This window comes from Misgurnus anguillicaudatus, chromosome 7, assembly GCF_027580225.2.
Source record: "Misgurnus anguillicaudatus chromosome 7, ASM2758022v2, whole genome shotgun sequence".
In the NCBI taxonomy this organism is placed as follows: Eukaryota; Metazoa; Chordata; class Actinopteri; order Cypriniformes; family Cobitidae; genus Misgurnus; species Misgurnus anguillicaudatus.
In genome coordinates, this window is record NC_073343.2 from 34613682 (window position 1) to 34667226 (window position 53545).

At 36.4% G+C, this 53545-nt stretch overlaps 2 protein-coding genes across 2 annotated transcripts; both read right to left on the reverse strand.

The window, feature by feature from the left end:
- Nucleotides 1-1141: 1141 nt before the first annotated feature.
- On the reverse strand, nt 1142-27053 carry galnt16 (UDP-N-acetyl-alpha-D-galactosamine:polypeptide N-acetylgalactosaminyltransferase 16). The gene is made up of 15 exons (XM_055172818.2): nt 26618-27053; nt 18052-18233; nt 17638-17736; nt 17366-17433; nt 13318-13383; nt 12363-12484; nt 10056-10143; nt 8794-8878; nt 8549-8652; nt 6473-6599; nt 6300-6392; nt 5953-6036; nt 5721-5844; nt 4050-4166; nt 1142-2310 (listed from the first exon to the last, which is right to left on the reverse strand). The coding sequence occupies exons 1-15, from the start codon at nt 26783-26785 to the stop codon at nt 2167-2169; spliced, it is 1671 nt and encodes a 556-aa protein (XP_055028793.1). The 5' UTR covers nt 26786-27053; the 3' UTR covers nt 1142-2166.
- Nucleotides 27054-32576: 5523 nt separating this feature from the next.
- Nucleotides 32577-53182, reverse strand: vps39 (VPS39 subunit of HOPS complex). The gene is made up of 24 exons (XM_055172455.2): nt 52584-53182; nt 52239-52304; nt 52098-52162; nt 50911-50953; nt 50288-50382; nt 50082-50180; nt 48870-48962; nt 48492-48675; nt 46663-46783; nt 44294-44414; nt 43996-44125; nt 43710-43852; nt 43490-43630; nt 41567-41708; nt 41308-41394; nt 40700-40773; nt 40401-40617; nt 39841-39969; nt 39659-39761; nt 39149-39194; nt 38904-39053; nt 37050-37184; nt 33525-33616; nt 32577-33442 (listed from the first exon to the last, which is right to left on the reverse strand). The coding sequence occupies exons 1-24, from the start codon at nt 52654-52656 to the stop codon at nt 33364-33366; spliced, it is 2628 nt and encodes an 875-aa protein (XP_055028430.1). The 5' UTR covers nt 52657-53182; the 3' UTR covers nt 32577-33363.
- Between the last annotated feature and the right edge of the window lie 363 nt (nt 53183-53545).

Here is a 53545-nt window from a genome sequence, read left to right on the forward strand (position 1 = left end):
CAAACAGCAGCTGGGAGTGAAGATTTACGTAGATCATTGAAGAATGTATGGCATGCTGGTGAAGCTCAAAGCTGTCAAGCCTGTTTGTGTTCAAAGCTGCTGTGTGTGTGTGTGTGTGTGTGTGTGTGTGTGTGTGTGTGTGTGTGTGTGTGTGTGTGTGTGTGTGTGTGCGCTGAGTGCATTCAATGCATGGCAGCAACTATAATGGATCAGCTATCCATTTGTTTGTGATATTGTATATGTGTACAATTGTTTAAATATTCACAGTTGTCAAGCAAGAAATAGTCAGCTGCTGCTGAGGGACTGAACTCTACCTAACCATCGACATATAATATTGAGTAATTACTTTTTTTAATAATGTATAAAAATGCCAAATGTTTTTTCTCTAAACAGATACATCATTTGAGTTTATTTGTTTTAATCACAATGTTTATTGTCACTAAAATGTTTTTACTTTTTATTATTTCAAAGTAATTATTTGCTAACAATACATTTTGTATTAATGTTGTCCTTCTCTGTTTCAGTACAGACTTTTAAGATGTTTCCCATCTATTCTAAGAAGAGTCTGTCATGACATTTGAATCTGTTGATGTAACTCCTGTTTTGATATTGAAATTGTGCTGTTGTACTGCCACCGTGTGGTCACTTAATGAATTACACCCAATGCATTTCAATAATCAGATATCTCTATGCTGCTCTTTCTTCATCCTTACAACAAACACTTTGCAGCAACGTTGACTTTGGCTTATATATAAACAAACCATAAAGAAAAACTTATATATATATATATACACACACTATATAAATAAATTAAGTTGAGGTCTATGTCATAAAGAAAATGACTATTCAAGCAATCGATTTCTGTTCTTTTATAAGTAAAATGTGCACTATGATAATTTATCATTTGTTTACAGTTACATAATTAGTAGCACCATATTGATTTAATAAGAAATGCAACGCAACTTTGTGTTCGTGCATAACTCAAATTGTACTATTCAATAATATTTCCAGTTATTAAAACAATGTTCCTTTAAGGTGTGATCTTGTTTGTGATGGCATTGTGTCTTCATATATGCACCCATAACGGGGCACATAAAGATCAATGGCCAATGAAGTATGATTATATAGCATATAAAAACTGAGACAATACGTTTTTGGATTGTTTTCCGTTTGTGGCGGTAGTCTTTATTTTTCAAATAACATCACTGTTATCTAGCACATGTTCAAAATGAAAACTGCTTGCTTTAAGTTAATATAAATTTTCAAAGGGCAAACACAAAAGACAGAGAAAAAACAGTCTTTAGGCCTGACATGTTAGCAAAAGCCTGTGGGTTGTGTTGATGTACAGTACCATGCAGAATAAAAGCTCTTTTAAAGCATTTTGCACCCATCTACTCATTGCATTTTGTGTTTCGCTGTTATTTAAGTCTTCAATGGATATTTTTGGAGCCATTTGATTCACCCAAACAACTTCAACAAAAAGACTAAAACCCTCTTTCAGCCTGGTACAAATAATCTTTGACTTTTGTTTATTGTAAACCGCTCGAAGCCTTTCTGGCGCTGAAAGTGTTTCTAGGGTAGATGCATTTTCATCTCAAGGAATTGAGACTTTATCCCAACCTTATACTGAGTGAATCAAGCAGAAAACCTTTCACAGTGATGAAACAAAACTATTCAGACCCTTATAGGAGCAGATATTTAAGCCTGTGCTGCAGACGCCACAGTGTTTTGGGGAATGAGGAAATATACAGGTCTGAGGCTGCTCCAAAAGATGGCATTTATATACACATCTATTCTCTCGCTTTTGAAAACTTTACACGACATTCAGAAAAATCACTCAGGATGTCATGAAGCACTCCTGTAAACTGACAAAACCACGCTTTGTTAACTCCACGGCCACTTCTGAAAAATGGAAAACTGGACAGTGAAAGCTGGGAAAGCCGAGCCTCAGGCTTGGATTTGGCAGCAAAACCGTTGCTTTTCCCTCTCCGGCTATTTCGTAATGAAAACATGAGGTTTTGTACACGGCCATGAGTAATTCTTCTGAAAGCAGCACCTTTAACTAAAACAGTGTGCAAACGTTTTCCTCCGGGTCCTACGGCACCTCGAGTTCGGTCACCCTGCTTAACTCCTCCCCTTTCCCATTCTTCCCCAACGCTCTTTAAGTCAGGTGATCAGCTGCGGCTCCCAGGATTGGCTGGCCATCTGAGGACGGCACTGTGCTATGACCGGTGGTCCGGACGGGGGCTGACTGTCCAAACACAAACCACTGATCAAATGCTGCAATGCCGGACCTCTGGGCCTCCATTTCTACAAAAATCAAGACATTGATTCATTACATTCATACAGGGCAAATGTTGAAAACATGCATGTTAAATATTAAGATGAAAGCCATGTTTTGAATGATGAAAGATAAATAAATACAGTTAATGATAATCGTAATGAATCATCTGACAGTTTTGGCATTACTGTAGTATGTAATTAATAATGAATCACTTTTAAAACACATTACTTCATAACTCTGTCTGTTTCCAACATTGGCACAATTCAAACAAGCAACCTGACTGCGCCAATGCAGCAATGTTTTGGCATCTCACATTGTGTGACTGGTGCAGTGTGAGGTCATTGAGTTTGATATGGGTACGCTTGACATATGCTGTATTATCCTGTGATGGCAAAGAGCAAAATGACTCCATGTTTCACTGACCAAGCAGCCGAATGAGCAAGCTGACCTTCTATATATATATTAATTACATGTTTCATGCACAAAATTTGATGCGTTTTATTTCAAACTCTTCTCTTACAGCTCTCAGGTGGATGTGTCTCAGTAAGTAGGGGAGAGCGGGACACAAAGTAACACTTTTTGGCTTTGTCTCTATCATTCAAAAATTATTTAATTAAGATGAATATTTTTTACACAATCAACACACACATGTCTGCTACAAATGAACACTTAAAGTTTGTTTGTGTGATCTACCTTTATCATACAATTACACCAAAAGTAAAAGTGTAAATGTTACCCCATAGGTGGGGTTCATAGATATCCACACATTCATTCATCCAGCAACCTTTATCTAACCATCCTTGTATTATGCAGCAATGCATAGAAATAGATTTTTTTGAAAGGGTTGCACAATTAAGACAAAAAAATTATTATAGTGAGTTATTTCCCCTGATATTATATTAAGTTATCATTTTGATGAATTGTTTTCATTTCATTATCATTGTATACCTTAGGCATCATTATAACACTGTGTGATAACTAACCGCGCTGTGTAAAAATGTTTTCAATCCCAGTTATCAGTTACTAGGAGTTGCTGACATGTTTCAAAATGCTGTTATGTTTGAGGTAACAAGACAGTGATTAAAATAATATAAGGTTGGATTTGGTGACTAACACACCCAACTCAGAAATCGAAAAAAACCTATCATATGATAAAAAATATCATATTAAACTCTATTGAACAGCTTTTACCATGCCACCATCATTTAGTTTAGAAATGCATTTAATTTACAAATGCTTTGCCGTCATAAGCAGACTTTCATTTTTTTTTATATATGAAAATCCCTCATATGAATATTTATTAATAACATTTTTGAACTAGAATAATCTATACATAGACTGTAAATGACAAACAATTACACGTTGTGTAAAATGGGTAACATTAACATCAATGCTTAAAAATGAAATTGTTAATATCATGTTTCGCACTGATAATACGTCTCTAGTGCTACTTTCACAGTGAACAACACTTTTGTCACTAACAAAGTTTTTGCAAGTTTTGTTACTAAGAAGACAGCATTGCATTGCGAAAACTGAAGGTCATTACCACAGATGGTACAGCTCAACCACATAAGCTGTAAATCTATAGTGTTAGTAGTAGACCAATTAAACTAGTAAGTCTTAACAAGTTAGTTTCAAGAGAGTTACATTCTACTAGGCCCAAAAGCAGAGTAAACTCAGAATAATCTTTATGTTAAAGATATTTAGACCCAATGTATTTTCAGTGAGTTGGCCTGTTACATTATCTGACACACTTTACACTCACCTGTCTGGATTCTTTCAAGTTACAGGGATCCAGTTTGACCTTTGACCCTGGAGTGAAAGCTGTGATGGCCAAACAGAGGTCATTCTGTCGGATCTGTGGTTCAACTAGAGTCCACTTCTGTCAAACCACAACACAAACATGAAGATATAACAGTAATGTTAGACTAACAGTCATAGAGAAATCTGAGGTTTTCTCAGTGTTGTGGACTTTTTAAAAACCAGTGTTGTTAATCTCAAACCATCTGTAATCTACTTATAGTTTATTATTGCACGGCTCTCTAAAAGCCTTGATTCTTATTGGCCACAGTCACAACATTCCAACGTATGTTATTCCGAGATAACAACCGCCTGAAACTAATAACACACGATAACCCGCATACTGTGAATCATTTTGACAGCTACGGTTTAATATTACACAAAAATAAAATATAAATGTGTCTTTAAATATGTATAACTTTTAGGTTTGTGTTTATCAAAAAAATAATTCACACCTAACGTTTCTCAAGCAGTGAGATTAAAGCATTTAATTGCCGCGGGGTATAAGACATAAACAAAATATAGCCAACCTCACTAAAGTTATTTAGGGCCGATACGTTTTAAAATATATAAGATCATGAAATAGATTTTCCAATCCAATTATGACAAAAACAATAAGGATACTGTAATGTAAAGATCAACTAAAAGTTAAACCTGAACAGATCAATTACAACCAAACAAACACAAACGAACAAAACTATTTAATAAATGGTTGTCTATCAAATATTTTACCAATAAAGGAGATTAAATGCTGTAAAAGTCGCAATGAAATTTAGATGAAAAACTTTTATTTGTTTTGGAATACAATTTTTTTTTACAAATTATTTATCTGTTAGCGTCATTATTTTTAACTCTTTCCCTGCCATTTCCCTGCCAATGACCTTTACAGACAAGTTTTTTTACGGTAATCTGTAATTCTGCTATTATCCACTAGATGGCTAATTTATAAAAACAAGCAAAAACTACTTCAACAACGGTTTAAACTCTTGTGTATGTTTTGATCATCGTTCTCAATCTGATCTCTAACAAAATTCCTTTACAAAAATGCAATTATTTCAGCTTTTTGCTAAGAAACCTTATTTGAGAGATGATAAAACAAGTGAACAAATGAAAATAGGATGAAACTTTTTTCCCCGTTTTATTTGTTTGTTTGTTCATTTGTAAGCAAATGGTCTGTTCTTTCATTTGATGTATTTGTATGTTTATATATTTATAGAAAAACAATTCCTTGAAGGAAATCACAAAAAAAACACAAAAAATGCTGGCATGCAACTTAAAAAAAAAAGGCTAGCGGGGAATGAGTTAAAAAAATTTGATGTGCCCTCATATTCTTAAATCAAAAACGCAAATCTCCTCCCCTCCTCCAAACGATCTCTCATTAATTCCGTTCATATGGTACGGCAGGTGGGCAGGGTCCGGGAAAAGATCGCAGCGATTAGCAAATAGCAACATGACTCAACTTCCAACAATCCAATCAATTATAGATTGACGAATTCATGTCCAGCCATAACTTTTATCATTTCAGAAGCCCTTTTACTTGGATATACATCACCACGAGAAAAATAAGACCATCGCTACTTCAGTTTAATGGCGACTTAGTAATGTTCATTTCTTGAGTATGATGTTAAACTCTCACCTGTGATTCAGGTATGTCAGGTGCACTTTTACATTCAGTTAAACTCAGACTGTCTGTGCCGTGACTCTCCAGACACAAATCGCTCTGTTTCAGGACACTGTATGGAGATTCCTGCTCTGGAATCCTGAAATAAACCCAGAAACACATAAAATAGACAAAACACGTTCTGCACAGACAGCAAAGAGTATTAAATAAAGTTTGTGTTGAGTTCAAACACAGGGCCGTGACTCACTTGAGCTCAGGGTAGACGTTCTCAAGATACCAGCGGAAAGATTTACAGTTTAATTTCCGTCTCAATGTAAGACGATCTGCGATACTGCAAAGAGAGAGAAATGAACAAGACAGTTTATAAAATGATTAATAGTAATAGTTTTTAGCGACTGATACATGACTGATCACAGCTGTAAGGATAAATATGGCAGCACATCTATAACATTGAATCTCATAGTTTCTTGCGCATCTCGTGAAGCATTTGACATGCAACAGTCTTATAAAAGCCAAGTTCACCAAGTACTACAAACATATCAACATATACATAAATTATATCCTGTAGACGACATAATGAAAATGACCCCTGACCTCCCGAAGGCCTTGCCCTGTGCCGATGGTCTGGCAGCATAGTAATACTGCTTATAGTCATCCATCCAGACTTCTGCCGCACGCCGAGTGTTCCTGAAACACACAGAGAAAACATATAACAAACAAACTGCTAGACATGTGAAAGATCAATGATTAAAACAAAATCAAGTTACTTGATGTATGTGAGCGCATTGCCCTCTGGGAAGTCATAGGGGTGCCGTTTTCTGAAGACGTGTCCGACGCGACTGCACGGCAAGATCTCCAGACTTCCTCCACACATCCAAACTCTGAACGATAGCTCTACATCACACACAGAAAGAGAACAAGACACAAGAAAAGAGAGAAGAGATCTACAAAGATGACAAATGTGTGGACAGGAAAGCAGATTGTTTGAGGTCAGGAACATCTTTCATATCACCCAGATGAAAATTAGGCATCATTTATTCACCTTAATGCCATTCTAGGTGACTTACTTTCTTCGGCCGAAAACATTAGTTTATAGTTAAATTAAATAATATCATGACTCTTTCTAGCTTCATAATGGCATTGAAGAGGGACTGTGTGTTTGAAGCCTATCCATCATCAGATAAAGGACTCTAGTGGGTTAATATCTAGATTTGGTGGCATGACGGCTTCACCTCAGTACACAAGACGATCATTGGTTTTCATCGTAACTCGTATGACGTCCTGAAACTCGAGAGAACCACTGATCATGTTACATACCCATGTTGAGTCGGTGCGATGCCATTTTAGATCTAGGTGTTTGTCTATGAATCGTGGCCACTTTTCAATGCCATTATAAATATAGGAAGAGCCATGATATTTCTAATATAACTAAATGTGTTCAGCCGAAGAAAGGAAGTCATATACAACTAAGATTATATTAAGGTGTGTAAATGATGGGGGAAAATGGGCTTCCCACTTGCTTTATGTACCAATGATTAAGAAAACGTTTCTGTTTAAGGGTTTAGTGTTTAACAAACAAATCAAATACACCACAGAAAGAAAGATAAAAAAATCAATCTACCTCCTATCACACATGGAACTACAAGATAAATAAGAGAGACAAACTTAGTCATCATACATTACTTAATATATACTGTATACTGTATGTGAATATTATAGCAAAGAGTTTCTTATACATGAATTAGTTTTAACCAGCAGGTGGCTTTAAACACAACTCTAACACAAACATGTGCGCCCACACACACAAATGCATAAACACACACATATATACATACACACATGCACATGCGCACACATACATACATACGCGCACACAATGCACGCACACATGCACGCACAAATGCACACACAAATCCATACACACGCATGCATGCACACACACAAATGCATACACACACACACACACACACACAAATGCATACAGATGCACGCACATAAATACATACACCCGCATACACACACACACACACACGATCACGCATGCATGCATGCACGCACACACATGCACGCACACACATGCACGCACAAACACACACACACACACACACACACACAAAACCCATAAACACACATACACAAGCATGCATGCATGCATGCACATACACAAATTCACCCACGCATACACACACACACACACACACACACACACACACACACAAAAATGCATACAGATGCACGCACAAACACACACAAATGCATACACACGCATGCACAAATGCATACACACGCATGCACATACACAAATTCACGCATGCACACACACACACGCACACAAATGCATACACACAAACACACACGCACACACACACACACACACACACACACGCATGCACACACGCATGCATGCACATACACAAATCCATACAGATGCACGCAATCACACACACACACATGCACACGCTCAAACACACGCACATCTGATGATAATTATCTCAGTTAGGCACATCAGTAGGGTGTCTGTATCTTCACTGGATGTTTGCTGTGTAGTTTATCTCATGTGTCATTACTTTTAAAGAGAACAGTAAATCAAATCTGATAGCTAAAATAAAACCATCAGCTTCGTTTTCCACACAAAAGTTCAGCATTTCCCCTCACAGAGTCAATATTCAGCACATCAAGCATCACTCCTATTACAGCTCATACTCAGGGTGTTAGTGTTTCTTCATCTGGCCTCGTACACCACCTAGCAACCACCAAAACAACCTAGTAACCACATAGAAAACTCTCTGGCAAACAGCTGCTACAATACAGCGAGAAATGTGAGAAGTTAACACAAGACTTACCAAAGTTTTCACCACCCCATATATCCATATGAGTGTCATACTGGCCCAGGTGGTTAAACCAGCCTTTATCCATTACAAAGATTCCTCCGGCAATCACTGGAGTCCTACAACAACACAACATCTGTTACAAGACAAAGACACTTTTATCACACACACACACACATATATAGATAGATGTGGATATATAACATCATCATTCCAGAAAGGATGTTAAACTGAAAACAGAGATAGTTTATAAATTGGACCTGATTGGTTGTGTTGGGTCATTTCTTGCCATTTTCTGTTCTATGGGAATTTGTTCCCATTTGAAATGTAAACTCCAGTCAAACCCTACAGAAGAGAAGAAACATTTTGCTCAACCCATGCAAATCTCTTCAGTCTGTCTGCTATCAGATCATTTAAACAACTAGCACACAAACAGAACAGAGAGAAAAACTTTAAATGTTCACACATTCAAAACTCTTTAAACAGATTTAAAGGGCACCTATTATGCAAAATCCACTTTTACAAGGTGTTTGGACATAAATGTGTGTTGGCAGTCTGTGAACACTACAATGACAAAAATCCACTTACTACCATTATTAATCCACATTAAACCAAAGCAGTCTTATTAGACATGCCATTTTCATTCTCTTATCAATGTGACATCACGCTGATAAAGCCCCGCCCATTGCCACTGATCGACAGTCCTGCATCACCATAGTTCAACGAGTTGCACGCTATCTGCCATATCTCAATAGTGAGATACTATCATCTCAGACTGCATCAGATCAATTTTAACAAAGCGCACCATGTCTCATTTGGTAAGGAAGTGAGGAGCTGTAGCATATTTGGATTTAAAAAGGTACACACATAAAAACAGCATGTTTTTGCTCCCACCCAAATAAAGGCACTTTGGAGATGCTTTCGGACACAGCAAATGACTTGCTATGATTTCCTTCACTCATTTCAAGACACCCCTGAAATCTTTAGTTAACTTAAAGGGGACATATCATAAAAATCTGACTTTTTTAATGTTTAATTGCTATAATTGGGTCCCCAGTGCTTCTGAATAGTGAAAAAGATCAACCCAGTAACAGTTTGGTAAACCATTTTCTGCAAGCATGTTAAAAAATAGGTCATTGAAATTTGGCTCCCCTTGTGATGTCAGAAGGGGATAATACCACCCCTTAATCTGTACTATCCAACCACGACACTGACATATAGTGCAGAGATCAGCTCATTTGCATTTTACACACCCAAAGTGTCAATTTTATCATGCTATAATAAATTATCTATGGGGTATTTTGAGCTAAAACGTCACATATGTACTCTGGAGACTACATGTGTGAGTAAGCTAACGGAGAGATTACGGAGGATACACTGAGATTACTGCAGGTTTATTTTTAGGAGCAACATCTAAGAAGCAGAAAAAAAACTCTACAAGACATTAAATAAACTTTTCCTATGTAAAAAAAGCATTGCACAGCTTTAGATGGTTACACACATTAACATTGAGCTCTCTTACCTCCCCTCAGATCTGCAGACGCGGCCAGATAAGCGAAGTTATCCAAACTGATGACATCAATGATAGGACTGACAACACGAGTGTGATCCTAAAACCACAATAAACACCATTAAAACCTGTAACTACTCAATCTACTACGGTGACATTTTGCAAACGTGTAATCATCCCTGAATAACCTGAACTACACATCAATACAACACAAGACATGTAAACAAAAACATCAAATCTCATGTCAGTGTGACTCTTGGTTTACTGCAGTGTAATATGTATTTATGATCATGTAAGCAACTGTGTCACATAAAATCTTGTATGCCGGGGAAGTTCACATTACAACCGCATAAGAGAGAAACAAATGTTTTGGATTAAAGGCCGGCGCTCTCGGTGAACACATTGGACTCCAGAGAGATTGAGTTTGGGTGGGGGAAACCCGGACCTCCATCTGTAACCCATCTCATACACAACAGTGTCATACATTACAACTGATAATGAGAGATCTGTCAGTGAAAACTCATCTTTCCATCCCTTAGAAAGCAAAAGTGGGATGGTACCATGGTACAGGAATGTTGTAAGATTATAATAAAACATGGTTCTCAAAGATACGTGAAAAAAATAGGTTTTAGGACAAGTCTCACAAGAAAAGGTCTAGGATATTTTTAGCCCAGTTAAGATTTTAGGGATTGTGACATCATAATCCTGACATAAATACATTTGCTCCGATATCTTAGTGCAACAAACAACATAAACATAGAAAAACCTTAATGATCTCTTAATCTATAATGTTTAAGTGTTTTGTGCCTGTAGACCATTTTGCAAGATGTAAACAACACTGGTCCAGAAGCACTTCATGTTTTAGCTTTTTAACACTACATAAACGTGCGTATAAAATACAACCAACAGAACATATAGCACTGAATCAAAAAAATAAAAAACATTTTAAAGATATATGTGAAATAAAGGAAACTCTTACAAACTGTTTCTGGACCAGTGTTGTTTACATCTTGCAAAACAGTCTATAGTTTTCAAACACTAGCTGCATTTCCATTACCCTTTAATTGCGCAAATTTGACATTGTGCATTGAAAATACGACCAATAAACAATGTCTATCTTGCAAAAACTCCCATATATATTTTGCAAAAAATTTTTTTTTACACTTGCATGAGGGGGTTTTTCAGGCAATTTGAAAATGGTTAATTTTGCAAAACTGCAATGGAAACAGTTTATGTGCATTTTCAGGTCACCTGATGCAAGTCACATAATTATTATTTGAAGAAGATGAAGTGGTATGAACTAAAACCTCCCAGAAACACCTCAATGTGTGTCCTACATCGCTTTTATTTTAAAATAATCTACTATTACCTCCAAGAAACACCCATACATTGCCACTCCTAAGTATAATAAGGGGCTTTCTTTGGTATTAATGTTTCAGCATGTTATCAGTTAATAGATATGCCATCATTTCGCAATAGTCTTTTGTTGACATTTAGAAAATAAATGTGCAAATCTGTAATGGAAACGCACCTAGTGTGTATTTTAACTCTTTCCCCGCCATTGACGAGTTATCTCACCAAGTAAGAGAAAATGCTTGAGTTTTTATGGGAATCTATATTTCCACTACTATCCACTAGATAGCACTCTTACCCAACTTATAAAACACAGAGGCATTCAAAAAGATCCAAAAACAGTAAAGACTCAGTGTATGTTTTGATCTTTGTTCTGAATCTCTAACAAATGTCCTTCACAAAAATGCAATAATCTCAGCTTTTGCTCAAAATTTGGTATTTTTGAACAAACCTACTCATATTTGAGAGATGATAAAAAGAAAACAAATAAACCAGGATAAAACTTTTTTTGTTTGAAAGCAGAGGGTCTGTTCTTTTATTTGATATATTGTATGTTTATATATTAATAAACAAAAATGTTATTTAACTTTTGTGAAAATGCAGCAACAAAATGCTGGTGGGGAAAGAGTTAACATTTGTTAATATTTAAGGTTGAAACAGTGAGGCCAGCTACATACATAAGCTTTTGTTTAGGAAAAAAAATCAGAGGAAATGATGAAGAGAGTGAAGATGAGATACGGCACAGCTGTGAGAAGATAAAGTGCCTCGGTCTCTCTCTCTGTTCTTAAGAAAATATCTTTCAGAAGATCCTTTCTGGATTCAGATCATTCATGAGTCATTAATAACACTCAAGGCTCGGTCACAGAGTAAGAGGGAAATTCATCATCTGATAAAACCAGCGCTGGTCTGGTATACTGTGTGCTGTGTGTAATGTGTGTTTGGTGTAATAGAGACGAGTCGACACACCTCTTTAACTCGCTGGATCATCGGCTGAAGCCAATCTGTGTTCACCTCACAGTGACTGTCCAGAAACGTCAGGATGGAGGCTGAAGCTGCCGACGCTCCTCTAACACGAGACCTAATAAGACCTGAACACATCACACATAACACATTTATTTACAGTCAGGCATCTGCAATCAATTAAAATCAATGCATAATGATATATACGTTACACACTGTCAAAAAATGCTCCAATATTGGTCCGTAGCTGTCACTGGGGCAGTACCCTTTAAAAAGGTCCTAATATGTCCCATATACAATATGCACCTCTGAGGTATTATTATGAACTCTTTATGTGCAAAGGTGCACTTTTAGAAAGGGTATTTGGGCAAATTGTTTCTTTAAATCTTGCACAAGAGAGCAGCCTGAGAGATGATGTAATATATGAGCAATTCCAACGTTATGGATGTGATATCTGCACTAAAAAAAATTGAACTACAAATGCATTTATTACCATATATATTAAACCATTATTTTTCCTAAAACCCTGATGATAGAGTCCAGACATCAGAAAAAAAATATATGATATAATTTTACATTTTTCACTTATATCGTAGATGAAGACGGTATTCACTGTGTTACAAGTGTGACAAAAAAGGGCACAAAGTTCATATACTTTGTAGGATTTCTGTGAATTAAAATGCACAAACTAAAAGTAATAATACCAAACATATGGAGAAGGAATGGCTCTTTAAAGAACATTTAATATTCATTTTAATTTTTATTTGTGCATTAATAAGGAAAAATTGTGGATGTGAAAATTATGAAATTAACCCTTACTTATGAAAAGAGCTTTGAAAACTTTGCATGGGTATTTTAATATTCACATTTTAATGAAATTGCCTGCATGTTATTTTAATGGTGTATCATTTTGATTTCTATTTAATCTTACAGTAAGTAAACTCTTATTTTACACACGTACCTTCTCTGCGTTCGTTGCGCAGACAGCGCACCTTTGGGATCTGAGAGAGCAGTCGACAGTCTTCAGCTGCAGAGAAAGAGAAAAGCATCAAATCTGGAGCATCAAGAGTCAGCAGACAATTATTCAGATTACAGAAATATTTGAGTGCTAAATCCAGACCTAGTATTATTAAGTAAGAGGAGTATGTATAGTAAAATGTATCTGTGAATGAAACTTAACGCACAATAACAACACAAAGACAAAAGCTTTGGGTGACCTCTGAAGAGTAAAAATAAATCACAGCATGATAATAACAGATTAATCTAGAGCTCAGAGAAACCACAGCAACCAACACACTCACAGAAGTCATAGACACACAGTCAACTGTTGCTTTATATATACAGGACTATAATTAAGAAGAGAGCGAGCGAGAGAGAGCGAGCGAGACAGATGGTGATGGGATCACAGATTACTGTAAGAGCAGAGATCAAACTGATCTTACACAGAAACCTGCATGTGTAAAACACTTTACAGTGTTATTTTAATGTGAGAAATTTAAGCTGGTCTGGAATTCAGTGATGTATTTATTTTCATGTGAATGTGATTTTTACAAAATAAGTAAAAAAAACCACCAAAATATTTGAATAATAATAATAATAATAATAAATTATGTTTATTATTAAGACAATAATCATAAAAATCTCTTTCCTGATGTGGACAAAGATTTGCAAAAAATGTTTTATTTGTTTTAATTGGAACTGACATGAAGATGAATGGAGCTTTCATGTGTAAATAATTTACCTCAAACCAGCAACTTAACAAAACACATTTGTTAATTGTTAATTGCTCAAAAAGACACAATGGTCAATAACATTAAAAGTTATTTTACACCTTTGATCTAAAATGACTTAAAGGTGCCAATGAATGCATTGTAATAATCTGGTAAATTGTTCTCTGATATCTACATTGAAAGTTTGTGGCTTTATTAAGTGAAAAAATGATCCAGAGTCAGTTTTAAATGTCCATTTACAACCCTAGGGTTCGCCTTTAGAATGAAATGGTCTATTTTTACCTTATTTGAAAGGGTCATGAAAAATAATGTTGAGCTCTGCGCTGATTGGCTGTTTCTCCTTCAGTAGCTCTGTGTGTGTGTGTGTGTAAACAGATCTTATGTTTGAGACTGTATCAGATGAAGAGACAGATTTTGATGAGTAATCAATTGTTTGGAGATTGTTAATGGATGTTTCTTCCGGAGAACGAACCCGAAAACATGTTCGGGACGTGTCCGGCAGAACTGGCACGAATGGCCACCCTAGTATAGCGTTAACTAGCGTAGCGTATAACGCTAACTAGCGTAGCGTATAGCGCTAACTAGCGTAGCGCAAACTAGCGTACCGTATAGCGCAAACTAACGTACCGTATAGCGCAAACTAGCGTACCGCATAGCGCAAACTAGCGTACCGTATAGCGCAAACTAGCGTACCGCATAGCGCAAACTAGCGTACCGTATAGCGCAAACTAGCGTACCGTATAGCGCAAACTAGCGTACCGTATAGCGCAAACTAGCGTACCGTATAGCGCAAACTAGCGTACCGTATAGCGCAAACTAGCGTACCGTATAGCGCAAACTAATGTAACGTATAGCGTTAACTAGCGTAGCGCATAACGCTAACTAATGTAACGTATAGCGTTAACTAGCGTAGCGCATAGCATTAACTAGCGTAGCGCATAGCGTTAACTAGCGTAAACTAGCGCATAGCGTTAACTAGCGTAAACTAGCGTATAGTGTTAACTAGCATATAGCGTTAACTAGTGTATAGCGTTAACTAGCATATAGCGTTAACTAGCGTATAGTGTTAACTAAGTCACAACACAGTTGGTGTTATGTCGAGATTGGTCTGTTTTCCATCCATCTTTTGCATGCACAGGGATTATATAAGGAGGAGGAAATAATCACATTTGAGGCTCATGATGATATTTTATTACCATCTACAGAGCTTGTATTATTCATCTATGCCTACATAAATACAGTTTTAAAGACACAATGAGATCCAGAGAGAAAAAACATGAGTGTTTCTGAACATTGAGTTCTTCAAATGATGCTGATGATGAAATCAGAGCTTAATTATGAGCAGCACTATCAGGATCTAAAGATGAAGGTAAAATCCTGCCTCACTACACATAATCAAACTTCACTAAACCCATTCTCTGAGATATTCAATACTAAATACTGATGGCATACGGACAGAATAAAGTAAAAAATGTCGAAGGTACAGTATTCAGATTTAATCTGATGTAGTGAAAAGAGACAAATACACTCCATAACCTTGAAAAAAACTAAAGCTAAATGTCCTGACATAAGACAATTTATCTTTTGCATTGTTGTATCAGTCACTTGGCACTGGTAATATACTGTACACTCACATGCTAACATGACAAAAATATCTCAAACCCCAAACCACATCCCTTTCATATTTCAGCTCGTCCAAAAAATGAGCTCACTTTAATAACAGCCTTTGCCGTGCCCAAACAAACAAACAAACAAACAAATGATATACTACAGCATTGCATACTATAATGTTCTGTAAATGTACCATATTAATACCACAGTTTGTTTAAATCAAGAAAAATTGCATTCAGTATCAACACAATGTGCAGATAATCAAAACTCAAATCATTACATCCATCACATCAAACTGGTTATGGTCTGTGGAGGTTCTGTAATGGTTTGGGTATTTTAGTTGAGTTTCATAATACTGTTCCCCCAAAAAGTGATTTTATTGGCTGAAAGGACGCACAACAGTCTTTTAGTCACGGTCTGTCAGGATAAAATTCTCCTACAGTTCCAAACTAAAGAATCACACAGCATTGACAGTGTTTGGCCAATGTGACTCCAGTGTAAATACTATCGGTCCAATACAAAGTCAGTGTCAATCCTTGTTTTTTGGGGTTATATCTGCTTTCTCTGATACTATGGAAGCCCATTTCTGCCAAATAAGAAAAAAAATCATGCTCTGGTAAATCATAATTATGAGATAAAAAAATAGAAATTATGAGAAAAGGGTCATAATTATAAGATTAAAAAGTCGAAAATTTTAACTCTCTCTGCCAGCTTTTTTTTTTTAAGTTGAAAGCACCAGCAATTTTGATGATTTTCACTAAAGTTTAAAGCCTTCCAGAAAATGTTCTTTAAATATATAAAGAACAGATCCTCTGCTTTCAAACAAAAAAACATCCTACCTTTATTTGTTCTCTTTTTATCACCTCTCAAATATGGGTAGGTTTCTTCAAAAACACAACATTTTGAACAAAAAGCTGAGATTTTTGCAAAGGACTGTTATTAGAGATCAGATTCAGTGCGATGATCAAAACATACACAGAGTCTTTACTGTTTTGCAGCAATGGATGCTTTAGTGTTTAATAAGTTGAGCGACACCTAGTGGATAGTAGCGAAAATATGGATTGCTGTAAAAAAAAAAACAATCGCTGGCAGGAAAGTGTTTTCTCTTAATTGAAGAGATAACTTGTCAGTGGCAGGGAAAGAGTTAAAAGTCAAGATAAAAAAAGTCATAATTATGAGATAAAAAGTATTTATTTTTATCTCATAATTTTAATTTACCAAAGCATGATTTTTATCCTATATGGCGGAAATGAGCTTCCATAGATACTTCTATGTACAAATGTACAGTTTACTTCAGAAACATACATCAGCCAACATACATCAATCTTATCTTTAATACAAACCAGCATGTGAGTGTGTGTGTGTGTGTGTGTGTGTGTGTGTGTGTGTGTGTGTGTGTGTGTGTGTGTGTGTGTGTGTGTGTGTGTGTGTGTGCTTATGGTCATAATGTCAGTGTGAATGTATGTACTGCACTGTCTGAACACATGGTCTGGAAAATCACAGTTCAAGTTGCCAGTTTTTTGTCTCCATTTACCATAAATCACAGTGGAGCTACAATTCTGATTCACAGCAGGTCTGAGATCAGTCTGACTCACACAGAACAAAGGGAGTACTTCTCATTCATTTACTAGTTTAGTGTGTATGGATGTGAAATGAATCTCTACTCACGGTCAGAACTAAAGTCATCCACCAGAATAATCTCCTGAATCAGATGAGCCGGGCTTCTCATTAACACACTACATTAAAAACACATTTAAACAATCAGACAGATGCAAAAACTAAAAAAAAAAAAAAAAGTAAAAGTGTTTAACTAGTATGAGCTTTAATAACGCAGATGTTTAGTGTTTGATTCCCAGTAAACCCACATAATGATGAATAAGTATAACTAAAATACACTGCAAGTTACTTTGGATGTAAATGTAAATCGTAGATGTTGTTACCTTTTAACAGTGCGCAGAAGGGTGGAGCGCGCTTCATTATGAAATGTGATGATGATGCTGGTGGAAGGCAGGTCAGGGTCAAAGGTTACGGAGGCACACCTGTGAACACACAAACATACACACATGTATGTATATATGTATACATGTATAAATGTGTGTGTTTAGTGGAGCAGAGAGTACTGAAGTCTTATTGATAGCTGTAAGCAAAATCAAATCAGTCAGAAATTAATAAAACTAAATAAATCCCACAGGGGTCATGAAGATGAATAACAGCTGTTCTAGTTTAATAGAAAGACTTTGTGTTTGCACACCGTGCCCATGATGTAATGCCGTTTACATCATGTCTATAAAATGGATCAGTCTGAGTATTTGTGTGCGTGTGTGTGTGTGTGTGTGTGTGTGTGTGTGTGTTACCTATAATGACGTGTGTCTCTGATGGAGCGCTCACTGCCCAGTCGATCGCTCTCCTGTAGGTTGAACGCATGATCTCTATATGGATCTTCTCCAGCTTTCAGCGGTTTACTGGCTAGATAAGATTTTTCATCAAACAAGCCCAACAGCTGACCCAACGGTTCACCCTTAGGTGAATGGGTCACCTAAAACAAAGAAAGAGACTGAATTACACATCATGGATCACTCACTTGTGTGTTGTGAAAGCATATATATTGAAATGTTAGACAAATTAGTTTTGAAAGGAAAATATAAATGAGCCAACATATTCATTTTTTTTTTCATTAAAAACAAGTTATTTAAAGATACATGTTTTTAAATGAATGACTTGAAATGAATAATAAAGAAATAGCAGCCAGAATAACTTCAATTTTGTTTAAAATTCATCTTAGGGTAAAACCTTGAGAAGCTGAGTGAAAAAAAACACAAGAGCGCGTTTCTGCTAATTTTAGACAAATGATGATGACCCTAAAGGTACAAAAGATAAAACATCTCTTATTTGATTTATTTGTCACAACATAATTCCCATTGTCGGAGCCGATGGTGTAGTGGACAGTGCTCCGACATATGGTGCAAATGCACTTCCGGTGACCAAGTTTGAATCCCAGCTCGAGGTCCTTTGCCGATCCCATACCCCTCTATCCACCCTGTACTTTCCTGTCGCCTTTCAATTAATACTATCTATCAATAAAGGCAAAATAAATAAAAAAATCCCATGAGTTTAGCATTATTCTAAAATGTGGAAAAAAATTCATTCATTCAAATAGAAAGAAAGAAAAAGTGAGAGATGTCTAAGGTAGTAAATTAATGATGCTCTATTTCTATATCTATATAGACACACATAAACATGATACATTTAAGAAAAAAAATATATAATTTTAGAATTTTTTATATATATATATATATATATATAAATTATATACTAGTCAACATTTGAAGTGGATCAAAAAAGTTTATCAAACTTGTCCTAAGACAAGAATAGGTGTTAGGGATTGGTTTTATGTAAACTTTTTTGAATGGTTTTGATCCACTTCGAATGTTGACTAGTGTATATATATAAATACATATATAAGCCTACATGTAAATGTTTCTTAAATGCATGCATGTGTGTGTATTTATATAATTAAAACACAGTGCACACACATATATTATACAAAAACAAACGTTTATTTTGAAAGCGAGTAATCGCAATTAATCTTTTGACAGTCCTACTCTGCTACACAATACACTGAAAAAGAATCAAATAAAAGGATATTTAACAGCATAATTATCATTACTGCATGTTTGAGCAATTAGATATTTAGACACATTCAGAAACTAAATATATATTTGCTCAGGACCAGACTGACTGAAATCAAAAGAGTAAGCATGCAAAAAATGTCGACCTGTATCTGAAGTAATAAAATAATACTGAGAGATACAAATATGGCAACGTCATTGATTTACTATAAAGAGCTCACAGCATCACTCCAGAAATCCTTTCACTTACAGACAAAGCTTATGGATGCATTCAAAGATCTACTTCTATTAAATCTATTAAATGTCTTTTAATAAAAATCTGCTTTTGAGTGATGTGCACATGCTTTACCACACCCTTTACCATGCTTTACCATGTGACTGTGCTTTACCACACCCCTCTGAAAACAGAGAAACTACATCATCTGCTTTAAAATCAAGCCGTTAAAATCTGATGTTTATTTCAATGATGAGAGCCGGTGAGAAACCCTTTTTATGTAACATGACGATTATTTTAAGGTTATTTGAAGACATAAGTGAATTTAATTTAATATCTCATTAACAAAAATATATTTGATTTTTGATAGTATCCTGGTATTCTTTGCATTATTGTGAAATATCATTGATATGTTTATTAAAAATGTTATATAATCAACATAACAATTTGAGCAAAAAGTTTAACATTATGAAAAAAATGTACCGAAAAGCTTTTTTCATTTACTTAAGAACTGACACAAAAGTGTAAAATAACTGAGACAAAGAAAAGCTAAAATTTTTTTGAGTTTTTTGAGTTTCATAGAAGACAGGATATGCTACAATAAACTTTTCTCTTCAGAGATTTTAAGCCAATCACCAGGGAATTTTGTTTTTTTAGGTCATTTTAGCCTTTATTTTGACAGATATTAATGTGATGAGAAGACAGAAAAGCTCGGGGTGAAGAGAGGGGTACAGGATCAGCAAATCAGGTCCTTGAGCCAGAATTCAAACTATGGTTGCAGAAAGTGGATCTGCACTACATGTTGGTGTAGTCTGTCCACTACAACATCGCCTCTGACCACAAGGGAATTTTGTGTGCAATTTTATATGGGAAGTTTCTCTGCTGTTTCACCAGTAAACACAAGTCTGCCAAAAACACTGACGTATGCCACTGACTTATCCCACATGATCCTACATAAATAATTCAGGAAAGGAAAGCAATCTTATTTTGATGAATTTGAACTCTATAATCCAAACATTTTCTGCACAGATTTTAAATGTGGTCTGAGAAAATTAGATATATCTGAATGTAAGAAAACATGCAGAATAAGAGTGTATAATAGTTATATAAGCAGCTCTCGTACTGAACAAACCATTCAGGAGCGCCAGAGAGATTTCTCATACTGATTTTTGTGTTGTTTGTGTGCAAGCACTTTATCTATAAATGAAATATGGAAATGCACAGAAAAGAGGTCAGAGGAAAGAGACGGGAATGTGATGTTGGCTCGGAGCAGATAAATAAATGCGCTGTGCAATACACACTCTACAGACCGTATCAATAAAAACTAAAAGCTTGAGTTACTGTGTAAGATGTTATAAACCATTTGATCTGTGCACATAAACCTCTTATACATTTAGGACTTGTAAATGCATTTCTGTTATTAATGAAGTATAAAGACACACGCTGGAGTGCTTGACCATTTGATCTTATCTTACAGGCACAGATGACATAAAAAAGTCATTTACATTCAAAGCTTTATGATTTATGAGTTAATTTACTTTAAGTACAGACCTACTCACAGGGTTTGCTAATGGGAGTCACATTTAGGTGAGATAAATGAGTACCCCAAAATCAACCTCAAAAACACCAAAAAGTTTGGACGCATTACTATTTTTTATGTTTTAAAAGAAGTCTCTTATGCTCATCAAGCCTGCATTTATTTGATCAACAATGAGTGCTGATGAGTGCAAGTATATGTGGATTCTTCAAAATTTGTATTACCTTGCATGCATATCTGCTTATGACCAAACTAAATGTTTATTTATGTTTGTATATAATATGGTTTATACAAATTTCCCTAAATTTCCAAATAATTCCCACAAATTCCCGTTAAGTTTCCAATTATTTTTTCCAAAATACCCCAGATTAAGTTCCGATGGAAAACTTTCCGCCCCTTTGCAACTCCAATTAAAAAAATCTTAAAGTTCTGCAAGAACTTTAGTTTTTGAAAAAAAAAACTAAATTGTTTGAATCTAAACTCAACTGTTTGTGTCTTGACCAAATTAACTTAATTAGGACTTACATTCATTTAGGAGGTGTGCACACCAAAGCTTTCAAACACAGCTGAAAATGCCAGACAAATGAGAGCATATTAAACATTTTATCCAAGATTCTTGATCAACAAATTGTGTCACTGTTCTGTGTACAGAACTAAACTAATTGTGTGCAATAGTTCATCAAACCAGAATAACAAATATTTTTCAACGAAAGCCGCGGTTACGTATAAGAAATATAAAAAGCACAGAATATAAGAAAGCAGCAATATTTTCCTCATGAAGAGTCTATAACAGTCTCTCATATTGAACAAACCATTCAGGACCGCCAGAGAGATCTCATACACACATCTGGGCTGGGTTGTTTGCGTCCAAGCTATTTGGCTGTTTAAAACCAGATAAAATCAACAAAATCCAACCAGAACATTAGCAGACCTGCAATAATATCAGCATGTGTGATGATCAAACCCATAAATGATGCTGAGAAACACAGAGTACAAAAAGTGATTGCACTGCTATAAAACACGTCTTATATGAGTGCATAAGAAACACATTTTCCTCAACTAAACCTCTGAAACAAATATCTTGTCGAAAATAAAAAAAACATGGGAGGAGACTGCCAGCGTGGATCACCGCTGCGTGATAACCAGTCAAGAATTTAAGAATCTGTAGTACGCATCTAACATTGTATACATTCATTTTATAGTAACATTAGCTCAGTGCAGTAGTTGATAGCAATGATTTGAACTAAAGTCATTTACTTTTTATTTTGCTTGTTATCAGAAATAATCTACTCTAGAGAAACTCTTCACGGGTCCACTTAGATCTGACAACCCCAAGGTCCGACTCAAGCAGGTTCGGCTCTAAAAGTGTCATGTGTGCCTTAAAAACGGGTTGCGTATAAAATTGCGGTATCAGGTCATTTAAAATAAAAAAAATTTTGCCAAACAGACACAAGATGACCCAAACCCTCTCACATCTGTGCATCGAGTCCTTTTCCAACCCTTCTGTTTGTCAAGAGCGCTTGCAACAACATGTGGTTGGCGATTGGTTAATTTTCATTGAAACAGACCTGTCAATCAATTTTGAATGCATATTTTAGAGGTTACCTTGGTGTCGTCGTCAGATAACACATTAAAATAAATGGACCAGCGGGCCAAATTGGATGCAAGGGGTTTCTATCTGTCTGAGTGGTGCATGTGGGGACGCAGACTGCACACAAGTCAGTGCCATTCGGGTCCAGTCAGGTAAAAAAACATTTTACTGTTTGGGTTGGACTCGGGTTGAATTTGTCTCAGGTCGGGTCTTTCTAAAAAAAAAAATGATTTATGCACGTCAAGTTCGGATAAAAAGTGATTCGGGTCATTTCGGGTTGGGTACATTTCTGTGGACTCGAGAAGACCTCGACTCTGTTGTTGTAGATTCTTTACGGAAGTCTAGGGCTGTCAAAAAAAAAAACCTGCGATTCTCATGCATGTTTCATTAGTAAACCGGTTACTTGGTTAGTATTAAATCACCATCAGCTGCTTTGAGATGGAGCCGCATTTACTACACAGACTCGTAGTTCACAGAGAAGCTAGACAAAATCTTATAGATTATCAGAGTCGATTTTGCTCGATTATGAACACTTCTCGGTGAAGTAAATGCCGGATCAACTGAAAGCAGGTGATGGTGATTTACTACCAATTAACGAACCGGCTTTACTGATGAAACATGCATGAGAACCGTACAGCTGTGTCCAAAAAAAAAAAAAACACCTGCAAAAGTCTACCAGAAGTTTTGGAAAAATGTATTTATGTTTTTGTGGCTGAAAGCATCTTTAAAACTGTAAATGATTTTCCTCTAAACCGTCAGGATCAGGTTTAAATACAGGAGATGTATGTAAATGTAAAAGAATGCAGTGTTAGTGCAGATAAATACACAGTTTGATTTTGTTTTGAGACATTAGTGGCCATCATGTTGCTGTTTAAATGTGTTTAAAGAGAGATACTGTTGCCATGGAGACAGAGGATAAAGCACATGGATACTGAATTCATCTCTGTATTCTTTCTCCTGGTGTTTAACACATCAGTCTATCTTTAAGCATCTAATCTATTTTGTGTTATTTCTGCATGTGTAAAGTAAGTCCTTCCAATGAAGTAGCTGCGTTTCCATTACCCTTTAAATTGTGCAAATTGACATTGTGAATTGAAAATATAGTCAATGGAAGCACATCAATTTAATATTTTTACACTCGCATGAGATGATTTCAGACAACTGGGCTAAGAAACGGCAATGAAAACAGATTATTTGCATTTTCAGTTCACCTGACGCATATAAGTCATATAGGATTATACACCTCAACACGTGTCTGCTCATATGGATAAGAGGCTTTCCTTGACAATAATGTCTGAATAACACTCCTTCATACTCATAGTATGTACTATTAACTTCAAGAACACATATAGGTTGCCGCTCCTACATGTAAGTATAAGGGGGTTTTCTTGGCATTAATGTTTGGATAATACTCTTACGTCTCCTTCGGTTAATAATAATGGCTAGTGCAGTGGATGTGATATTAGTAAACCTACTAACATAAGTCGACGTGATGTTTGGAATGATTTATTGCGAGAGGAAAAACTACATTTCAGCTGCATGTCATTGGTTTATCAAAACGCCATCATTTCGCAATAGTCTTTTGTCGACATTTAGAAAATAACACTAAAGTTTTGTGCAAATGTCTTAGCAGTGCAGAAGGTCATGGGTTTGATTCTCAGGATGCAAAGTTAGTCGCATGCGAAGCAAGCTTCCTCCAAATGCATAAATGTAAATATTAGATATTCTCGTCTAAAGGAAGCAGACGTTGGACTTGAGGAAGCAAACATGAGTTTCCTCTTCACCTGCTGAATGTGGCATTAAACTGTGAGGAGCAAACCAAACAACAAACATCTGTCCTCCAGTACAGCTGCCTCACATCTCCTCAGAAAACCCAAGCCGAGTCAATCTGAGGCACTCTTGTTTTATAATGAAAGATAGAAGTGTGAAAACAAAGCAGCACATGATGTTCAGAAAGAGTGCACGGGGTGAGAATAACATATGACAGATCTCCTGTACCTCACTTTGTGTACGCTCGCGGGTTCGACTCTCAGTCAGGGATCACAGATACAGAGAAGTTACTTTATATAAAAGCATCTGCTGAATGCATCAATGTTATATTACATGCACAAGTAACATTAAACCAGTTCACATCGGCTCTTGAATAATTCTGACACCCGGGTGATTCTCACGAAAACTTGGTTTTAAAAATGACAAGCATGAAAATGTAAAAATTGCTTAAATTTACTTTTTTCCCACCAGACATTAAAAAACAAAGTCTGGAGTAAATGGGAACATTAATTTAAAAACGTTTACTTATCATTTAACACTTTTTGTAACATAATTTAAAAAATTTGTCCTAAAAAATCTCATTACCGCAACAGTCAGAAAACATCAACACTGACATATTTTCAAAATGACATTACAAACCTGAAAGAACATAATTTGGAGATTCTGCACATGAATTAAAATCAAAGTATTATGCTTCTATTAATTAAATTAACATTTAATAAGCATCTGTTGTGGTAATGATAATCAAAATGTCGTGTAAGCATTCTGACAAGACAATATTTCAAATTAACTGTAAAAAAATGATCTTACCTGGTAGCCATCTTGAAGTAACTGGTCCATGTGCTTGGTCACTCAAAATCAAACTTTATTAAAATTCTGTATGTGTGCTTAAACTGTTCTCAAAAAGTGTTGCGGAGGATGAGAACATCAGGCATGGACCCATAATTTTCCTAATTTTTCTTCATTATTATTATACATGAATATTCAGTAAATATTTTTTCTGTCATCTAAAGTAGTCTAGCAAAACATCCATTTATTTTTTTTCTTATTTTTGTGTTAATTTGATTAAAATTACAACATAACGCATGTTCAAACACAGCCGGACACATTGCGGTAATGAGAATTTCAGCAGAAAATGAGATAAAATTTACAATTATAAAGTCTTATGTTGAAATCACACATTGTGCAAGGTAGAACACAGTATTGTGTTAATTCTGATGCTTTTTAATGTTACTATATTACACATTTTAAAGCTAAAATCATTAGTGCCGTGATGTTTCAATGGTTTCGTGAGAATCACCCACCCATTCTTACAGTGAACATCAACATTAACTCTTCAAGGTTACCATAACAGTTTTTGGACTGTACTGCAAAAACACCCTAAAGAAATGTCAGATCGGCCTTCGTATCCGATTCGTGAAATCCAGTTTGATCAGAATCACATCACAGAGCACTGATCTATGAAATAATGTAATGTTATCTGAGCTGATAACATAACTAAAAGTACATCAGGATTTTTTAGGATTAAAGTTGACATTCATAAATGAATGTAGATGTAAGGAATAATTGACGACGGGCCATTGAATTATAAGAAAATAATGCACACCCAAGGTGGTAATGCACCGCGGGTGTGCATTATTTTCAAATAATTCAAAGGACAGGAGTCAACTACTCCGCTTATACCACGGTTACCACAAACATGGCTCTGGTGCCTATTTTTAAGACTTTTGAAAAGTTAGGTGTGCGGTTATAAAAAAAATAATGTATACCCATGGAACATTTCTCAACCAATCAGAATACAGCATTAAACAGTCCCATGGTATAAATAATCATAAATGATGGCATACAGAGACGTTCCATGTGTGTAATGGCTTTCATACTGAACTAAATCAAATCCCCTTCACCTAAACCTCACAGAAAAGCTTTGCCATTGTGTTTATGCAAAGTTAAGTTTGTGTCCTCTTTTTTACCACATATTCAAACTCACTCACACACAGACACACCTGCAGCAGGCTTAAGGAAAAGCCTCTTACATGCACCTGACATCACTGTGCGGGCATGCGCACGCGCGCACACAGTCTGCATACATGAAGAGTGTAATGAAAGCGCATTACATGACATCCCAAACACACACACATACATACATACTGCAGTAATGCTGATCATCATTACGACTTACGATGAGAGGTAGCGTGCGCTCATCCAGCCTGGTTTTCTGCGCGTGACTCTTCGGCTGTGAGGATGAGCTTGAGGATGCTTTACTGTCCTGCCACAGGTAATAAAAGGTGCCCAGGATCCAGGCCACGGTGAGGATGAGGATGGCGTTGGCCCGAATCCTGCGCATCATGTGCTGCTCTTGAGCTCGTGTCACTCTCTCTCCGTGTGCGTGTGTGTGTGTGTGTGAGTGATCTGTTGTCGCCGATGATGATGATGATGGTGATGATGATGAAGCCGCGTGCGCAGTCAACAGCCACACTACAGTTGCTGTGATCGAGCGGATCTCTGTGTGTCGGGTGAACCGCAGGTCCTAGTGCCTGACAAAACTCGCAACTGGATTACAAGATATACATTTTTCTGTAGTGGTTCTCAATCTGGTCGTGTATGTCTCTCTCATCTGACAGACTCGGTTCAATTAAATGAGATCTCTGCTAATGAGGTGAGGATTTTAATCAGCTGTGTTAAATAAAGGAGACAAAATGTGCAAAGCAGTGAAGCTCCAGGTCCAGGATCAGAATTGAGAATCATGTATGTTACCCCAGACTGATTTAAATATATATATTTTTTCATGAATTTTGTCTGGTAATCTGCACTAAAATATAGGCTATATTTTTTAATAATAAGCTCTAATTGGTGTGTGTGATTATTTTTACTGATTTTTTTATAGCTAAATTATTATTATAATATGCAAAACTTAGAAAGCTGCCTTGTTTGGCTAAACAATACTTTTTTCTTAACCTTTATGTGAATTGTAATGTTAATTAGTTAACTAACAATATTTTTGATTGTGCACCATAAATTCTTCCAAAAATCTACAGGACTTTTCATCACCCATACAGCAAAAAATAATCAAATACAATTTAACATATTAAAAAATGGTCAAAAATATTGAAATATATTTTGAAATATGTTTACAAAAATTTATTTTTCACCAATATATTTTTCACCATATTTTGAAATATATTTAAAAAAATAAATCTACTTTAAAGCATTTATATTCACGTCGGATTAGAAGAAAAACTTTATGGGGTGGTTTCCCGGACAGGGATCAACTTAAAGGTGACATAGAATGATTGAACAGAGTATTTATCCTTGTTCTGTGATGTGACATGTAGACAAATTTTTTTTTGTTTGGGTCTGTAATGCCTTAGAAGCTTCCTAAAAACCTCTCCAAGAAAGCTCTATTAGGGTGGGGGATTTTAAACAAGTGGTTTTGCATCTATTTGGCTCCCCCTACTGGCTTAACTTGTAATCTCATTACTGATTGGCTGACTTTGCTGCCACTCAAAAAATGTAGCCAATTATTTTAAAGTGGAAGGGCAGTGAGATGCCTGTGATGTCATAAGCATCAGTTTTTCAGATTGGGCTGTTTTCTGGCTGACATTTCTAAAAGAGGAATTTATATGAGACTGAGATGTTTAGCATGTTTAGCACTTTTTGTATGTTTGTGAATGTGGGTAGACTACCATTATTCAACAAAGACAAGGTAAAAATGGTTTTTCATTCTCTGTCCCCTTTAAGCCAGGACTAGATCTGAGTTTAATAAGGAAATATAACTAGTTTTAACAAACATGCCTTACTAAAAACATTACTTGTGTGCATTTTGAGGCAAAACAAAGAGCACTGATGTATTTTAAGATATATCAGTGCAAGATGTTTTCAGGTTGGACAGCTCTTACATTTATTTTAGTCTAGGACTAGTCTAATCCCTGTCTGAGAAACTGCCCCTTAATGTTACAAACCTGTAGGTTTAAATTATATATATTTTCAAATGCAAAAATATACTTATAATTTAATATTTTATACATTTTATACTTATACTTTATACATTTTATTAAAAAAAATATATTTTGGCCAGGATACATATATTTTTTGCTGTATGGATTGTAAATGTATGTGTTGCCCCTGAAATACATTTTGAAACATATGTTGTTATATAAAGGCTAAAACTAAATATATTTTCAAATTGAAAAATATATTTAATTAAGCTTAACTTTATACAAAATGTATTAAGCATATTTAAAACATATTTTTGGCCACAGAAATTTATTTTTTTGCTATATGGCACGCTGCTCAAGTGACAAAGAGTCCAGAGTCCAGTAATGTGAAAGATGAGCAGATAAAATGCAATAATCCTGCTAAAATGATTCATCTTCATCAGTCTGAAGCCCAGCAGGATGATTTGTTCAGATTTACAGTGAAGTCAGATTGGATGTGCATGTTTCAGGTTGTTCAGGGTAAAAGCACAAACAGCTGCTCTTACACTGAGTGTTTGGCAGTCGGACAGGATTTTCCTTTCCGTGTAACTTATGTTTCACTTTTCTCCTACGAGATGACTTCAGCCCATCAACAGCTCTGATAATGCACCACAGCTGTTATATCAGACTGTGAAATAACCATCATATGTAACATTAGGTTAAAGAAATTGAGTTTTTTTATAGTAAAACTGTCTTGTAAATGCTGACATCTTGTGTACGGATGTCTGACTGTACAGTGATTGCCCACATGTGGATGGGTAAGTTGGGTGAGAAATACTCTTGAAAATGGCTTTATTTTTCTGTGTTTCTCATACAGCAGACGGATGCATTCATCATCTTCAGAGATATATCAGAGAAAGCTGTTAAACAGTAAACTATTCAAATGTGTATACTGACACTCGATCAGACACAGACTGTAGTAATGTGTTTCTCTTTTGTTCTCCTAATCCAATGCTCCTAAAATCTGCATGAGTATGGTATATTAATAATACCTAAAGGATTATTAGGAAAACCATACTAATATTGTGTTTGACCCCCTTTGACTGCCTTAATTCTACATGGCATTGATTCAACAGGGTGCTAAAAGCATTCTTTAGAAATGTTGGCCCATATTGATATGATAGCATCTTGCAGTTGATGGAGATTTGTGGGATGCACATCCAGGAGAAGAACCTCCCGTTCCACCACATCCCAAATATGCTCTATTGGGTTGAGATCTGGTGACTGTGGGGGCCATTTTAGTACAGTGAACTCATTGTCATGTTCAAGAAACCAATTTGATATGATTCGAGCTTTGTGACATGGTGCATTATCCTGCTGGAAGTAGTCATCAGAGAATGAGTACATGGTGGTCATAAAGGGATGGACATGGTCAGAAACTATGCTCAGGTAGGCCGTGGCATTTAAACGATGCCCAATTGGCACTAAGGGGCCTAAAGTGTGCCAAGAAAACATCCTCCACACCATTACACCACCACCAGCAGCCTGCACAGTGGTAACAAGGCATGATGGATCCATGTTCTCATTCTGTTTACGCCAAATTTTGACTCTACCATCTGAAATCGAGACTCATCAGACCAGGCAACATTTTTCTTCAACTGTCCAATTTTGGTGAGCTCGTGCAAATTGTAGCCTCTTTTTCCTGTTTGTAGTGGAGATGAGTGGTACCCGGTGGATCTTCTGCTGTTGTAGCCCATCCACCTCAGGGTTGTGCGTGTGAAATCACATTGATAAGAGAATCAAAATGACATGTCTAATGAGACTGCTTTGGTTTAAAGGGAGTGGGTGGTTGTGTTCACACACAGTTCAACTTAAAATTTTAACTTTTTAACAACTTTAAAAGTTCAACTTTCACAGTTGTGATTCAACTTAAAATTTTAAGTGCAACACTGAATTCTAGCTTAACCTTACTTAAGACAAAAGCCCCACAATATTTAAACAGTGAAACTCACTTAAATGTTCCTCTATGTGGTGATATTATCTGTTATTGGAGCAGTGCCGTAGCGTCTGGGCATACAGGGTATGCACGTGCAAATGGGCCCGGGCCAATAGGGGGCCCGGCTCTGGGCCCGTCCCAGCTTTTAATAAAAAAAAAATTCTATTTAATTTTTATTTGTGGCCGCAATAAATATATTTTTGTATGCATATCATGTGTAGTGATTTCTTATTTCTCCATAATGTCTAATTTCTCTGTCATTTCTTGTTTGCGATTATTTATTTTTTTTGCACTCCGCTTCCGCCGTAGACTACTACGCCATCATTTTTTTACATGACGCATTGCCGCGCCAAAAAAAAAGAAAACACAGTGTGAGAGGTTACTATAGCAGCTATCTACATGAACATTGACATGAACCCAAAACATTTAGGTTTTCTTTATTTAAATCTACCCTTTAAAGTAAAAAAGTAAACTAAAAATATTTGACTATATTAAAAGTATATGTTGTTAGCAGAGCTGCGCCCCACAGTTAACAGTGCCAGCGGGCAAGGTTGGGGGACTTTGGCGTAAGGGGGCCCGTCAATTTTTTTTGCATATGGGCCCCCGACTGACGCCACTGTATTGGAGTGACACTTTTCAAGACCGTAACATCTGTGATTTTCTCCAGCTATATTTACGCCCCTTCTCAGGAAACTACAGGGACAAACACAACCCATCTGATCCTGGAACAGCCTTGATAATGAACCTCTGATCCTAATGCCAAAATCAGTACACAGAGATCTTGATGTCTCTTCATCTGATCCAAGCATACTCAAATTCCTCTCTGACAAAATCTGATCCATTTTCATGACTGTTTATGCTACAGATAAACCACGATTTAAAAGATTTGAGAGGTGTGGCAACCCCGTGCACCTGCTCTACCAGGTATCTACAATATATGTATGGTCTACAATATATTAAATACTGTTTTTAATCTCCATGCATAGAGCAGAGGAGAGCAAAAGTCGCTCAGCTCGGCCAACGGTGTCTGCTAACTTTCATTTTTATCTGGATGACCGTTCAGCTACTGCTCAACACCGATAACATTATTCAGAGAGACAACGGCCAAACACAACAAACATTTGGTTTTTGATATGATGACTCTCAATCTTTTAGTGATGATGTGTGTAATATGACTCTGGAGGTAACTGTGTGCTGTCTCTGCAGCTTAAAGAACTGGTTTTTGGATCAGTTTTCTTGGCTTGTCCTCGGCTTTCAAACTTTGAGATAAGCATATGACTCATCTGATTTTTTTTATTGTTGGAAAGTAGTCTTTTAGCCGATGTTAGGGTGTTGTTGCCAGATGTTGTGTTGTTTCTATGGTGTCCTTCATGTTTTAGTGGATTGAGGTGTGGTTTGTAAGGCTTCCTAGGTGGTTTTAATTCGGTTCCAATGCAGTTAATAGGGCATGAAGACTGCTGGTTAGTAGGATTTTTATAGCATGCTGCTATCCGGCTACAAGAGGTTGCTTGCTTGTTTTAAAAGAGAAGAAAAACTTGAATCCCTCCCACGGTTGCCAGGTTATCAGAGCAAAACCTGCCCAATTGCTACTTACAACTAGTCCAATCGCTTCTCGAGGGGGGAACTAGGGATGCAAAATTACGGGAATATTCAGGGCTGGAAACTTTTCATGGGTATTTACAGGAATATATGAGAATTAATGGAAATATATAAGAATTAAGGGGAATATATGGGAATTAACAGGAATATATGAGAATAAATGGGAATGAATGAGAATAAACTGTGAATTTGAAAAAAAAAATTCAATCACAAACTTAAATGTAAAAAAAAACATTCTGCCCCCCTTCAAACACGAATGGGTCAGTAAAAATACTGAGGCGTTCTGGGGTAAATCTGTGTTTTTGCCAGGGTTAATCCTTTTAAAATTTGCATTCCTGGGGCTGGGGACAAATATCACGTTAATGGGGTTGCTTCAACCCACTGAAATGATAAACCACAGACTTGGCAACCCTGATCCCTCCTTCGATGCAAATCCATAAGAATGTTTTATCATCAAACAGTTTGTATATAAGTGATAGCACACATCTTCTCAATAAGACATGATTTGTGCTATCATATAACTCTAATTATGGTTGGGGTTTGTTTAAATCACTAACCCAAAGAATTAGTTACACATTCGTTTTATTTTGATGGAGACAGAAATGAGTGCAGAGATTTGAGGCGGTGCATTAGAGAAGATGCATGTTTATTAGAAGTGACCATCAGCTGTACAAACAGTTGATTTACAGTCGAGTGTTAATAGGACAAGACACTTAGTAAGCCTGTGAAATACTGATCGCACACATAGGTGATACATTCCTGACCCGAAGCACGTGTTTAGACAGCGTGGTCATAATAAATTAAAACCAAAAAAAAAAAGGTGGCATGCTACGGCGAGCAGACTGTGGATTCACAGCTCTCCAAAACAATACAAACTCAAAAGCACTAGAAAAAGCACACAATACCAACCAACATGTCCGGTATTGCTTTAAAATACTAAACTTCCAGTTCGGGCTGTAAACACTTTAATGTACCGCGCTAGAATGAAAAGCTTTTATTCCTCCATCAGACGGTCGGTCACGCTCTGTGCTGCCCCACATTAGAGTTTTATCTCGTGTCTGATTTCATCTGAAAGTTACAGCAGCACCTACAAGCCCAGCTTAAAATAACAGTCATGTGAGAGTGCATACGAACACAAGCCTTTACTCCAGGCATCTGACACAGCGTCACGTTGGATGAAAAGATTCTTTGTGAGTACAGAAGAGAAGATAAGCTTTTGTTTTGTGCAGTAACAGTTTGAAATCTGAATTTAGTCTCAGAGTTTCCTACGGAGGAGCGGATTCATTTTCTTATGAGAATGATGTCTTTGTCTTTCCATTAAAGAGAGAGAGAGAGAGAGAGCATCCAGACTGGCATTTCCGTCTGCAGAGCTTCAGTCTGGTATCTTCATGATGACCCTTCACGTGTGCGTCTGTACTACTCGCTGGGACACGTGTTGCGGTCTTTACAGCAGAAGTAGTGAACCACCACACCATTGGGATACCTGGCAAAGGCACTGGAGAGGACGCACAACTCTGAATAAACATTTCTTTCAAATGTCATACAAATACGAGGAGTTACATTTCATTGATAATCACCTGTTACCGATCTTCTTCTTACATACTCGACAGATCTTCTCATCTGTGATGACACACTTTACCTGCTGGTGAAAGATTCGCTCCTCCTGCACCTGCATACAGAAAAAAACGTACATCATGCACCAGAGGTGAACACTACTTGAGTATTTTAGTTACATTTTCCAAGCATCCGTGCTTTGTCTCAGGAAAAATGTACTTTACTAAAAAATGTTCACTACATTCTAAAGCATAGAATCATACTGTGTATTCCTTTTATATTCCGTATTAAAATCGATTTAATACCTAATTACATAAAATTGTGTACTTTTACTTTTCTTGAGTAAAGTATGAAAGTACATTTTACTTAAGTAAAAAAACTAGATGTTTAATGTACTTAACTCTTTCACCGCCAGCATTTTTTTAAAAAGTTGCCAGCCAGCGCCAGCGTTTTTCATGATTTTCACAAAAGTTTAATGCCTTCCAGAAAATGTTCTTCTTTAAATATATAAACATACAAAATACCAAATAAAAGAACAGACCCTCTGCTTTCTAACAAAAAAAACGTTTCATCCTACCTTCAGTGGTTCTTTTGTAATCAGCTTTTGAATATTAAATATTAAAAAGCCTTCACGTAACCACCTTATTTGATTAAGGTTGATCGGATACAAATTTCAATCGTATTGGATGGGTGGTGTAGTCCGATTTGTAATCCGATCATCAGGAGAAAAGTATGTATGTAAACGTTTGAATTGTATGGAGGACCACAAGAGTCATGCAAAATGTAATAAAGAACTTCAATATTTAATAACTACCTGGACAATAAAAATAGCAATTAATACATTTGTTTAAAAATTCATTAATTAATCTATAAATAAATAGACAAAAGTTACAAAAAAAGTCATTATGTAACATTTTATTAGGCAATAAAAAGTGAGATTATAAAAATAACGTAGAAATGAAATATTAATCCATTAATAAATAGTTCAAAGTAATATAACAATTCACAAAAACAACATAAAACACTCAATTAGTTCATCATTTTAAATTGCATTCATAAATTGTTAATTAAATAATGGATTTTCAAAATGTATTTCAAAAATCGATTTTAAAAGAGGAATAAATAACTGGATTTATAAATTGAACTACAAATACAGGTTTAAATTAGGCATTTAAAAGGGCATTTCCGTTTAACATTTCTGTTTTCATTTTCCTGATTGTTCTCCTTATTCTTTTCGCCATTCAATTTGCTTTTCATTTTAGCCTCACTATTTAGCTTTTCTGTGTCTCTTTGGTTCTTTCAAATGGTCAAATGAGAAATGCAAATTAGCTATGGCCAGGTAGATGTAACAAGCTCGCTGATTGGCTCTGATTGTACTTCATGCGCAGATTTATAGATCTCGGATGAGGACCCAAAGAGTCATGGAAAAGCTAAATAGAGAGGCTAAAACGAAAATAAAAACAGAAATGTTAAACGGAAATTTTTTTAAATACATTTTGAAAATCCATTATTTAATTAAGAATTTGTAAATGCAATTTAAAATAATGAACTTATTGAGTGTTTTATGTTGTTTTTGTAAATTGCTATATTAATTTGAACTATTTATTAATGGATTAATATTTAATTTCTACATTATTTTTATAATCTCACTTTTTATTGCCTAATAAAATGTTACATAATGATTTTTTTTTAACTTTGTCTATTTATTTATAGATTAATTAATGATTTTTTTAAACAAATGTATTAATTGCAATTTTTATTGTCCAGGTAGTTATTAAATATTGAAGTTCTTTATTACATTTTGCATGACTCTTGTGGTCCTCCATACAATTGTAGTATTTTATCAATCGAATGCAAAAATACATTGTGCACATGCGCTAAAGAATTGTGCTTAAGTTTGACATTTTCCTCTTATTTACGTATCACATGTTTCTCATCAGAGAAACATGCAATACAACACGCAACATTAAATCTTTCCCTGCCAGTAATTTGTAAAAAAGTAACCAGCGCCAGCATTTTTTATGATTTTCACAAAAGTTTAATGTCTTACAGAAAATGTTTTCTTTAAATATATAAACATACAATATATCAAATGAAAGAACAGACCCTATGCTTTCTAATAAAAAAACTGTTTCATCCTACCTTCATTTGTTCTTTTTTATCACCTCTCAAATATGGGTAGTTTTTTTTGAAATACCAAATTTTGAACAAAAAGCTAAAATAATTGCATTTTTGTGCAGGTCTTTTGTTGGAGATGAGACTCAAAGTGATGATTAAATCATACACAGAGTTTAAACTGCTTACCCCTGCCTTATGTCAAACTATGTCGTCCTGAACTGCCGACGCCATTCAGATCTTATTCCAAACCTGATAAAACCTTGCCTACCTGTAGTTATCAGGTGACTCTTTAGTCCTTGATTAGTTGTTCAGATGTGTTTGATTAGAGCTGGAGCTAAACGCTGCAGGACACCGGCACTCCAGGACCGACACTGCGTACCCCTGCCCTAAGGAGTTGCTTCTGGGTTTTATAAGTTGGGTAAGAACGCCTTCTGGTGGATAATAGCGGAAATACGGATTGCCGGAAAAACTTGTTATTGGCAGGGATGGGTTTTGTCTTAATTGACGAGTTAATTCATCAATGGCGAGGAAAGAGTTAAGGTAATGGGGTCACGCGCTGTATTCTGCAGTGTTTATACTTTCCACAAAGCAAAAAATAACGTTGTTTCTTTGACTGTATCTAAAAACTTCTGACAAAACGAATCGCTGGTGCAGCACAGATGTCTATTTGAAAATAATTTAATAAAGATGCACAACTATTAAATTATTATCTGTGCTGCACCAGCGATTCCTTTTGTCATTGTTGTTCCGTCCTTTTCTGGTTGCACTGGATTGTTGTAGATTACAGAAGCGCAGATTGCTCTCACTTTCTTTTCTTAAGCTTCTGCTTTGACTTTGTATAATGTACAAATGTACTAAATCTACAGAGATAAAGCGTAAACTTGACGAGAGATGCTGTGCACTGCGTTGCCAAGTCCTCTGCTTTTTAGTGAAGTTCAGATTTGGGATACTTGGTAGATGTTTTCCAGGTTAAAGATGAAAGGATTTTGTTTATTAGTTATTGGCATTTAGGCTGTGATGAAGTGTCATTGGGATGATTTTGGGCTAGTTTAGAATTTCTATTAGGATGCTTTTAATACGTGAATCTGGCAACTCCGGCTGTGCACTTGTGCAGACGTTTGTTTCGGATTATACAGAATGTACACGTAAACAAACATTTTAATCAGATTGCACATGTCCATTTAAGTTGTACTGTCGTAACCTACAATCGGATTAAATTCAATCGGATTGACAACATTTTGTGCATGTAAACATCGCCAAAGTGTCCACTGAATGACTCAAAATGTAAATGTGAATATAGCCAGAATGTAATCTATTGGTATTAACTATTAACTTTATATTAATATAACTATTGACTTTAAATAAGCAGTATACAGCACATTGACTGTTGTGTATGATAGTATTATTATTTAATAAACAGTATATCATACCCGCAGGAATTCAGCCTGTAAAAGACTCTTCATGACCTGATAAAAGCGTTTACGTTCAGCCTTCTCCTCTAAAACGCTCTCCAGAAACACCTTGATCTCTCCGATCTGCGTGTTGGCCGGCAGCAGGTTTATGGCCTGATGAAAGTCAGAGAGAAAAAGAAAAGTCTAAATACTGCCTGTAACCACAGTGACATTAAATATCAAAAGACTGAATCTTTCATTCAACCGGACAATCTTATTTGACCGGACATAATTGAACAATTGAATCCACTGGAGGCAGAGTTCATATGTCAAATCTCAAGTAACTCGCAGCAGACTTGAATGCTCGCTTTAATTTATAACAGCATTAAGCAGTTGGGTCGCACCCAGACCACAAAAACAGACGGGACGTGCTGCAGTGGATTTGAAGACTTGTGATAACAGACACATGACAAATGAGGAAGAGAGCAGCTGTTAAACAGACTGACAGCTTCGTGTTTATACGGCACAGCTTCACTCAACTCACTCTTAAAGGATTTTTTTTTCAATATTTAACCATGTTCTTAAAGGCGCAGTGTGTCATTTTTAGAACGATCTCTTGACAGAAATGCAAAATAATATACAAAACTCTATTATCAGTGGTGTATACAGACCTTTCATAATGAACCGTTATGTGTTTATTATCTTAGAATGAGACTTTTTATCTACATACACAGAGGTTCCCCTTACATGGAAGCCGCCATTTTGTGCCGCCATTTTGTGCCGCCATGTTTCCACAGAAGCCCTTAATGGACAAACTTTTTTTACTAAGTTGTCTCCAATGATGACATGTTTGTCCGGTGGCGGCTACCGTAGCTTTTCTATCTGTTTTAAAATCGATAGGTGAGCAGTGGATTTAACCGTTGGTTTCAGTTCGCAACCTCACCACTAGATGCTGCTAAAATTTACACACTGCACCATTAAATGAATTAATACATACCTATCTTTCAATGCGTGCACTTTTAATCAGTCCCTTCAGGAGTTTTTTCTGACTGTTGCAGGCAAAAATCTTTGATCTTGCGGCATGTTTTCTTAAAAAATGCGATGCAACTTGCAACTTTCTGCTAAGATATATGTGATTTTTGCTACAAAAATGCGGGGATTATGAAATCATGCAAGCCCCGCATATTTTGCGCACGGAAATCTGCAATTGAATTTATGTTGCGAAAGTGTGGCGTATTTAAAAAAAAATTGTCCCCCCCAGATAAATATGCAGACTTTGGCTGATTATGCATTAAATCATGCGATCGCATAATCACATTTTAATCTTTGTACAGCACTTCTTGAATGTGTTAGCATTTAGCCTAGCCTTATTCATTCCTATGGCTCCAAACAAAAGTTTTATTTTGTGCCACCATACTTACTCGTGTAACTACTCATGTTACAGTAATTTATTAGGGAAAAAATGTAAGTGTTTGGTGGCTTTTAAATTCATCCCTGTTTGGATCCTAAGGAATTAATGGGGCTAGGCTAAATGCTAACACATTTAAGAAGTGTTGTACAAAGATTAAGTGCATGCATTGAAAAAAGATAGGTATGTATTTATTCGTCTAAGCTGAGGTCAGAACATAGTAAAATATTGAAAAGCAGTGGTGTTTTCCTTTAAAATAAAAGGGAGTTTATAGCAAAACTGTGTGTAACTGTGTTCAAGACTTTATAACCAAAGTGACAACTGATTTGTGCTGCTGTGTGAATGTAAACATAAAGTCTCTAACTCTGATTACTAGCGATGCTTATGCTGACAGTCTGATTTGTTTTAATGCTATTTGTTTGAGATATCTCAGATCTGTCGTCAGACCGTGTTAGTGTTTGTTATAGTTGTGAAGAGCTGCTCACTTTGGTGGTGTTGAGTTTGCTGTGATGAAGCTGAAGAACATTGAGGGCGGCTTGAAGATTGGCCTGCGGTTCACACAACTCCATCTTGATCGGGCCCAGAAAGTGTACATCTGGAGGAGACAGATACATGCGCAGCAGAGACAGATACACCTGCAGACCACAGAAAACACCTATCAGGAGATCTGCTCGTCTGCATCTACACTTACATTTAATGATGAAGATGGACGTTCTTCAACAGTACTCACATCTTTATGGCTGTTGGAGTCAGGCTGATAATGACTGTGGCAGTACCTGATGAATATATCATGTTAAAACAACTGTCAGCTGTTAGTATTATAAAATAAAATGGAGCGATATATGACATTTCATTCACATTTTGTCATCAGTTTTTGGGTGTGTACTTTAAAATGCAAATGAGCTGAAGAAATGCAAACACTGAACGCTATAATGGTGGTTTGTCAGTGCCGTGGTTGGATAGTGCAGATTAAGGGGCGGTATTATCCCCTTCTGACATCACAAGGGGAGCCAAATTTCAATGAGCTATTTTTTCACATGCTATTAGAGAATGGTTTACCAAAACTACTGGGTTGATCTTATTCACATTTTCTAGGTTGATAGAAGCACTTGGGACCCAATTATAGCACTTAAACATGGAAAAAGTCAAACTTTCATGGTATGTCCCATTTAAATAGTAAAGAACATGCTTTTCATTCGACTGCTTTTATCTTTGTGACTGACTGCAGATTAATACTCACTCTTCAGCCATGTGTGTGTCTTTCAGTATGTGAACATAGATAAAGAGGGCCTGCTCGTGTTTGCCCATACGACCCAGAAGCAGAGCTCTCTCCTCCAGCAGACCTGAGATACACACAGACACTCATTTCATTTCAGCTCAGTTTCAAACACTTTGTCCTTTGTCTTCGACCGATGAACTCACCATCAAACGGGAAATCGCTGATGAGTCTCTCTGGCTCGTAGTTGCTGGAAATTTCCAGAAATGACAGAAGTTTGTTCCGAAACTCTCCGAGCTCTCCCTCCTCTTTTCCCGCAGATACAGCTGGGACTCCTGGACACGACGAACGAGACAATAAAGCAGAATTAAGAGACATTAGAAACAGCGACAGTGTGGCTGGAGATGAAACAGAAAAGCAGCATTAGATGAGGAACAGAGAGATTAAAGACAAACTGCAGATCCAAACAGCTGCTAGAAGAACAGACTTCTGAAGAACTTACTGCAATTAAGTCCTTACTCTGATTACTGGGAATTATCGCATTATTGGTGTACATGTAAACTTAGTCATTGCTGTGTTTTTTATCAAAACCAAATGAAGTACAAGGAAAATAACAATAAAGTGTTTTGTTTGTGAATAAATGAATCTGCTTTTGAACAATGCAGTGGTGTGAATGATTCAGTGACACATAAAACACAATCAGACAGTGATTTGTCGCCACCTACAGGTAACCTGTTAAAACGGTCACAAAAAATCCTCTTCTCACCTTCAGGCAGTGCGTTCAGGTACTCTTTCATAAGGCCCTGTACTTTCTCCAGATAAAGCTGAATGAGAACGTTATGAAACTCGGGCCGCGTCTCCTCCCACACATATATGATGTGCTCCAGGTAAGGGATGGCCAACTCTTTAAAACCCTCCTTTAGGAAGTTCAGCACATGATCTCTGGGTAAAGTCTCCACCTCGTTCAGGTCCTCTGTGAAGATCTGGAAACACGCAACATCTTAACTACACCAACAAAACCACAGAGCTCACGATAACACAATGACAGCACATACGACGTCTCACCTTCAGGCCATCCTCTGGACATATCTTCAAAACCCAGGGTGAAAACTCAAATATGATGCCCATGTTTTCAGCACCTGAAGAAGGAACAGATGTGTGAACAGACAGATGTCTGCGATGATCACTTTAAAACTGGTGACACGGATTACTTTTCTCAAATCTGGCAACCCGGCCATGACGGTCCATAAACACTCAAGTTATACACCGTATAATCGTAGTTATACACATGTTTGATCAAACACTGTAATAAGTTGTAATTGTTAAACACAATACAATACCAGGACAAACGTGTTTGCTAACACGACATTAAAAGTTATTATAGTTAAAAACCTTATATTAAGTTAATACATATTCAAAAACGACACATACCCTCACCTGTGAAATGTTAGCCCATTGTTTTTGGGGAATATAAATGTATGAATTAATTTAAATCTCTGCAGTGTATAAGAAACAGAAGATGTGGTGGTATCCTGGAAAACTGCGAGTGACGTCTGCAATTGGTTGTTTCAATATGGCGGACGCATCTACATACATGAAGCGGGCTAATGGTGTATCTATGTATACATATCTATGATGTTGTGTGATGTGTACAGTGTGTGTGATGACCTCACCGAGCCTCTGAAGATACTGTACGGTCCTCTCATGACCCTTCAGTGGAGAATTAGCTTTAGTGGATTGATCCAACAAAACCTGCAGAGCTGGATTAACAATTGCCAATTAACAGAAATGTTATTTTGGGAATATAATAGTATTTCATGGCCTATAGTGATCAATGGTGTAAATCCTTCACCAATAGGATGTCATCAGTGTTCATGTTTATCATCAGAAGAGCTCATCTGGTTAACACAGATGTTTGGCAGAAACACTCACCCTTCTGATGAAGACCTTTCTTCTCATAGAGGATAATGAGCTCGCTGTATTTGTGGGCTTTCTTCAGCACATACTCGCTCTCCTCTATGTGACAGTGGTTGTTCTCCAGTCGCAGGAGAGGCGACACTAAGGCCACATTGGTCTGCAGTTAAAATAACAAAAGGAAAGCTCTAACACACACAATATGTTCAAGTACACTACTGCTTAAAGATTTAGGGTCACTGGACTGAAATGAGTGTCATGATATTAAAGGGATACTTCACCGATTTAGCATTCAGCTTTGTATCTGTAGAAACCCGGCAGTATTACTGAATGACCATGTTTCCCTCCATCATTTCCCCCTGAGAGGAGAGATATCTGCATTTTGGTTCTGCAAAAAAGTCCTCCGATGATGCAAAAATCGTCATATTACATCATCGGAGGACTTTTTTGCAGAACCAAAATGCAGATATCTCTCCTCTCAGGGGGAAATGATGGAGGGAAACATGGTCATTCAGTAATACTGCCGGGTTTCTACAGATACAAAGCTGAATGCTAAATCGGTGAAGTATCCCTTTAACTTTTTCCCAGTCACTGATGAGGTTTCTCGTGAATTAAGAAAATATCCTTTCCTGACACTGAAGAGTTTTTACGGCAATCCATATTTTCGCTATTATACACTAGGTGGCGCATTTACTCAACTTATAGAAGACTGAAGCATCCACTGATCCAAAAACAGTAAAAACTGTGTGTATGTTTTGATCATCGTTCTGAATCTGATCTCTTTTTGCTGAAAATTTGGTATTTTTGAAGAAACCTGAAACATATTTGAGAGGTATGCATATAAAGGTAGGACGAAACGGGGTTTTTTTTTTTTTAAAGCAGAGAGTCGGTTCTTTCATATAATATATTGTATGTTTATATATTCAAAGACGAACATTTTCTGGAAGGCATAAAACTTTTGTGAAAATCATAAAAAATGCAGGGACTGGCTGGCAACTTTTTTTTTAAACGCTAGTGGGAAAAGAGTTAAAAAACTATGATCTGATGGTGTATGTTTAAATGTTTGAAATTAAAATTATGGAGAAAATATAGCGGTGCCAAAATATTTACATCTTCCTTTACAAAACAAAAATTTTAATTTAAAAAATATTTTTAAAATTGATAAACGAATAATGACGAAAAGCAGCCAAAAAGAGCCCAGAATAGATTGAAACTCCCAATGTATATAATTCACAAAGATACATTTGTTTTCTTCCATTTTGATGAGTTTACTATGATGCTTAAATGTAGAAAAATTATATAAATTTTTAATAAACAATGAGTAACAGACACTAAACGTTTAAATCGGTATGCAGGGCGAGGTGGTCAAGTGAAAACATGGATTATATTTGATTTAATACTAAAAGTACACCAATATTTTTATTAATCTGTTTTTAGATTTTTCACAAAAATGTGTTATTTTATGTATTATTGTTAATTTGTTATCCACTTAGATCCAAAAACCCGAAATCCCATCCAAGACCCGAGCTTGTTTCATGTGTGCCTTAGACATGGGTCATGTAAAATAATAGCGGCATCGGGTCTCGGGTAATTTAAAAAGAACCTGTTTTTGCCAAACGGACCCAAGATAACCCGAACGGACCAAAGATGCACATCAATGCCGTTTACATTAGCGTTCAGTCGGGTTAAAAAAATGCCACTGGTTTATGTCGGACTCAGGTCCAATTTTTGGGGGTTTGTCTCGGGTAGGGTCTTTCTATAAAATAAAATTATTTATGCACATCGGGTTCGGGTAAAAGTGATTCACATCATTTGGGGTCGGGTACATTTCTTTGGATCCAAGAAGACCTCTGGACTGAAGCTGCTCCCTTTGCTTTTGACATCATTTATAAAAAAAACATTTTAGTCTATTATGATTGGATGCTGAATTGAAGGCCATACTTGAAGGTAACACTTGAGCAGGGTTGTGTCGATGATCTGAAGGAGCTTCTTGCGGCTCTTGATGGTCGGAGTTCCCTCCATGAGAGGAGATGTGGTGGAGGGATCCGAGTCGTTCAGTTGCTTTACTAAATGACTGCGTTTCTACACAAACACAAACAAAGTTAACACGTGAATACACACCGAACACAGTGACCTCTCGTGTCGCTTTAACTCTGATCACCTGTGTCAGGTAGTCTATGAGTGCCAGATGAGCTTTCTCCAGTTCAGCTCCAGATAGTGTGGGCAGAGGATTTGGGTAGTGCAGCTGTTTACGATAGTCAGAGGGAAGAAGGTCTGGATATAGTCCAATAACATGAGTCGGATCTAGAAGAGACAACGACAGTGTTAACCCATAATCTATAAGTAACCTGGTCCAATGATATTTGTAAAACAGATTGTAAAATAGGTCTAGAAACCTGGCACGATATTAAACATTATTCAGTATAATTCTGTTAAGTAGAGCTCACCTGTGCCTAACTTAGCAAACACCTGCATGGAGTCATCAAAGCGCTTCTGACAGAAAAGGTTAAAGGCAAACAGGTTCTGAATGTGATGGATCTGTTGTCTCTTGTCTGCATCCGAATCATCCTTCATTTTCTGAGAATGTGCAGAAAGAAATTGAGAGTTAGTAAACAGCGCTGCACGGCATCCAATTCATGCATTCAATGTGCAATACTTGCATCAGATAAACGAACAGAAAAGACAATGAAAGGTTCAAATGTAATATCACCATTAAACACTACATGCACAGTGTGAATTTCTCACCGCCAGCTGAAGCGCCAACTCAAACTGTTTGTCTTGTAGCAGCTGTCGTATCTGGCTGGCTATGGAGACCGGCACCAGACGCCAAACAAAATGATTGCTGGCGACGTACACAATATTTGATCTGTGACAGAGGAGAGAAAGATGGAGTCAGCTTGTGCTTCAGAGATCAATAAAATTCACTCAATCAATCAATCAATGCACGGCAGATCTGCTGTCCCACTGCACATTGACTATAAATGGGATGTACTGACAATAAAAAATAAGATGCCACTGTGTTTTCTTGATGCTCAAAAATCATTCATCTGCACTTCATCTGCTTAGCTTAATGTCTGCTTTAGAAAACGTGTATGCCAAAATTTGTAATTATACAAACAAAATGTTTTAAAACCACAACTAACTGCACAGTTTTTACACAAGCAAATAAAAAACACATGACAGATGCAGTATACAGAGTTTCTGGGAAATGTAACACCTTGTGTTCTGGGATGAAGAAATAGTAAAAAGCATGATTTTATGCAAGTAACTAATTCTCTGTAGATTAGGTACATAACTTGTTTATAGGTCAGATTTGAGCCTCCAGATCAGCCCGACATAACAACACTGTCTCGACTAATGTCATGAGTTTGGTCCAGGCTTATCTGTTATTTTCCACATACCATGCATTATCGTTACTTCTATATGCTCCGCCTTTCTGAAATGCATAGACTTTTACAAAGCTCATCAATCTGAAAAGTGCGGTGTGCTCTGATTGGCCAGCTATCCAGTGCACTGTGATTGAATGAATTAGGGCTGCGACTAACATTTATTTTCATAATCGATTAATCGGGCGATTATTTTTTCGATTAATCGACTAATCAGATATAAACGTAATTATTACTCAATTAGATTTTATTAAGAATGTGAAACCCCCCCCTACTACACTGTTTATATTTGATGTATTCTTATTTTATGTTATTTCTCTTTCTTTCTTACTTTTTCTTTATTTCATTTTTTACTTGATATGTACAGAATATGATTGTAAATGGAGTGTAATCTCAGTCTTCTCCTGTAATTAATGCCTTTTGTATTTCTTGTTCAAAGCATTGAAAAATAAAAAAGCCTAAAGGAAAAAACATATATTTTTTAATGTTGATATTTTAAGCCCTTAATTAAAAAGTTTTTGTAGCTTTTAAATAGTAAAACATCTTTAAATGTCAAAACATAAACAAACAAAACGAATCGAGTCGAGTCTTTAAGGATGTGCTGGTGAGGAAATTTTTCGATAGATTAAAGGTATTGAGGAGGATTTTCTTTTTCCGGGTGGATCATCAAGACTATTGGTCCTCCTAGTTGTCAATCAGGGTGTTGCGCAATTGCATTTTTTAAAAAAGTGGAGAAGGCGGTTCTTTTCTAAAATTCGAGAAAATCCTCCGCTACACTTTTAATAAACTCATTTTAATCTTCAACTTTAGATCTTGATAATTGAGCCAATGTGAGATAAAAGTGATATACATGCGATGTTACAGTAATAAAAACCTTGATTTCCCCCTCAATTTTAAACAGATGCTTAGTTTGTGGTTCATGAAAACCCAACAACAATTAAACAAATACAAATTAACTTATATTAAAGGACGAAATGAAACCTTTCGTTCGTTTGCGCTTTTGCTTCCGTCATTGTCCTGTCGAGGTTGCCAGGTTCGCATAACAAAACCAGCCCAATGGCCATTCAAAATTAGTTCAAATCACCCCAATGACTAATCACAGCACAAATACCAACAACAACAAAATAAAAGTTACGCCTTCTTGTGTATACATTTGGGTGGTGTTAAATCTTCCCACACAGATGTAGATATGTAAAAAATGCGTTTTAGGAAGGCGTTGATGAGCCTTCACTTTTAGAAAGAATATCTCTTTGGGTTTGAGATTTTAAGCTTTGCAACTTTATGGATCTACAGCTTTTAACACTACAAAGACAAAGGAAAACATGAAATCGCATCATATGACCCCTTTAAGAACTGAGAGATGTAAAGGATTGAATGCACCTAACTTCGGTAACACAACATTATGTGGAAGAGACAGATACACAGAGGCCTTTTAAATACTTTTTTGATTCAAAGTTTCTCAAACATTTAAAACATGCATGAAAGAGTCGAGCGTAGATAAGAGGAAACATGAGCAACATCTGATCATGTGAAACTCACCTCACAGACTTTAGTATGGGGAAGTAAGTTAAGTGGTTGGCCACAGTATTCAATATATACAGTAGACAGGACAAAAGTGGAAGCTTCTCTACAGGTTGTACAAACAGATCTTCCATCAAAAACAACTGGACTCTTGCAGTAAAGCAATCTGAATGTGTGTATATGTGTGTATAGGTGTATAGTAGTCACCCGGCTGAGGTGATGAATCGTGGTCTCTGCAGTTCAACGCTCTGAACCAACAGTCTGGGCTCCAGCGTGCGGATCTCCACGTACCGCGGCAGGACAGCGATGATGTACGGCGGCTGGTGCTCTATAGAAACACAGAGATAAGACGCCTGTGAGACGTCTGATATGCAAAACACACACACACACAACATTACCTTACAACTCTAAAGCCCGGTACACACCAAGCCGATAGTCGTCTATTTAATCTGACTTAAACTTTTGGGTGTCAGTCAACATCATTTTTTTGACCGGTTTACCAGGTCGGAAGTCAGATTATTCTGATTGGCTGTTCGACATAGCCAACCACCGCACAACACGAAAAATAGAAGTGACGAAGCAAGCAAACGATGTCAAGAGGGAACACACAGAATCCTAATCTTATTTTTTCCATCTCTCATTCAAACATGTGAATATTTTATAAAGATACGGATTGTAAGACACTACAAATATTTCACAAATCCATCTGTTTTGTGTGAAACTGGTAAGCAAGCGCTGCTTTGTTTATGTTTTGTATCCCAGCATTCACTAGCTTATCCAGCTTCCCGTTTTGAATAATAAACACCAACTTCTGCCACTGGCGGGTGGGTGATTCTCACGAAAACTTGGTTTTAAAAATGTCAAGCATGAAAATGTAAAAATTGCTTAAATTTACTTTTTTTCCCAGCAGACATTGAAAAACAAAGTCTGGAGTAAATGGGAACATTAATTTAAAAACTTTTACTTATCATTTAACACTTTTTGTAACATAATTTAAAAAAATAGTCCTAAAAAATCTCATTACCGCAACAGTCATAAAATATCAACACTGACATATTTTCAAAATGACATGACAAACCTGAAAGAACATAATTTGGAGATTCTGCACATGCATTTAAAATCAAAGTATTATGCTTCTGTTAATTAAATTAACATTTAATAAGCATCTGTTGCGGTAATGATAATCAAAACGTCGTACAAGCATTCTGACAAGACAATATTTCAAATTAACTGTAAAAAAATGATCTTACCTGGTAGCCATCTTGAAGTAACTGGTCCATGTGCTTGGTCACTCAAAATCAAACTTTATTAAAATTCTGTATGTGTGCTTAAACTGTTCTCAAAAAGTGTTGCGGAGGATGAGAACATCAGGCATGGACACATCATTTTCCTAATTTTTCTTCATTATTATTATACATAAATATTTAGTAAATATTTTTTCTGTCATCTAAAGTAGTCTAGCAAAACATCCATTTATTTTTTTTTCTTAATTTTTTTGTGTTAATGTGATTAAATTACAACATAACGCATGTTCAAACACAGCCGGACACATTGCGGTAATGAGAATTTCAGCAGAAAATGAGATGAAAATTTCCAATTATAAATTCTTATGTTGAAATCACACATTGTGCAAGGTAGAACACAGTATTGTGTTAATTCTGATGCTTTTTAATGTTACTACATTACACATTTTAAAGCTAAAATCATTAGTGCCGTGGTGTTTCAATGGTTTCGTGAGAATCACCCAGGTACAGATATGCTATCTGGCCGCCGTCCATTTAGTGTGTCAGGGCAACTTTGGACCCAGACGTAGCCATCACACAGGCACTGTGAGTCGACCTTACAGTCTGCACTAGTTTGTTGGCATCAGTTTGGTGTGTCCCTAACATAACGTCATAAATCTGCAAAATATCAAGAATTGAAAGCTACAACACCCAGTCCTAGTCATGTGTTAAAAACCTCTACCACACAAAAAATAGACCACACAAAAATAGCACTAAAAGATGAAGAAACATGTCCTAAGTGTGAGATCATACCCATTGCAACAGGAATGTCTGTCCAGTTGAGAGCACATTTCTGAGTGCAGACCCCGTCTTCATTCAAGACAACCGTAAGATCATCCTGACCCACGGCTACCTTCCCATCAGCCAATGGAGCGACCAATGGTTCCAGCTGTTTTCCTGTGGGGAAGAGCTCCTTTACTGAGCCACGCCCATCCATCTGACAGAGACAAACACTGAATGATTAAAACAAAATACTCGACACAACATTCATAATGTGAAACATTCAACCGCTGCACTTGACAGGTGAAAATAATAGACCAGAACTGTCTAACTATCCCCTAATAGAGACATGATCAACAAACTAAATATTCAGAAATAAACCAATACCTGTACGTTTGTATGTTTACATACCCGGATCAGATAGTAGTCTCGCTTGAAACCCACACATATGGAGTTTTCACACCAAGCCATAGATTTAGGAATATCTGGAGCAGCAAAGTCAGCCTGGAGTAGTGACCAAATAAAATGCGGCTATAAGCTATTTATTATTAGCAATATTTATAAACAATATTTTGAGGTTTAACAAAATTAAGACTGCAACAACTAATTGAGTATTCAATATTATACCACGGGTCTGTTGAATGCTGTATTCTGATTGGCTGAGAAATGTTCTGTGGGTATGCATTAATTTCTGATAACCGCACACCTAACTTGTCAAATGTTTTAAAAATAGGCACCAGAGCAATGCGAGTGATGCGCAGTGACGCACGGCCAAGATAGCAACGGCACTTTAAGCTTCTAAAACGATCTTCAGAAACCTATGGGTGATGTCACGGACACTACGTACATCTTTTTTTACAGTCTATGGGTAGTAGGTAAGTGACATCACAGACCAAACTAATCGATAATATCATTCATATCAATTATTATCGACAGATATCTAATATTAAATAGTGGTTGCATCTCTAAACTATAATTATTTCTTATTATTACCAGACAACATTTTGTCTTTTATATATGGTTGTGCCAGAAACTGTATAAAACACATTTGTGTTGTCTTAAGTCACACGGGTATTTTTGTAGCAATAGCCAACAATACATTGACCCATACACAGTTATCGATTTTTTTAATGCCAAAAATAATTAGGATATTAAGTAGAAATCCTGTTTCATGAAGATATTTTGTACATTTCCCACAGTAAATATATCAAAAATGTATTTATCATTAGTAATATCTTTTGCTAAGGACTTCATTTGGACAACTTTAAAAATGATTTTCTCAATATTAAGATTTTTTGCACCCTCAGTTTCCAGATTTACAAACAGTTGCATCTCGGCCAAATATTGTCCTATCCTAACAAACAATTAATCAATGGAAAGCTCAGTTATTTAGATTATGTATAAATCTCAATTTTTTAAATTTGACCCATATATCTGGTTTTGTGGTCCACATGTTTTGTTTTATGAATCTTCATACCGAGTAATAATAAAAGAATGTTAGTATTTTTGTGAGAATATGAAAAATGACATTACATCAAGCTTAAGTGAATACTCAATAAATGAACTTTTATCATTATTGCTGAGGTCAGTTATACATCACTGTGTTTCTAAACCCAAACCAACCTGTAGTTCAAGAAACTCTCTGTCTTTCCAGTAATACAGCTGAATTTTCTTCCTGACTGCTACACACATTCTCAGTTTGGCTTCACCTGAGCTGGACTGCTATAGAGAGAGAAAGAGAGGAATCACCAATGTACCTCATCAGTTGATTTACATTCACACGTATGCATAAAAACACTCAGGCCAAAGTCTTTGTGTGTGTTGTGTACCTGCAGGTCACAGGCGAAGAGCGTCGCTCCTTTGGCTTTAGACAGCACAGTGATCTGCTGGAACGTGAGCAGGTCATGAACGTGGATGTTATTTTCTGCAATGAAAGAAGACGATGACTCTTCACTCCTTTCAGCATCAACATGAGAACCATCTGACAAGTTACATCTGAGTGACCATTAGGGCTGGGCAAAAAATAGATTTTTCGATTAATCGTTTTTTTACATGGTCGATTCAAAATCGATTCTTAAATCGATTTTTTCCCATATTTATTTCCGCAAAAATTGAACGTAAGATTAAAGTTAATCTAATTACTAATCTTCTCCACTAGATGTCACCCTCTTTTTTCCTTGTGCGATGTTACCAAGGAACGAGAGGCAAGTCTGTCATTCATTCATTCATTCATTAGTCTAATATATTCTAATATAATATAATATAATATTCTATATAATCTATATTCATTGAGTGGAATCGAAAATCGAGTATAAAAATCGTCACAGGAATCGGAATCGAATCGAGAATCAAAATCTAATCGATTTGATAGCTTGTGAATTGAAATCGAATCAATCTGGAACATCTGAATCGATAGCCCGCCCTAGTGACCATTCTAGATTAAAATACTTACCTAACAGACTAACCAAGATCTTGTACTGAGACACCACAAACAGCTGAGAGAAAAAACACAATTTTAAGTTGAGTACTTTTACCATCATGGGTGTCATAAAGTGCATTATATCTGCTGTCAAACTACAAACGAAGGCCTGGTTTTGCAGACAAGACTCACCCCCCAGTCACATTAGCTACAAGCGACAGAGACAGAGCGACAGGCTACCATTCATTTTCAATGGAAGTGGCCGTTTGCCAGCGACAAGCGACGAGCTCGCCACTGCGCGAGCAAGGCGGGGCCAAAATAGACAAGCAGGCTATTTTATGCAAATGCTGAGCGATGCGACAAAGCGACTGCCAATCAGAGTGAAGGAGCAGCGTGACGTAGGTCTGTGGTCGAGTCTGAGAAAATAATTCAAGATGGCAGAAAATGCCTATTTATGTATATATCTGATAAGTTTGGCATTTTATCTCAGATATTTTGTTACTTTTATCGAGAAATACATACTTTTAAATCCAAAAACACCGTTCTTGTAACTCAACAAAACCTCTAAAGTGACTTTTGATACCGCTTTGAGAAACTACCCAAGGAACGCCCATCAAGCGAGTGCGTGTCGCTCGGTGTCGTTCACTTTTGTAGCTAATGTGACTGTAGGGTCAGACCTAGTCCTACACCTAGTCTTAAAGGGGACATATCATGAAAATCTAACTTTTTCTAAGTGCTATGATTGGGTCCCCATTGCTTCTATCAACCTAGAAAACATGATAAAGATCAACCCAGTAACTTAGTTTTGGTAAACCATTCTCTGCAAGCATGTGAAAAAATAGGTCATTCAGATTTGGCTCCCTTGTGATGTCAGAAGGGGATCTTATTATAATAATACCACCCCTTAATCTGCACTATCCAACCACAGTACTGCCACTTAGTGCGGAGATCAGCTCATTTGCATTTTAAAGGACACACACAAAACGGCACATTTTTTTAACATGTTATAATAAATTATCTGTATGGTATTTTGAGCTAAAACTTTACATACGTACTCTGGGGACACCAAAGATTTATTTTACATCTTTAAAAAGTCTTGTAAAATGTTCCCTTTAATTTAACTAAAACCTAAGCCTTGTCTGGGAAACCGGGCCTTTAACAATTTTACAACAAAACAAACACCTCTGGAAGATGAATGAAACAGGTTCATAAGTTCATACCTGCTGAATCTTCTTTGAGAAGTTCTTATTGGATTTCTCCAATGTAACTTCAAACCTGTTTGTACCTGTGAAAGAAGTGATCCATTTAACCAAGATCAAAGTTTAAAAGAAGCACAGCTGCTGACACAAACAACAACAAACCTGGATCTTTTTTGATCCTGTACAGGAGGAGGTGACCTGGTTTGGTGCCCACAAGGAGCCAATCGTCTGCAAGCACAACATGAGCATTACACATTACATCTTATGATATCACTTTTGATCTAAAGCAACAACCTGAAATACTACATACTGTCTCTACAGTAGACTGCTTTCACTTTAGTTGTATTTTCTTTAAATAGCCATGAAAGCTTTATTTGAACACTCAAAAGTTAAAGCATTTCATTCAGATTATTCAGTTTTGAGATAAAGCAAAACAAAGAGCAACTGCTCTTGAAATATAATAATTGCAAAGGAAAGCAGAGTGCATGTAATGGAGAAGAAACTGACCCCAGGCCGCCAAACAGTCGATCTGAAGAGGTAATTTCTCCAGGATAGGAACCGGCTCATAGGCGTCATGCATACTGGAGATGTGATATATTACAAAACACGCAAAGACAAACCACCAAAGCTATGTTTGCTTACACAAAACCTCTGTTAACTGACAAAACAATAACAGTCAGAGTTTATCACAACCGTCCTATCTCTCCTGTTCCGCTTTCAGACAACATTTACAGTAACTCATCTGACTGACGTGAATTGTCCAAGAAAAGTCTTTCTCCATCTTCCTGTATTCCGTGACTGTCAAATATCCAAGTAACGTTATAAGTGAGGAAAAACACGACAACGCTTTTGTTTTTCTGTTGTCATATGATCATCTGGCTAGTAGTTAGCCTTCATGTTCGCACAGCAAAATTCAACAAAAATTGGTTAAGTGTCTCTCATCCCATAGTTCTGAGCGATGATGGTGTGTAGCTCGGGTTAAACCGTTGATCTGTGGATAAATCTGGAGTGATTTGTGAGAGGATTCCGTTTGTTTGACAGCTAGCAGTGAGCGGAGTGCTGCGCGAGCTTCCTGGAGCTGCTGCTGCGTGACGAGCACGTGACCCACGAGTCCCATAAAAACATTCATTACGCAAAGCGGTATCTTATATTGACATGTTTTATCATTATTATTATATTTAATTCATATTTTATATAATTTTCTGCGAGAGTGTGTAAGAAATGCTTCTTTTTTTAAATAAAATAATATTATAATTTTAATAGCATTATTTACACTGGGCAAATCCCATACTGCAAGAAAAATGTTTTTATACATAATTTTAAATATATTTCATAATATACAAAAAATGAAATAGATTTTGAAATGTGTTTACAAAAAAAATTCACCAATTTATTTTATAATAAATATATTTTAAAGTATTTATATTCACGTTGCATTGAAAACGTTGTATGTTACAAACTTGTAAACA

Excerpts from the sequence above, each read along its gene's own strand:
- vps39 (XM_055172455.2), bottom strand. The coding sequence starts at position 52,656 with ATGCATGACGCCTATGAGCCGGTTCCTATCCTGGAGAAATTACCTCTT. Across the intron at positions 52,305-52,583 it reads CGACTGTTTGGCGGCCTGGG|ACGATTGGCTCCTTGTGGGC; the intron begins GTCAGTTTCTTC and ends TTGTGCTTGCAG. Across the intron at positions 33,617-37,049 it reads TACAGGCTGAATTCCTGCGG|GTGCAGGAGGAGCGAATCTT; the intron begins GTATGATATACT and ends TTCTGTATGCAG.
- galnt16 (XM_055172818.2), bottom strand. The coding sequence starts at position 26,785 with ATGATGCGCAGGATTCGGGCCAACGCCATCCTCATCCTCACCGTGGCC. Across the intron at positions 18,234-26,617 it reads AGCGCACGCTACCTCTCATC|GTGACCCATTCACCTAAGGG; the intron begins GTAAGTCGTAAT and ends TCTTTGTTTTAG. Across the intron at positions 6,600-8,548 it reads ATGGGGTGGTGAAAACTTTG|AGCTATCGTTCAGAGTTTGG; the intron begins GTAAGTCTTGTG and ends TGTGTGATGTAG.